This window comes from Gossypium hirsutum, chromosome D13 (genome assembly GCF_007990345.1).
Source record: "Gossypium hirsutum isolate 1008001.06 chromosome D13, Gossypium_hirsutum_v2.1, whole genome shotgun sequence".
In the NCBI taxonomy this organism is placed as follows: Eukaryota; Viridiplantae; Streptophyta; class Magnoliopsida; order Malvales; family Malvaceae; genus Gossypium; species Gossypium hirsutum.
Window position 1 is genome coordinate 32,970,283 of NC_053449.1, and position 72,089 is coordinate 33,042,371.

The 72,089-nt window shown below is 33.5% G+C and overlaps 1 protein-coding gene, 1 long non-coding RNA gene and 2 other non-coding genes across 4 annotated transcripts; all 4 read right to left on the reverse strand.

The window, feature by feature from the left end:
* Nucleotides 1–9,893: 9,893 nt before the first annotated feature.
* On the reverse strand, nt 9,894–10,000 carry LOC121226081 (small nucleolar RNA R71). The gene has a single exon (XR_005923977.1). It is a non-coding gene; the product is annotated as a small nucleolar RNA R71 (small nucleolar RNA).
* A 5,677-nt stretch (nt 10,001–15,677) lies between these two features.
* On the reverse strand, nt 15,678–15,784 carry LOC121225822 (small nucleolar RNA R71). The gene has a single exon (XR_005923726.1). It is a non-coding gene; the product is annotated as a small nucleolar RNA R71 (small nucleolar RNA).
* Nucleotides 15,785–26,843: 11,059 nt separating this feature from the next.
* On the reverse strand, nt 26,844–43,935 carry LOC107940671 (uncharacterized). The gene is made up of 3 exons (XR_001695500.2): nt 43,612–43,935; nt 43,408–43,505; nt 26,844–27,031 (listed from the first exon to the last, which is right to left on the reverse strand). It is a non-coding gene; the product is annotated as an uncharacterized lncRNA (long non-coding RNA).
* Nucleotides 43,936–65,249: 21,314 nt separating this feature from the next.
* LOC107940672 (xylulose 5-phosphate/phosphate translocator, chloroplastic) lies at nt 65,250–66,936 on the reverse strand. The gene has a single exon (XM_016874105.2). The coding sequence runs from the start codon at nt 66,645–66,647 to the stop codon at nt 65,388–65,390; it is 1,260 nt and encodes a 419-aa protein (XP_016729594.1). The 5' UTR covers nt 66,648–66,936; the 3' UTR covers nt 65,250–65,387.
* Between the last annotated feature and the right edge of the window lie 5,153 nt (nt 66,937–72,089).

A 72,089-nucleotide genomic window follows, 5' to 3' on the forward strand; every position in this document is an offset into this window, starting at 1 on the left:
TCACATCCTATCATTGAAGCGAACAAAATCCAAAAATATTTTTTTATTGTGTTTAGCTATCACATGAATTAATTTTTTACAGTTAAATATTGAATGTATTATATGTAAAAACTTTTTGTACACAAATAGAGAACATGGTTAAAATTAATGTATGAATTTTATTCATATAAAATATTAACTAAATGTAGTTTACTAGAATTATTAATATAAATAGTTATAATAATTTCGGTCAAAGATAAAAAGGCATGAAATTTGATATTCTTTTGGAAAGAATATAATTTCTTTTTCTTACTTTCCATATGTTTCTCTAAAATAAGGGAATAACCCTATTTTTCTAATATGTGATATTAATGAAAAATAAAAGGGATATATCCTAATTTTGTGTGTTAGGGTTACCAAAGTAAAGGAAGAAATAATAGAGAGAGTCTAGCAGTCATTTTTGTGAAAACACTCTCTGAAAGGTTCAAGAGTGTTTTCTATTGTTTGTTCTTCAACTAGGTGGAATACGTAGAGGCCAAGAGAATTCTGTTGTGGCTTGGAATTGACATTCCGAAGGAAATCAGATGAAAAAAAGTATATCTTCAACTCCTTTTCAACCGATTCGTTTCTCATACATGAATCTATGGTTAATGATCGCCGAAATAAATTTTTCTACTGCGCCACGGGGCATACCAACAATCCAACAGACCCCTGATGAGGAAAATTTTTGAAAGGCATTTTGCAGTCAAACAAGCCTCAAATTAGATGTTAAGTATGGGTATACTTTTTTTTTAGGTTAAATTAGAAAAGACTAAATATCACTTTATAGGTCCTTTTAGGCGAGTAGAAAATTAGGTTAAACATTAGACTTTAGATAAATTTTCTTTTCTTTTCTTTTCCTTTCATTTTTAGATTAGGCTTTCTTTTCTCTTTCCTTTCTAGAATAGATTCTATTTTTTGTTGTTGTTTATTTCCTATTTCCTTATTGAAGACGTTGAAAAGGATAGACGATCAAACTGTTACACTTCATCGAAATTTCATTAATTAAATGAGTATTTTCTTAAACTCTATACTTTTATTTTATGCCTACCACGTGTTTGGTAACATGCTTTTTTTGAAATTGATGTTTGACTATGTGCTAAATTGGTTGTTGCTTGATTGGATAGTTATTTATTAGATTAAGTTTATGTTTATTCTTGATTAATTAGTTGTTCTACTTTATTAAATTGCTTAATATACTAGAATTGAAGCCTCTAGTTGAAAATCTAGATAAACGAGACTAAGAGGAGAGTTTATCCTTGATAGTTCGATATAATTGTATCAGATAATGAGACTGAAAGGAGAACTACTTGTCTCTGTGAGGCTGAGAGGAGAACTTAGTTGGTAATTTCGAATAAGGATGAGATAGAGAAGAGATTCCTAGTGATAAGAGGAAACAAATATAATAGGGATAAGTTATTGGCTTAGTTAGCAATCAACTAATCAATCGACCATCATTTTCTATCATTTGCAAATCTAAGAAATATGAAAAAAATAGTTTAAATAAATTTATTAATAATTTAGATTTAGTTTCAATATATCTTCATATTTGGTTTGCACTAATAATTTCTGATTCAACTAGATTAGTAATTTATTAGCTTGTAATTAATTTGACAAATTCATATACCAATTTGAAAATCCCTTAGGTTTGATCCTCGGAATACTTCTATATTTCGTTGTAAATTTCTATATTACAACTTTTAAACTGTAAGCTTTCAGTTAAAAATCTCTTTTAAATTACTTACTAATTTTTTTTTCTACACATGTGGTCACTTGGTCCTAGGAATCGATACCTAACCTCTTGGACAGGGCCTGTAATAGCCCGTTTTTAGTGAAAACAGAATAGTGGTTTTGGGACCACAAATATGTTGTGAAAATATTTATTTTACTATAATTTAATGTCTACAGTATGTTAGTATTATCATATAAAAAATTTGTTAAGAAATTTAATCATTTGCATGCTTAATTTGATAAAAAGGACTAAATTGTAAAAGGTGCAAAACTTGAGTCCTATATGCTAAAGGGATCTATTAAACAGTTAGAGGGTTTATGTTGTAATTATACCATGGTTATAATGAGTGGACATTTATGGACATTATATATGTGTTTTAAAAGGTTATTAATTAAGGTTAAATTTGTAATTTAATAAATATATGATAGTAAAATGGATAAAACAAAGTCATCATCTTTGTTTTTTTTCCAATCTACCACCAAAAATAGACTAAGGAAACTTCATTAAAGGACTTGAAGTTTTTTCCATGGTTAATTTGTGCATGTAAGTGTATTTTTGTCCCCCTTTTAATGATTTCTATGTTTTTGGAGTCTTTGTAACTTAATCTAGCTAGCCTAGGGACTAATTTGCAAAATTGTTAAAAGACTAGGGTTTTTTCATGAATGAATACATTTTTTGTGATGTTTAATGGAAGAAAATGAACCTTTGTTGTTAGATAAACAACTTTTGTAAAGTGAATTTTGTTGTAAATGTCAATTAGGGATTAAATTGAAAATAAAAAATATTCATGGTGAAATTGTGAAAATAATGAAATGTATGAGTTTCTAGGGATCTATATGAAATTCGGCTAGCATGGGTTAATGTTGAAATTGCATGAATTTTCAGTTTTGAGCTTAAGACTAAATTGTAATGAAATCAAAATTATAAGGGCAAAAGTGTAATTTTGCAAAAATGTGAATTTGGATTAAATTGAATAGAATGGTTATTAAATGAATTGAAATTATTCATTTAGATCAAGATAAATCTCGTACAGCTTTAGATCAAGGAAAATATAAAGTTTCGGACTAATAGACTCTGTATCTACGTTTTATCGTTGAGGTAAGTTCGTGTAATTACATTATATTTATATGCCTTTTTTTTGAAATACCTATGTGTTGTGGACTGCTATGTATATATCCGTCGCATATCCAACGATGTTACGTTGACTACCGAGCCCTGTTTAAACCTTAAGAATTCATAGGATACAAATGACATGTTATTAGGGTTTACATGTTTTGAGTGCTGCTCTTGAATGTCCTACCAATGGCTGTGGTTTGGCATGTGGTGCAGATACTCCATCGCTCGTGTAGCTACATTTCGACCCACAACTCGTGTGAGCAGGCCCATTTTCATAGCTCATGCGTGCATATATGTAAGGGAATTGACGGACTACAGTTATATATTAACATACTTCGTGTGAGCTATCCCGGTATCCAATGGTATTCTAAATGGTTCAAGGGGCATGATTTTGAAAGGAAACTGTAAGAGATCGATATGAACTAAGGCTTGTACATATATGAATTTCATTGAATTGGTGATACATGGAAATATATAAGTTCAGCTGGTTGATATATTCATATGATACATGATTAAGTGTAGTAGTCATCCATGGTTAAATTGCCTATGTTTTATATCAAGTATGCTAACATGTCTGTGTTGATGCTTAGGCTTTGGCCATGCTATTTGTTGGAATATGCCATGCTAAGTTTTAATGTTATTTTGAAATGGTAAGTTAAGTTCTATGTTATACGAACTTACTAATTCATGCTTAATTTGTGTTATTTTTCCATGTTTCATAGTGAATCGGAAGCTCATTCGAGTTGGAAGCTTGTCAGAGATCTATCACACTATCCATTGGCTAAATCAATAGATTTTTATGTTTATAAGTCATGGTTATAATGGCATGTATAGGTGTTTTTGTTTGGTGATATAATCAATAGGTTTGGCTTGTAATTATGGTCTTTTGGGTGATGGAATAGTTGTTATGTTGACATGTATAAGTGGTTGTATAATGGTTGATATTATGGTATTTATGGTTCTTAGATGATGGAAGTTGGAATGGTAATTAAAATGTATGCTATGAGTTGCTCTTTGATATGCTTAAATGTGGTCATGTTGGTATATTGGATGTAGTTGACATATATGGCTAATTTTGCTAATGTTTAGTTGATAGATATTGAATGGCGAAATTGGTATAATGAGTGTAATTTTGATATGAGAACAAAGTGGTAAGTTTAGGCATAAACTTAGTTACAAGTTGGTTGATTTTTGGTTAAACTATGCAAATGTGTAATACATGTTTGATTGTTGTGATTGAGGTCCCTTTTGGGCATATTGGTTGTATGATCATAAACCATATTGTTTTATCTTGTTTATGTATAGTTTAGGTACACCTTGAATGCTTGATTATATGTGAAAAAAGAGTTGTAGGTGTGTGCATGCTTTGGGTGAGAAAAATGGCTTGGAGATGACCTATTTTTTGTCCACAAGACAAAAGACACGGGTGTGTGCCTTGGCTGTGTGTCCCCTGTAGCTTACAAAGGGTTGCAAGTTAGGAAATTACACGACCTAGCACACGACCTGGCACACGGGCATGTGAGGCTATTTTGAGAGGTACACGGCCTGGCACACAGGGTGTGTGGCTTGGCCATGTGACCCAAGTCAGAGAGTTACACGGGTACGGACACGAGCTGGGATACAGCGTTTGTCCCTATTTCGAATGCCCACACGACCTGAGACATGGGTGTGTGTCTCAGTCGTGTGAGTCACACGGCTGTGTGACCCCTGCAGTATGAAAATTTTCAACTTTTTCCTAAATATTCTATATGTTTTCGATTTAGTCTCGATTCGTTTCTAATGTGCTTTTAGGGTCTCGAGGGCTCGTATAAGGGACAATATGTGTGAGATTGGTTGATTTTGCTATGAATGATGTTATGATTTAAATTTTTTAAATATTTGATAATTTTGAGTTGTAAACTTTAGGTAATGCTCCATAACCCTATTTTGGCATCGGATACGGGTTAGGGGTGTTACAGGGCCCTTGCATTGTTTTGGTTGTTTTGAGCTCCCCGAACCTCATACTTGACCTTAGAAATCTCCGATCACCCAAAAATTGTTTCTAAATTAGTCTAAGATGATTTTAAAGCCTTCGAAATGATCTTATCTTATTTTGCTTATATATGTTTAATTTATTTTAAGTTTTAAGTTATAGTAAACCTCCTACTTTATTCAACTCGTATTACCTATATTTAAGCTAAGGAGCTTTGGACAATTGGTTGATCATTTATGAATGTCCCAATATGTTTTCAAAGACCCAAAATGATTTAAGATCATATTTGAATTCTTCTAAAATTTCCCAATTTGACTCAAGGAATGTATCATTTTGTGAAATGAGTATTTTCATAAAAGAAAAACAAAATATATAAGTCTTAAAAGTGTTCCGGTAGTACCTCCCACTTGTACTGCACATTAGGACGGGTAAAGGGTGTTTCAAGAAAAGGAGAACATTTCCCTATTTTGATTATTTTTTTGTTAAGTTCTCTTGGAATTTTCATTTTCACTGTATTATGGTGTTGCCAGAGCAACTATAGAAAATCATACACCATTCGATCATTTAAACATATAGATAAACCTTCATCACATTCACAACATGCCACATAATGGCTCTCACATGAGCTTATGAAAGCTTTTTAATAACCCGAATAGGAATCAAGACCAAAATGTAAAGTTTTAAAAATTCTAGGGCCGATGTCATGACTACATAAATTTTTTTGTCGTGGCATTGTCAACTCATTGAGTTACGTTGTGAGAACATGTTTATCCATGTTGTGATGCCACTCACTATCAAACGAGGTAACGATGTTAAAGACTACTGGTCGGGACATTACCTCTATTTTTTTCAAAATACACATTTAGTACCCAATCACTTGATTTTGAACCACAACCTATCAGTAAATCCATGCATATACCAACTCTTACTATACCAATCCAATACAATGTAAGCTAACATCCATCTATATCTCATGGAACCAACCATTGAACATAACACACCAAACATAACATTTAAGCATATTAAACTTCCAATTCAACTATTCATATCCAAGACTACATTAACCATTCTAATGAGTTTCAATATTTAATCTAGAGCTAAGCCATTTTAGAAGTTACCTTGACATGAATTAGCCAGAACTTTAACTAAGCTCTTAATCATGCTTATTATCCTAACTTACCATTTCTCAAGTCATAGAACAAATTAGCCCATTCCAACTAACATTGTTGCAATTTTGATATGTCAACCCTGTAACACCCTTTACCCGACCCATTCACTAGGTCTGGGTATCGGATGCCACATCAACTTGAATGACTTGATGAAATTTCAATTCTGGTTTAATTATATACTTAAACATCTTGTATTACACTAGTAGTAAAACTTTAAAGCTTCATTTCTAACGACCAGTTACAAAGTTTTGGAAAAGACTCGAAAACATAAAATGGCAGCTAAGTCCCTAAGGTGGAGTCTCTATGAATGCCCCTTTATAAATACGCACAATTGTTGCATTTTGCCTAGCTCTTAGCGAAGTCTAGCTTGGTCCCTCTCAATTTTTGATTATTTAACTAACTTGCATTTTATCAGAAAACTTATAAGTTCGGCTGAACTTAATGACATCCGTATATAAAATTCTAAGAAGAATGTGAGACATCCAACTCAAAATTTAACTCCTTGATAATCGTGTTCATTATTTCTGGCGGGCGACGCTTGGCGCTTGTCCAAGTGTTTCTACATTTGTGGTCTTTTTCAAATTTTGATGACCCCATTGCCTCGAAGTATTAGAGATCACTAACAAAATCAAAACCATTAATAATTCAATCTATTTTCAAAGGTGACTTCTTTGGACATATAGTTTCTACTTTTGGGGAAAACTCTAAGATCTCTTTCAAACTCCAAGGCCATATTTGACCTCTGTTTTCCCGTATCCCCTAAAGAACCTTTTGGGCCTATTGAACCCTTCGGTGATCTTTTGTCAACTCGCAATGATAGCATTCTGCTGCAAACTACTCCACAAATGCTTAAACCGCGTGGAATCCACAGTTTCCCTAGTGAACTAGAACTTGTGTATACCAGTTATACCTTCTCATTTAAGGAGCCTCTTTTCCTTTTTACCCTAACTAGGGTTGGAACATAACCTCGGCATCCCTCACTGTTCTAATGGCCAATATTCCTTAGACACACCAAGATCATTCATTCTTGAGACTTATCACACCATTCATTCAAGTGCTTAACTTTAAGACTCCATTAAGTGTGAGGAGTTTCCAAATGCGCCAGTGATGCTCTGGTCTGGCAGACTCCAAACAAAAGAAAGGAACACGTGGCGAACTCTGATAAGTGCAACGTATAGGATATTGTGAAAGAACAACGCTTTTGGCTAACTTTGAAAAAAGGTAAGTATGATGTATTAAGGAGTCTTGGTAAGAATGTATATATATGTGTGGCACATAATTATAAAGTATGACAGGCGAAGTATTTTTCGCCCAAAAGCCCATTACGGTTTTTTCTAAAGTGAGCGGACACCGAAAGGAAAATAAGTAAATAAGAATTTTGGTCAGATAACTATAGGTAGTGAAATCAGATTTATGGTTATGTAAAATAAACCTTTAGAATGTAAGTTCAGGCCAGTGGTGTAGTACGCCCTCTAGCCATTATGTTCTTATGCCAATTAAATTTCGAGGAAAACTGGTTAGAAATTAATTGAACGAGGATTAGAAGGGTTAAAGGCTCAAGGAGTAATTGAGTAAGTTCTTAGAGGTGATAGATTCTGATAAGTCCACTTAGTCTTGATATGACATTTACCAAGTCCCTATCGAGACTTGGGTTAAGTTAAAAGGGACACTTCAGTAGAGTTAAGAAGAAGGTTATCATCTTCACCCTTTTTCATCTAAAAAGATTAAGATCTAGGGCTAAAGAAATATAGAAACATTGCTCTGAGCTAAGGTTGAAATCCTAGACATTTCTACTGATATTCTTCATATCAAGGTACATTTCATCACTTTATTTGTCAAGGAAACATAGGTTTGTAAGCATGATTAAAGAAACATGTCTTTGAGAGATGTCTGGATGTAAAATGATGAAAATGGTTACACAAATAGGTTCTAATGAAGTGTTTCTATTCTACATGATAGAGAAGGTTGTAGTATCCTTCTAAATGATGATTCTAAGGGCTAAGTTGCTCTTTGAGGTTATCAAGTGAGTTCCTGATACATATTAAAAGTAACATGTTTTAGCCTCATTCTTAATGTGTTTTTGGATGATTATTTGATTTAAAACGGTGAATTTTATGCTCTTAATCCTTTAAATATTTGTTTCTACACCTAGGAGAGCATTTGGGAGCAAAACGAGCAGAAAATGAGCCAAATAGAAAAATTAGAGCAAGTTTCAAAAGGCACACAGGCTGGGCCATTCCACATGGGTTGGACATACGTCGTGTGAGCCATACGGGCTGTTATATGGCCATGTGCCAAATCGTGTAGATTTCGTAAATTGCACTCGGAACACACGAAAATACTCAATTTTTAAGTTTTTCGGGTATTCTAAAACCTATATATGGAAAAGATAAGAAGATGGGAGTAAGCCGTCAGAGAATATTGAAGAAAACAACTCAGAAATCACCATTAAAACCGACTCTAAAATAGATTTCCATCAAGATTGAAGATCTCCTTTTGATTTCTTTGAAGTTTATTATTTGTTTTCTTGTTTCTTGTGGTTATACTATCTTTGAGATGTTTTTATTTGCGATTATGAACTAATTTTCTAAATACCTAGGGAGATGAACCCTAGGATGGATTTTGTTATTTGATTTCTATTTTTACGCAATAAATACTTGGATCTTGTTCTCAATTTTGTGTGCTTAATTCTTGGTTTAATATTTCTAGACTATTAATCCATGTTTGATGTGCTTAAATCAGAGGAAGAATAGGCCCTCTTTAAGAGTAGATCTAGTATAATTGAGTGGAGTTCTATACAATCCTAGAAATAGGACGACATAACTCTATTGGATTAGAGTCAAATCTAATAGGGATCCATAGATCGAGTTAATGTGAAAATAGGGGTTTTAATTAGAAAAAAATTTAATTAATCAACATAGAGTTAGTTGCTCTTAGTCTTGTAGAGTGATATTAGCATAATTTAGGGATTTCTACTAATCAAGATACTAAGTGAAGAAATTGCGTGATTTAGATTGATACTGACAGATGCAGTCTAGGTGGATTCTTTCCTGGGTATTGTCTCATTTCTTGGTTGTTAATCGATTATTTTCCTACTTTGTTTTTTATTGTGTTCTTTAGTTAATTAATTTAGTTGATTTTAGTTTTAATCAATCTCTCAAATTTTTCGGTTAAATAATGGAAAGACAGTAATTACTAGTAGTTTTAGTCCTCGTGGGAATGATATCTTTGCTCACTGCAAGGGTACTATTAATTGATAGGTGCACTTGCCTTAGTTGAATTTTTAATTGGTTTCATGGACATCAAGTTTTTGGCGCCGTTGCCAGGGATTGAAATATGTGGAAAACTTTATTTTTATTAATTTAGCCATTTTTACCTAAATATTTTAATATTTTAATTTAATTTTTACATTTTAATTTCTCATTTGTTTTCTTCTGATAGGTTCTTTTGGTTTATGACTAGAGGAAACTCGTCAGATCCATTCCTTTTTTACAGTGAGATTGAAAAGACTGCTCGTAAAAATCATAGAGAGGTTAAAGAAGCAAGGCAAAGTCAACAGAATGTAGTAGACAATCAAGAGAAAAATTATATTACTGTAGATTATGTTAAGCCTAATCTGATTGGGACTGAATCGAGTATTGTGAGACCTACCATTAATTCAAACAATTTTAAGCTGAATACTCATTTGGCTAACTTTCTAGAGATTTGTGACACTTTCAAGATCAATGGCGTTACTGATGATTCCAAATGGTTACAGTTGTTCCCATTCTCATTGAGGGAAAAGGCAAAATAGTGGTCGAATTCATTGCCACGAGGTTCTATCACGACTTGGGATTAGATGATCGAGAAGTTTCTGTTAAAGTACTTTCCACCGGCTAAAACAACTAAGTTGAGGAACGACATCTCTTGTTTTGCTCAAATTGATTTGGAGACATTATATGATGCATGAGAGAGATTTAAAGATCTATTGAAAAGGTACCCTCATCATGGGTTACCGTTGGGGTTACAAGTTCAAACCTTCTACAACGGTTTAAATCCTTCAACTAGGAAATTAATTGATCTAGCGGTCGGTGGAACACTGAATAATAAAACACCCGAGGAAGCTTAAGAGTTTGTTGAAGAAATAGCAGTGAATAACTATCAGTGGCAAGTCATGAGAACAAAATCGATGAAAGTAACCGATGTTTTTAATATAGATACAATTGCTATGCTGGCAAGCAAAGTGGAAGCACTAAATAAAAAATTCAATGGTTTCAATTTTTCTAAGCAGGTAAATCTGGTGATGAAATGTGATGCGAATGGGGTAGAGATGATTAATCCAGAATACTCACCCTTCGAGTTTAACATGGAGCATAAGCAAGTCGACTTTTTGGGTAATAATTCTAGACTTCAAAATAATCCCTACAAAAATACTTATAATGCAGGATGGAGGAATTATCCAAATTTCTCTTAAGGTCATCAAGGAAAGAAAATGTCACAACCCCCTCTGGGTTTTCAGCAACCTTATCCGCAAGAGAAGAAGCCAAACCTTGAGGATATGTTGGCTAAATTTATTTCGGTGTCAGAAACTCGATTTCAAAACACTTACAAAACTCTAAACAATCAACAAGCATCAATTGGATAGCTTGCCAAACTTATTTCAGAAAGACCACAAGGGACCTTACCTAGCAACACTGAAACTAACCCAAGCAAGCAAATTCACGCAATCATTGTTCGAAACATGAAAGGGATAGTCGAGCCTGAAAAGAAGTCGAAGCTAAAAGCTGTTGTGAAAAGTGATGAGATTGAGAAAGGTAAGAAAGAGCATAAGCCAATAATTAGAGAATATAAACCACGAATCCTTATCCAACAACATTGAAGAGAGACTGCACAAAAAAACAAAATGGTAAATTTCTTGAACTTTTAAAAAAACTGCATATTAACTTACCTTTTGTTGAAGCCTTTTGACAGATGCCAAAGTATGTAAAATTTTTAAAGGAGTTGTTAACAAAGAAAAGGAAGTTAGACAACTTGTCGACTGTGGGGCTCAATGCAGTTTGCTTGGCCATTCTCTAAAACAAACTCCCCAACAAACATAAAGATGCAGGGAGTTTTACTATTCCTTGTCTCATTGGTATTTTAAATGTTGAAAGCGCTTTGGCTAATTTGGGAGCTAGTATAAATGTTATGCATTATACGATGTTTAAACAACTTGGTATTGGGGAACCCAAACCCACTAGGATGAGTATTTAATTAGTGGATAGATCAATTAGATATCCTAGGGGTATTACTGAAGATGCACTTGTGAAAGTTGATAAATTTATATTCCCTATTGATTTTGTTGTATTGGACATGGATGAGGATATTGAGGTACCTATGATCTTAGGTCAACCCTTTTTAGCCACTGCTAGTACTATTATTGATGTGGGTACGAGTGAACTTGTGCTTCATGTAGTTGATGAAAACATTACTCTTTAAGCATGTGATTTTGTGAGAGTCCCTAATGAGCGCGATGATAATAATTATTCTGTTAATGTTAATAATCATGTGACTCAACGTTCTTTGCAGGAAATCCTTCATGAGAACATGTTGGAGCCATATTTTATTCAAAGTGATAGAATTCGAGGGTCAAGTGAATAGCGAATGGTGCAGCTCGACGAACTAGATGAATGGTGACCAAAGGTTGATGAGAAACAAAAAAAACTACAAGGAAAAAATAAAGCAACACGATGATGTGCATTTGAAGAGAATGAACAAATTCAAAGTTGGGGACAAAGTGCTGGTAGTCAAATCGAACCTACGAATTTTTCCTTCAGAGTTTAAGTCTAGAGGGTTCAACCCATTTGTGGTAAAAACCGCTTTTCCATAGGTACTGTTGAGGTAACACATTCCGAATTCGGCACATTCAAGGTAAACATACTTGTCTCAAACTTTATTTTGGTGTTAAAATTGATAACGAGAGAGATGAGCTTAGCCTCTAAGATCCACCTTAACCGTGAGATGAGCTTAGGCTCTAAGATCCACCTTAACCGTGAGTTTAAAAAGGGAAGTCAAGCTTGGACTCTAAATAAGCGCTTCTCGGGAGGCAACCCGAGTGCTTTTGTATTATTTATTTATTTTAATTTCATTAAAGAAACTTCAAAAAAATTACATTCATTTTTATTTTTAACTATGTTTTTATTTTTATTATTTTGATGGTTGTTTTTTTCGAGTATGTAATATCTTTACCTTTTATTTATTTTTGTTTATCTTCTTATTAGTTTGCTCGAAAGCATGCACTTCATTTAGATTTGCCGACGATTCTGATTTTCCCTATTTTGGCAATTTCATCCAAATTCAGGGCATTTTTAGTTCTCTTTCTCTCTTTTTTGATATTGTGCTTATTCTAAGCTTATATCTGTTTGTACATTGAGAATAATGTATATCTTAAGTGTAGGGAGGTTGTTTGAATATTTGTGATAAAATCCCTGAATTATTTGTGTTTAAGTAATTTTCTCATATCCTCCATTAGAGTGAATTTTTTTATTTGGAATTTTTATTGATGTTGTTTTGGATTAATTAGTAGTGTGTGATTTATACTTTAAGACACGAGAGAGTCAAACATGATAAGTTTTTTTTCAAAAATAAATATTTTAGGTTGTCTCCCTAAATTGAAGTATTATCTTGAATTTTTAAATTTGCAAGTTTGACATCAAAACCATAATTTTTTGTGAGCTTTTGAGCCTATAGAGCATATATTTTATTTCATGCTTTTGGTTGCAAGTGTGTCAACTTGATTTGTCATTCTAGAACTTGTTTCGATTATCCTTATTAAGACCACATTATTGATTTGATGTATTGAGATGATAGAGGCACTTAGGATTTAACCCATTTAACGTATAAAAAACTTACCTATTAAATTAACCATTAGTAAACCCCTTTGATCCTAACACAATTTTTTGTAACCCGTTAAGTTAACCCGTAACACATATATATGTTGTAAAATTATCCTTGTTATTGACTCCCTTTTTGTTAAGATTTGATTTGGTTAGCTGCCTAACTATGTTTCATTTTTTTTTGAATTGCCGAATTTTATTTTTGTTCTTAAAAAATAGAAAAACATGAAAAAAATTATGAAAATGAAAAAAAAAACATATTTGATTGGGCTTGAATAGTTAGGTTGTAATTTCTCTTAATTCAACAACTGATTGTTTTCTAGTTTCATAACTTCTTTGATCTCAGTTATAACCAACTTTTCTGGCATTTTCCATACCCTTAACCTATGCCCCATTAGAACTTTGAAAAGACCTCTTGATCGGTGTCTCATCTCATTTTATAGTGGTGGAGATTTGATTTTTAAGCAAGCCTATGGTAATGACATCTCTATTCAGCTATTGAGTGCATATTTCACGAACCTTAAACACTTTTGAGTGCTTGAGTGGATCTTTGTGAGGATGGAAATTCTTGTTAATTTTGAATTTAAGGTAATTATTTAAATAAGGGGAGACACCTATGTTTTTGTGCTTTAAAAATTTTAGCTTGGACTGCTTGAATATTTAATACCCTTTTGGTTAAATTTCCAATGCATGATTTTTTGTGAATTATCTAGAAGTATTATTGATGAAAATGACAAATTAAGAAAGTTAACTTGAATATGGATTGAAAGTTTTGCTTGAGGACAAGCAAACACTAAAGTGTGGGGATATTTGATAAATACTAACAGTAACATGTTTTAACCTCATTCTTAATGCATTTTTGGATGATTATTTGATTTAAAATAATACATTTTATGCTATTAATCCTTTAAATTTATGTTTGTATACCTAGGAGAGCATTTGAGAGAAAAAGGAGCGAAATACGAGCGACAATTAGAATATTGGAGCAAGTTTCAAGAGCCATATAGACTGGGCCATTCCACATGGGCTGGACACAAGGTAGTGTGAGCCACACGGGCTCTCACATGGCCATGTGAGCCACACGGGCTGTCACAGGGCCATGTGCCAAATTGTGTGGATTTCGTGAATCGCACTCCGAATACTCGAAAAAACTCAATTTTTAATTTTTCGAGCATTCTAAAACCTATATATGAGAAGGATAAGAAGATGCGAATAAGACGTCAGAGAATATTGAAGAAAACAACTCGAAGAACACCATTGAAGCCGACTCTGAAGTAGATTTTCATCAGGATTGAAGATTTCCTTTCGAGGTTTATTATGAGTTTTCTTTTTTCTTATGGTTATATTGACTTTGAGATGTTTTTATTTGTGATTATGACCTAATTTCTAAATACCTAGGGAGATGAATCCTAGGATTGATTTTGTTATTTGATTTCTATTTTTACGCAATAAATACTTGGATCTTACTCTCAATTTTGTATGCTTAATTCTTGGTTTAATATTTCTAGACTATTAATCCATGTTTGTTGTGCTTAAATCAAAGGAGGAATAGACCCTCTTTAAGAGTAAATCTAGCATAATTGAGTGGAGTTGCATACAATCCTAGAATTGGATGACATAAATCTACTGGATTAGAGTCGAATCTAATAGGGGATCCATAGATCGAGTTAATGCGACAATAGGGGTTTTAATTAGCAAAAAAAATTCAATTAATCAACTCAGAGTCAGTTTCTCTTAGCCTTGAAAAAAGATATTAGCATAATTTAGGGATTTCTATTAGTCAAGATACTAAGTGAAGAAATTGCGTGATTCAGATTTATAATAACAGATGAAGTCTAGGCGGATTCTTTCCTAGGTATTGTCTCACTTCTTAGTTGTTAATTGATTATTTTCCTGATTTGTTCTTTTTCGATTCTTTAGTTAATTAATTTAGTTGATTTTAGTTTTAATCAATGTCTCTAATTTGATGGTTAAATAATAGAAAGACAGTAATTACTAGTACTTTTAATCCTCGTGAAAACAATATTTTTCCTCACCGTAGCTATACTATTAATTGATAGGTGCGCTTGCCTTAGTCAAATTTTTAGTTGGTTTTGTGGACATCAAGTTTTTGACATTATTACCGGGAACTAAAATATTAGGAAAACTTTATTTCTATTAATTTAGCTATTTTTTACTTTAATATTTTAATATTTTTATTTAATTTTTATATTTTAATTTTTCATTTGTTTGCTTCTGGCTGGTTCTTTTGGTTTATGGCTAAAGCAAACCCGTCTGGTCATTTACTTTTTTATAGTGAAATTGAAAAGACTGCTTGTAGAAATCGTAGAGAGGTTTGAGAAGCAAGGGAAAGTCAACCAGATATAGTAGATGATCAAGAGGAATATGATATTACTGTGGAAATGGATGATAATCACAATAGTTAACTACCTCTTGCAGGTTTTGCTTTTCGGACAATGTATGATTATGCTAAGCCTACTCTGATTGGGACTAAGTCGAGTATTGTCTGACCTACCACTAATGCAAACAATTTTGAGCTGAAGCTAAACACAATTCAGATGGTACAACTGTATGTTCAGTTTGATGGTTTGTAAGATGAAGATCTGAATACTCATTTGACTAACTTTCTAGAGATTTGTGACACTTTTAAGATCAATAGCGTTACTGATGATGCTCTATGGTTACAGTTGTTCCCATTCTCACTCAGGGAAAAGGCAAAATAGTGGTTGAATTCATTGCCACGAGGTTCTATCATGACTTGGGATTAGATGACCGAGAAGTTTCTGTTAAAGTGCTTCCCACCAGCTAAAACAACTAAGTTGAGGAACGACATCTCTTGTTTTGCTCAAATTGATTTGGAGACATTATATGGTGCATGAGAGAGATTTAAAGATCTATTGAGAAGGTGCCCTCATCATGGGTTACCGTTGTGGTTACAAGTTCAAACCTTCTACAACATTTTAAATCCTTCAACTAGGAAATTAATTGATGCAGCAGCCGGTGGAACACTGAATAATAAAACACCCGAGGAAGCTTAAGAATTTATTGAAGAAATGTAGTGAATAACTATCAGTGGCTAGTCATGAGAACAAAATCAATGAAAGTAGTCGATGTTTTTAATAAAGATGCAATTGCTATGTTAGCAAGCCAAGTGGAAGCACTGAATAAAAAACTCGATGGTTTCAATTTTTCTAAGCAGATAAATTCGGTGATGAAATGTGATGCGAATGGGGTAGAGATGATTAATCCAGAATACTCACCCTTCGAGTTTGACATGGAGCATGAGCAAGTCAACTTTTTGGGTAATAATTCTAGACCTCAAAATAATCCCTAAAAAAATACTTATAAAGCTAGATGGAGGAATCATCCAAATTTCTCTTAGGGTCGTCAAGGAATGAAAAGGTCACAACCCCCTCCGGGTTTTCAGCAACCTTATCAGCAAGAGAAGAAGTCGAACCTTGAGGAGATGTTGGCTAAATTTATTTCGGTGTCAGAAACTCGATTTCAAAACACTTAGATAGCTCTAAAAAATCAACAAGCATCAATTAAAGGTCTTGAAAATCAAATTGGATACCTTGCCAAACTTATTTCAGAAAGACCATAGGGATCTTACCTAACAACACTGAAACAAACCCAAACGAGAAAATCCAAGCAATCATTGTTTGAAACGTGAAAGGGTTAGTTGAGCTTGAAAAGAAGTCAAAGCTAGAAGCTGTTGTGAAAAGTGATGAGATTTAGGAAGGTAAGAAAGGAATAAAATCATGAATCCCTTACCCAGCAATATTGAAGAGAGACAGTACAAATGAACAAAATGGTAAATTTCTTGAACTTTTAAAAAAACTGCATATTAACTTTTCTTTTGTTGAAGCCCTTTCATAGATGCCAAAGTATCTAAATTTTTTAAAGGAGTTGTTAACAAAGAAATGAAAGTTAGACAACTTGTCAACTGTGGAGCTCAATGCAGTTTGCTCGGCCATTCTCCAAAACAAACTACCCAAGAAACTTAAAGATGCAGGGAGTTTTACTATTCCTTGTCTCATTGGTAGTTTAAATGTTATGCCTTATAAGATGTTTAAACAACTTGGCCTTAGGGAACCCAAACCTACTAGGATGAGTATTTAATTAACGGATAGATCAATTAGATATCCTAGGGGTATTACTGAGGATGCACTTGCGAAAGTTGATATATTTATATTCCTTGTTGATTTTGTTGTATTGGACATGGATGAGGATATTGATAAATACTAAAAGTAACACCTTTTAGCCTTATTCTTAATAGGTTTTTGGATAATTTTTTATTTAAAATGATACATCTTATGCTCCTAATCCTTTAAACTCATGTTTCTATACCTCGGAGAGCATTTGGGAGCAAAAAGAGCGAAATACAAGTGAAAATAAGAAAATCAGAGCAAGTTTCAAGAGCCATACGGGCTGTGGCATTTCACATAGACTAGGCACACGACCATGTGAGCCACACGGGCTACCACAACGACCATGTGCCAGATCGTGTGGATTTCATGAATCGTACTCCAAACACGCAAAAAAACGTAATTTTTAGGTGTTTCAGGCATTATAAAACCTATATATGAAAAAGATAAGAAGATGGAGTAAGCCGTCAGAAAATATTGAAGAAAACAACTCAGAAAACACCATTGAAGCCATCTCTAAAACAAATTTCCATCAAGATTAAATATCTCCTTATTATTTCTTTAAATTTTATTATGGGTTTTCTTGTTTCTTATGGTTATACTATCTTTGAGATGTTTTTATTTGGGATTATGAACTAATTTTCTAAATACCTAGAGAGGTGAACCCTAAGACAGATTCTGTTATTTGATTTATTTTTTTAAGCAATAAATATTTTGATTTTGTTCACAATTTTGTGTGCTTAATTCTTGGTTTGATATTTCTAGACTATTAATCCATGTTTGATGTGCTTATATCAAAGGAGAAATAGACCCTCTTTAAGAGTAGATCTAGCATAATTGAGTGGAGTAGTATAAAATCCTAGAAATGGGACAACATAAATCTTTCAGATTAGAGTCGAATTTAATAATGGGATCCATAGATCGAGTTAATGCAACAATAGGAATTTTAATTAGAAAGAAACTTCAATTAATCAAATTAGAGTCAGTTGCTCTTAGTCTTGAAGAGAGATATTAGCATAATTTAAGGATTTCTACGGATCAAGATATGAAGTGAAGAAATTGTGTGATTTAGATTGATAATGACAGATGAAGTCTAGGTGGATTCTTTCCTGGGTGTTGTCTCGCTTCTTGGTTGTTAATCGATGATTTTCCTGATTGTTCTTTATCATGTTCTTTATTTAATTAATTTAGTTAATTTTAGTTTTAATCAATGTCTCAAATTTTTCGATAAAGTAATAGAAAGATTGTAATTACAAGTACTTTTAGTTCTCGTGAGAACAATATCTTTACTCACCCTAGCTATACTATTAATTGATAGATGCACTTGCCTTAGTCGAATATTTAGTTGGTTTAGTGGACATCAGTTCCTAAGCCGACTCTTGCATGTATGATGTATGTTTAAAATCCTCTGCATATTGTAGTAAAATCGTAAAATCTACATTAAGAAAAGTAATGTATGAATGACAAATAAAAGAGCATGTATTGCATGAAATCTGATGGCCCAAGTGAGAAAAAAAAATCTTGAAGCTAAAAAGTGTGTTAATGTGTCTGAAAGTATGAACGAGTCTAATGTGAAATGCAAAAGTGTCTTGTAAAAATGAGTATGTCTGTCATGAGCATGTCATTGCATGATGAGTCTATGTCTGTCTCCGGAGTCGTCAAAGGGGTCTGTCGAGATTAAAAACATGAATCTCTAAAAGGACAAGTCCATGGCTATGGCACTAAAGGACCATATTGTGTAAGACTGTAACTAGTGGTTGATGGCATCATATGGGAAGATAATGTCATGTAAGAACGTAACTGGTGGGTTATGACATCATATAGGGAGAAGACCATATAATGTAAGACCGTAATTGACAGGTTATGGCATCATATGGAAAAATTTAAGGAAGGTTATTGCCTAATGTGATTCCCTGTGTGTTCGAGGACAATGAGTGGTAAACCTCACTAAGCGTGAGTCTAGGAAAATCCCTATTGCCTAAATAACCAGAAGAAGGAAAGCCTTTGTGGCACAACTCTTAATAGGAAAGGCATTGTGGTGAATATTGGATATTAAGGAATGCCTAGAACAATTTTAAAGGAAAGCCTTCTTGGCAAACCTCTTAAGGGACACCTTTGTGGCAAGGCTCTGAAAGGAAAGCCTTTGTGGTTACTGAATGTAAAGGACAACCTTTGTGGCACTACTCTGGACAGGAAAACCTTTGTGGTGAATATTGGATATAAAGGACAACCATTTTTTAAAAACTCTGGATAGGAAAGCCTTTGTGGTGAGTATTGAATGCAAAGGAAAAGCCTTTATGGTGATATCTCTGTTTAAGAATGCCTTGGTGGCAAATCTCTGAAATGAAATGCCTTTGTGGCTATCTCTGAGGAAAGCCTCTATGGCTACCCCCACAAAAGAAGCCTTCACGGCTATATCTGAAAGGAAATGCCTTTATGGCGCAACGTAAGGAAGGATGCCTTAGTGGCAAGTCTGCAAAAGGATGCCCTTGCGGCAAATACAAAGGAAGCCCTATGACTATTTAAATAATAGAATGCATTCACATCAAAATTCTGAATGAATGATGTGAAAGGAAATAGGAAAGAATGGTATGAAAGATTCTCTGAAGGCAAGGTAAAGATAGGAATTTGAGGTATAGTAAGTGTAAGAGATGACGTATGAGAAAAGTAAAAAGGACTGAGTATCCATCGAACTCTAAAATAAAGGCACCATGTGTAGATGAATGGGTGAAGTTCGCATAGTGACAAGAAATGAACAATGAAGTTAAAGTGCACCAGAATAGGTGGTGAATCTAAGATATGTGTTATAGGCATGTATAGATAGTACCCTGAAGTATGAAGGATTTGGGCTAACTCTGTGTGAAGTAATGAGCGTAGTTTACCTTGCTCGAAGGTCATGGAAAAGTCAAAAAGAAAGAATAAGATTTTAAGTCTGTAAATAAGGTAAATAAAATGGTTAAGGACTATGTAAAGATAAGATTTAAAAAGGGACATAAAAAGTGAAGAGATATTAAGTATAGTGCGCTCAAAGGAAAGAAACGACCATTTGAGTTTGGACCTCGAATCTGGAGCCTAATAGAGTGAAGGTTAATAAACATGAAAGGAAGATAAGTCACTAAGGACCTTGAGAGGAAGAAAAATGCCTAATTTAGGGAAGAGTAATTATAGTCTATTAAAGAGGAAAACCCTAGCGAAGTAACCGCCAGAAGGAATAATGAGAATTCAAAGGACACATGAAGGACATGCAAAGCATTGATCACGATTGATATAATGAATCAGGTATTTTAGGTTTAGCTCACTAAGTTCTTATGAACTCACTAAATTTATTTCCTGTTTTAGGTTATGAAGGAGTATACGTCGATGGACGATGTTAGGACTATGCCAAAAGGGAATGGTGTGATGGGTTGTTGTGCATACAGAGGAAATTAAGTGGCATATTAAAAACTACACATTAAATTATTAAGTAACATTTCAATATGTAGTACACAATAGTGCGAAAAACCTAAATAGAGATCACTGAAATTTTATTGAATTTTAATCCTACCCATACATTGTACACACAAAAAACTCTATCACAAATAGACATTTTTTTGCATAGGCAAAATGTTAGAAGAAAAGTTTAAGTTATATTTGTATAAGGCGTAACACCCGAGATTTGGATCCGGTAGATCGGTTTGGATCTAGGGCATTATATACAATATCATTTACCTACTGACAACAATCAACACATAACTAGCATGATCACACAACAACATTTATCAATCAAGAGGCAACGTGCAAAAACTCACCTAATGGTTCCTTGCTTCTTCAGCATAGCTTTTCCAAACAACAGAGCCTCCTTTGTCCATGCAGCGGTTCCTCAATTTCTCCCTTATAGGACTTAAACTCAAACCTCTACTATGACATAGAGAGCTTCCTTCACCTGTATTCTCTTCTTCTTCAGAATAACTAAAGAAGACGATGCTGTGGAGAGCAGAAGATTTATACATAGAATTGTGAAAATTTTGTCCCCACCCACGCTTATATATGCTCTTTGGGCACAATCTTCACCGGCCATTTCTTCCATCCACTCTTACTAATTTTGTCTCCCACTTTGGAACCAAATAATTCCAATCTAACTGAACTTGAATTGTAATCCAACTATTTGAAATTCAGCCACTAAAATTTTAAAATCTTCCATCAGAGTCCAACAGTTTACTAGTCCTTTCAATTTAATCTTAGCTTTCCCAAATTCCTGGGCAATTAAAGTAACTGAATGAAACAAACCCCACCATTTGAGATCATTGAACATACAAGCATCGCACAAGACCTAAACGTACAAAAATACGATCCCATATCAAGCCAATTACATAAGTCTAACCATTATTATCGTATCACAAAAACATTAATACTAAATTGACCATTTGCACAAAAAAGGTCCTTATATACATGCCACAAAGTCTAGATTTAAAATGAACATATATCTACCATCTTGTGATAGTGTGAGCTCTTCCATTGATCTAGGTTGGCAAGTTTCACAAGGTGATAGTCTACAGGGAAGGAAAACAAATAAAGTAAGCATTAAGAATGCTTAGTAAGTTCAAATGAAATTTCTGTTCTTACCTTGATCAATTAAAGTATAATAAAATATCAAACATTTTGGCATTCAAAAGTGGTTATTCTTGGCATGTATTGTCACATCTAGATACACATCAACATTATCAACCAATAGATTAGTCATACTTGCATATCATGAGAAATATCATGAACATTAAGAAAATAATATCCCTATAACATATTGGATATCAATCCTATACCATATCATTTCCAATTCACATTTAAGTTTCCATTACCATTCAACTAAATATTGTCTGATAGAACTATAGTAAAATGGGCTCAGATACATAGGAATAAGTTTTGAACATAAGCTAACAATATATCAAGGTTGCTCACACAAGCTGACATTATAATAACGCTCCTCACTCAAACTGACAATATATCAAAGTTGCTCACACAAGTAGACACTATAACAAGGGTACTCACACAAGCTGACATTATATTGAGGTTACTCATCTAGGCTAAACCTACGATATATATATATAATTTGACAATCTGCACCAAATGCTAGAGCTCGCTATAATCTAAAAAATCCCTGATCAAGGGCACTTAAAACCTAATGGCATACCATACGTATCCTAACCTTTTACTAAGTTTACATAGACATCATTTTCATATATATGACATTACCCATCCCTGTAATGATTACATATCTCATTTACAAGTCTTATAATCAATCAAATTTCACATTTGCACCCTATTCTATTTCATAATAGCCAATATTCACATAACTTTTCAATTCAGTCCATACAGGCCAGACATGCCAATTTCACTAAATTCTAATTATATTAAACCATATAGATGAAATCAAACACAATTCACACATAATATAAAATAAGATAGTATGTTCCATATGAACGTAGTTGTTCAAAATGTGAACAAAGTGGATACTTTAGGGGCTCATTCGCAATTTTAACTTTTCCCCGATTAACTCCACCTTGATTTGATTATGATCTAAACAATTATTTTATATAAAAATAAATACCAAACATTCTTATACTATACTATGATATGCAATATCCTATAGAATTTTAATTTTCAATTTTCGCACATTTTATTTTATTCAATTTAGTTCTTGAACTCCGGATAAGCTTAACTTTTGATTTCTAATTTTGGATTAAAAGTCAATTTCATATACTCTAATTAGGGACCTTATATTTTCTATTACTACAATAATTTTATGTTAAGTTTTACATTCATTCAATTTGGTCCCTAATGAAACAAAGTTAACAATAAAAAATCAACTTTACAATCTAGTCCTTTTCATAATCTAAGCTTAAAATCTATCAATTTCCAGCCTAACTCTTCAAGAACTCAACAATGGTAACTTTCTGAAACATTAATAATTTTACAAATTGGTACACATGCTAGCAAAATCAATCTCCCATAACCCCAAATTCATAAAAAAGACAGGAAAAGAACTTGAATTTTTTTTAGGTTTTTCCTTCTATAGACGACAACAAGAATAAATGAGGAAGATGATATATTTTTTCCCACATAATTATGCTTTTATACCTTGATTAAAAATTAGTTAACATTAATTAATTAACATAATCTTTAATAAGTTTACTTTTATTACGATTAACCTTATTAGTGGGAAAAAACCTCATCATCCACTATATTATATTATAAAATGATTTATTTACTATTTGTGACATTTGGCTATTTAATATTTAGGTATTTAAACCTTTGGCCAATTAAAAACCTATAGTGATTGGACTTTTACAATTTAGCCCTTAGGGCTTAATTAACTATTAATTTGGGAAAACTACTAGATCAATCTTTAATATATTTTTATTTTATCCTCGTAAAAATTAAAATATAATATTTATGGAATTATACAAAATTTAATGCCATGATTTTCCAGTCTGATTCACATATTACCAAAGGCATAACCATTAGTATTCATTTTATCATATCATGCCATAGGTTTCAGCCACATGGACTTGTAGATCCTCATCTTGTGATTTGTGAGTAGACCAGGATGTCCTCACTGAACACCACAATGCAACAATCCAGATATGCATGGAACACTTGATTCATCAGGCCCATGAAAGCAGCGGTGCGTTTGTCAACCCAAAAGGCATCACAAAAAATTCATACTGCCCATACTTCGTCCTAAAAGTTATCTTCATCGCGTCGGACTCCTTCACCTTGAGTTGGTAGTAACTGAATCACAAATTGATCTTAGAAAACACAGTGGCGCCTCACAACTAGTCAAACAAATCATGAATCCTTGGCAAAGGGTACTTTTTTACCATTAAATTATTCAATTGCATGAAGTCGATGCACATCCTCATGTTTCAATCCTTTTCCTTCACAAGCAAAACTAGAAAACCCCACAGCAATATGCTCAGTCGAATGAAACCTTTCTCTAGCAGCTCCTGGATTTGCGCTTTCAGCTCCCTAAGTTCTTTGAGTGCCATGCGATATGGTGCGAAAGACACTGGTGAATTTCCTAGGTACAGCACAATGGCAAACTCCACCTCGCTATCTGGTGGTAAACGAGGTAGCTCATCAAGAATACATTTGGATTAGATTGTTCGCACTTCACGAACCTCTCTCTCCAAATCCTACCAGCCCATCACAAAATTGAAATAGGCTTTATAGTCTTTTCCTAACATTTTCTCTGCCTTCAATGCTGAGACTATGTTACACTGAGCTCGCTCACCTACCAAAACCACTTTGTTGCATTCGCTGCTTCACAAAGTAACTTCCTTCTACTAAAAACCAATCATGGCCTTATGCTCAGTAAACCAATCCATTCCAAAGATTATGTCGAACCCATAGAATGGTAGCTCTATTAGGTTTGCATAAAATGCTTGACCTTGAACCTCTAGTGGACATCGACGGTACACTCTATTGACTATAGTTTGCAGAGTGAAGGTACCTGTGATGACATAGGTGGAACCTTGCTTCTAAGGTTCCTTTATAGCATAAACTTGTACGAGGACTCCTGACTCTTCCCCTTGGGTCGCAACAGTATGGGCTAGAGTTTACTACCCAACCGACCTTATCTTGCCACCTCTGTCTCGTCCTCGACCATGACCACTCAGTCGCACTTGAGTAGGGGTCGCAGTTTGAGCTTACGAGCCCACCTGTCATTCTGGACAATCCTTAATAAAGTGGTCCTTAGAGCCACACCTGAAGCAGCTCTCAGGTTTCTTATAGCACTCCCCATGATGCTTCCTCTCACAGAGCTCGTAGTATACCTAGCTTGCAAATTGGTACGAACCCTCCTTTTTATCATGTATCCTTCTATCATGACTGATCATATCTACAATTTTGATTGACTATCTTTCAAGATTTTCATGATTTGTGATCCCTTCTTGACCCACGCCCAGATGCTTGCTTATTAGTTCGCGACGCCTTGATGTCTTCAATGGCTTTCACTTTTTCCACCAACTCGTTGAAGTGCACGGTATCGTGAGTCACCAAATATAGTTAGATATCACGATGCAGACCAAACCTGAACCCCTAACAGTGATTCCTTTCTTCTGAGACCATCACTTGAGCATATTGGCTCAGCTGAACGAACTCAGCTTCATACACGGACACAGAAAATTCACCTTGCTGTAAATTGATGAGCTCTCGCTTGTAAGCCTTCAAATATTGCTCGTCCAAGAAATTCTTCTTAAAGGTTGCCAAGAAGAACCCCTAGGTCATATGGTCCGAAACAATTCCTTGCTACATGGTGTTCCACCATCGATTAGCTTCATCGATGAATAGTGACACGCCACAACCTAGCTTCTCATGGTCAGAACAATCCATCTGCTCTAAGATTTTCTCCACACCCTCGATCCAATACTTAGCTTTAGTGGGGTCAGCTCCCCTGACACCACAGAATTCTTTACCACCCAAAGCTCACACATGCTCTAATGGTAAACCACAAATCACACGTGCAGAATAAGCACCAGCAGCTCGCTGAAAAGCTCCTATCATCACCTGAACCAATGGCTCTATACCTTTTTTCCAAAATGATTTCTTAGTGGGGTTGCGTAGCCAAAGTCCGGTCACCTTTTAAGGTGTTAGCAGCTTTGTTCACACAGTTCGTGTTCACTCTACGATGAGGTATTCTTGCTAATTCTAAACGTACAAGAACTACCAACGTTTAGGTAAGACATTACACACTTACTAGATATTCGATTTGCATACTTGCGAACACATTTCATACTAAATAGAAACACATACACGAACTCAGTTCGCAAAGAACAGATTTATAATTGTGAACATAGTTCGCATTTAACAAAAACACATAGCTTACTTATAGAATTGGAAAATAGCAGAGGGATGGCCTAGGGTGTAATCCTACAAAAGATATAGTTGAACCATAGGCGATGTTGTTCCCAAAACTACCTTACAAATAATCACGCAAAAGTACACAAAGCACTTCAATTTTCACCTACCAACTTGGTAGACTTGCCTCGCCTTTTCTAGCGAACACACTCCGCCACTTTCTAGAGAACACAATTTGTCACTTCCTAAAAACTTACCTATCGAATAATTAGTTTATCAAAAAAAACTCAGCTAGCTATTCACTTAGCGGTCACTGCTCCAACGAGTCTAAACCTTGTTCTGATACCAATCAATGTAACACCCCAAACATGACTGAGAAGATTTGACCTAAATCTAGTGTGCCACATTAGCCACCAAAGAGACTCTCCATTAATTCCCAACCTAACCTCCAGCACACTACTTATGAATAACAATAATATTTTAAATAAAAAGATAGCAGCGGAAATTATATATAGAGAAGTAACTATGTGCGTTTACAAAATAATCAAAGAAAGGCTCGCACTTAAGTTCAGATGACTAAACTCCACAAAAGTTCACACAAGTCATGAGTTTGCAAGGTAACTACAGTTCACAACCTTCAAAAAGATCCACAGACAAACCTACTTCAGATCAACATGTTTCACAAAAGATATCATGCATGCTTAGGTTTTCATACTTTGTGGTTTGTCTAATTAACAAGCTTTGCAACCAAAGGAAAACATGCATGCACGGGTTATCATACTGAAGTGTGGTTCGCATAAATCATGGGTCCGCTCACATGTAAGGGTTCACAAAGTCAAGGGTACACATGTAAATATGGATCGTGTCATACAGGGTTTCGTATGTCATAAAACTATTGTTACAAGGGTACACAAATATTAAATCAAAAGAACATAGTACTCATGCACGAGAAACATTGATTTATTATTAGCATAAAAACATGCTCCAAGTAACGGTTCGCAGAATAATAAAAAATTAAACTTTGAAATAGGTCACAACTTTAAATGTACAATTTAAGTAATTGTTCAATAATTATATCAACAGTTTAAATAAAATTCTAAACCTATCATTTATTTCCTAGGTTCGCTAATAACCAATCAGGTGTCTTGCCAGATCATCGACCTCGCCAATGCTATCCATGACCTACTTACCTGAGAAGCAAGAAAGGAGTAAGTGAGTTCAATTTGAACTCAGTGAGTAATCAAAAACCAACAGATTATGCTTTAAAAGTAGAGTTTGAAAATAGTATATTACATAGTTTTGAAACCGTCTTACATGCTGGGTTTGCAGGTGGGATTACGAGACCCAGTTCACACGTTTTTTCAGAAAACATACTCACATAAAATCCCCGATCACTCATCGAAAACATAGAAAATTTTAGCTTTTCCCTTATCCTTATTGGTAGATAGTCCAACTGGTTCGTAATAAACACACAAATTACTAAACAGAACATATGGATTTCACACATGCAAGCAAACTTAGCTTTTAGGACAATCAACCTTAACAAGACAGAGACTTACCCTGATTGCTACGAATAAAATTTTAGAACAGTGGTTTTGACACCATATATTGAGTGCAGAATTTCATAGGACTTAGGGTCATTTTATAGACCTAAAAGTCCTAGTTACCTTTGGATACCCTATCTGACTTAAGAAAGATGTCACTTGCACGTAAAGTGTTCGTAGATACACTAAACCTCTTTTTTCCTAATTTGATTCTGACTATATCTTTGACCTGCGAACACAGTTCTTCAAACAAATTGGCAAACCCCAGCTCGCCAAATAGACTAGCGAACCCTCACTTTGTACGACCAAAACTTTCAGCCCCGATCTTGGGATGTGACACTTTCACTATTTACAGATAGATTCCTTTCTTCAGTTATCAAACACAACCTTTTCAATTTTTTTCTTTCAATGAGAATTCATCCATCCCACTATCTCTTCCATTGTTCCTTAAGTTATTTGGTCCTTTATCAATATCCTTTGCACACTAAGGTATTCAGAACTTAATTGGTAGACTTATGTTCAACCCAAGCTAATCTTCATAGTTACAACTTATTGATATTCCAATATTTAAATTTTAACTTATATTAAGAGCATCTTCTCAATGATATTCCAATTACATCTCTTCATATCATCACCTTCGATCCTATATTAACTTGGTCTTGCACTTACCATGTAATCAATAGATATCTTGAATCATTCTAATTTCAATGCAACATTTAAGAGCCAAACTGAACAGTCATAGCTATATACAGAACCCGCCACATGGGTCATCCATTAGAATACGCCTCTGGGGCTTGTCAATTATTTACCACCTTGGTGATTAGACACAGACCTACATCATAGTCCCTCAAACATTGACATAATTCATACCAGACATTTCTGATCCCCAGTCATACAACACTTAGAACTCATGCTTCACATATTAGGCACATTGATGTAGATGTACTTCAACATAATACATATATATATGCAACGTAACATGCAATTAAAACTCATTTAATCTCTTATAGTTATACTCTCTTCTTCAATCTTCTATATACTCTTCACGATTACCAAAATATAGATCATAACAATGCCTTGATGGATACTTAGCAACTTTGTATAAACTCCTGTATGTCAACCATTTTTTTGCATCATTAATTCCAACAGTTACCACCACAACCTCATCCTTCTCTTATATGTTAGTTATCATGCTATTATCCTACTAAATCTTCCTTATCCAGTTAACTGAGAAATCCTTTCAAACCTTTCACAAATTTTTGTCACAATAATAATTTCTTAACAACACATATCCTCATAATCCACTTCCAACATGCCTTAAGCCATACTCTTTTTTTTCAAAAATTATTCACTGACATTTACCTTGGGCGGATATATATGTATTCGGTGAATACTTTCGTTGAACTAAATGTCTTTAAAATGACACTCAAACATACTCTAATTCTATATCACACGTATTGATACTAACAAGATACTACTTGGACCATTCAAATGAATTTCACGTCCATTTCTTCAATGATATGTATATTAAGAATACCCATTTTCCAGATTTCTTATGATTTTAGGAAAGGTCATTAAACCCCAGACAGTTGTGATTTGGTAGATTCCAAATAATTTTGATTCAACCAATCATTGTAATATCGACAACTCTTAATGACAGATCCTTAAATCTTACACGATTACAAATATATATCTAACCATTTCAGATCATCTTGGTGAATACCTTTACCATCTTGCAACTACACGGTTCTTTTCGATAACTTATTCTATTATTTCATAGATCTTACTCAACCCTTGACCTAAACCATAGTAATACTTTAACTCAGTTGTACTTATTATAAAACTATTTGACTCTTTTACATCTTACCAGAAATACAGGTATGTAAATCTTACCAGGCATTCATGACAAATCACACCATTCAAGCTAAACAGAACATACAATCATTTCTTTTACTACCATGGATCATGACCTCATGGTCTTGCGTAAACATACATGTATAGCGATATGCCATTTCGATTATTATGTCGAAGGCTATGTGATACGGGGTTGCGCGCGGACCAAGATCGAGTTGCCAAGTCACGGGAAACTCCTACGAAAACCCTAAACAATCAAATCCGAAATGAAATAGAAAAATTAAAAGATTAGAACTTTGAATTTCTAGATCTGAAATAAAATCCCCAAATCAGCAAAGAATCAAATTGAGAATAGAAATAAGTGTTAGGGTTCTTGAAACCCTCAAGGAGATTGTGATTCTGCCCAATTGAACACCAAGATAGTTTTCCCCAAATTTCGACAATCTAATTTCACCCAAAAAGAGTATGGAAAAACCCTAGAAATTGGGGATTTTTGGGCTGATTCCTTAAGATAGAAAAAGGCTGAAAACACAATAAGAACAGAAAATAGATTAGATAATGATTCAGCACAAGTAGAAATAAAGAAAGAATTGACAGTAAGAAATTAAAAGATAAGTCCTAAGAAGCCTTGAAATCTCGAAAGATCTCACAACTCCCTTCAAATGGCTCTAATCTCCCCTCCAAAGAATATCAATGGCAAGAAGAAGGTTGAAGATGGTTCCCACAATCAAAAGATTGTTAAAACAACTTCTAAAGAAAACTCAAGAGAGAAATCTTGGAGAAAACTCAAAGAAAATTCTGCTCTCAACAAATCTGAAATTTTAATAATAATGATAAGTGTTTAACAAGGTGGACAGCCATGCCTTTAAATAGGCCTTATAACTAGTCCTAATCTAATTAGAAAACTAAAATAAAAAAAACTCCTAATTATTTTAATATGAAAATTCGGTCAAAGGTCATTTTATCTGGGATTCTTGGACTGAATATTGACATAAAAATTTAAACTAAGTAAATAAATAAATAAAAATAAAAATAAAACTTTACAACTTGGGCCACTTTGACAATTTGGCCTAATTTTCAACTAAGTATGGATGGATTTCTTGATTGGGCTGGGAATTTGCTTATTGGGCCTCGCCTTCAAGAATTTGGGCTTTTGTGACTCGTATCATTCCCCCCTTCCTCAAAAAGATTCGTCCTCGAATCTGAAAAATCAAATGAACTCGACTTTCCTCTATCGAACGGGACTAATGGCAATTGAGTCCACTGAAAAGAATAGCCATGAGATAGTAAATAGCAACGGAAATAAGCTTGTAGTCCAATCATAAGCATAATAGAACAGGTATAACGCATGTGAATGGACAGATTCAGATTACCATGCAAACAATCTAATTTACTCACCACTGCCTCGTCAAATATTTGAAACAAAGATGGACATGTTTTAAGGCATTCAGTCGTCTCACATTGTTCCCACAAACCATGAATAAATTGCGAGTAATAAATCAAATGGTAAACATAATCGTCACAAGTAGGTATTTGAAAAGATTCACATGGTTCACAGAGTTGCATAATCATACCATGCATTAATCGACGGTCTATAGATTCACTCACACATGCATTATCAAAAACAAGAATCTTTTTATCAACCATCAAAACAGATAGATCATCAATAAATAAAATAGGACAGTCAAGCACGTTTCGATCTAAGTGTTCATCAACACAATCTTTATCACTATCCGAGGAGTACAAAACTGTTTCAAAGGTTTCAAGCATCTTACCTCGATAAGCAGAAGAATGAGGGTCGATTTTACCTTTTTCATTTAAAACAAACCTTCGCTCATCGGGGGCATAGTGTAGTCGAATCTTCGTTGTTGAGTTAACGTTTGTCAAATGGAACTCAAACTTCATGTACAACCACATAAACTGTTTAAGGCACGAATATAAATTGAAAACAAATTTGGAAAATTTCGTTACCTTATTCTCCAAAACAGATTTGGACAAATTCAAGGATTTTACACAAGGTAAATCAAGAGAATAACAAATCACGCTTCTTTTCGTAATGACTTTATCAACCACAATCGAAGAGTAACAATTAATCGGATCAAAATGAGGGGATCTTTTAAGAACTAAGTCACCAAAAGTTTTATCAATAATTTTCAAATCTGCACTGGACTCGGTTTCTAAAATTTTCTTACCTCGCTTACCTTCGGGATCATGTAGTGTGATTTCATCTTTGCCTAAGTTGATCGTATGAAAGCGTCTTTCATTTGAGAGGTATTGAAGTTGAAAGTTATCTTTCGATCTTTCGGGAACCTGAAAAGTAGCAACACAAGAAAAATTCATATCTTGGTTAGTGGAAACATTCCTCACTACCCTTTCCACGTCTTTTTCTTTTGTTTCTTTTTCTAATTCATTTTCTCTTCTTTTTTCAATTTCTTTTTCACTCTCAATCTCTTTTTGCTCTTTTTCATTCTCTTTTTCTTTTTCCTCACTTGTTTTAACAGAATTTTCAGTTTGATTTGGTCCTCATGGACTTGTTCCAGAGTGAGCGGCACTAAGGTGAGTTTCTTTCCTTGATGCTTGAAAGAATACCTATTGGTACGACCATCGTGAGTGACTTTTCGATCCAGTTGCCACGGTTCTCCTAGCAACAAATGGCAGGCTTGAATAGGCATTACGTCGCACACAACTTCGTCTTGATACTTACCGATAGAAAAGGCGATGCGTACTTGTTGAGTGACCCTAAATTGGCCTTCGTTGCTAAGCCCTTGTAGTTGATAAGGTTGTGGATGCTTGGTAGTGGTTAAGCAAAGCTTTTCCACCATCGTCGTGCTGGCTATGTTTGAGCAACTTTCACCATCAATAATAACTCTACAAAGCTTACCTTGTACATGGCAGCGAGTATGAAAGAGATGTTCTCGTTGCTGCTCGCTCTTTGGTTTTGCCAAAGATGATTGTCCACGATCATGAAAATCATCATCCATTCTAGGGACACGTTGAGGGCTGCACCTATGGGGCTGGTTATCCCTATCTTCCTTAATTGGATCTCGATATTGATGTTTTTGATTCACTCGTACCTCATTCAAAGTAGTATTCAATGCTTGAAGTGTAGCATTTATTTGTGTGATTGCAGCAGTATGTCTGTCTAACTGTTGTTGGACTTTCATAAGTGCATCATTATTATCACCTTTAGACATCTTCAAAACTGTAAAAAATAAACACTCAACACTCAAAAATAAAAGTTAGCAAACCTCACCATTAATCACTCAAAAAGAAAAATCAAATTCTCAATGAGGTCGAATTCAATCTTGTGAGTTCTTTATCAGAGTTTATATCAACCAATTAGAGAGTGTGAACCAAACTACCAAAGAATCCTAATTTGCACTAGGATGCCAAAAACTGACGAGACACCAAGTGATTCGTGTTGCACCGAGGAAGGATTGTGCACACGTTTAAATCCTACTAACACAAGAAACAAGAAGGTGTTAGATATTGTAAAAGGAGAATAAAAAGCAAACAAATGAAAACCTACAGCTAAGAATCAAAAAAAATTGCTGAAAATAGAAAACCCGAAAAACTGCGGAGTAACTTGACAACTTCGTTCGAGGTGTTCCCGATCTCCAAAAATCACGAAATTAAATCTGGAGTGTCCTTATATATTGAATTTTTGATCTGGAAATTTTGGGCACCAAATTCAACCCTCTGAATCTTTTTTTAAATATTTATTGAATTTCGTATTTTTTTATTATTTTGACTTTTTTGACTGATTTTTTTGCAGAAATAATTTTTTTTATATTCAATCACAGTGCCAAAAACATGTATGTAAAATTTCAGATCAATCGGACAACGTTTACCCACTCAAATGAATTTTTTTTGAACAATTTTTCTGGGTAAAACTTCTGTTTGTGCTTTAAAAAATAGAGATCAGTTTAGAAATCAACCAAGAACACCCAAAACGCCCAAAATCTGATACCAAATGATTCAGGGTTGCGCGCGAACCAAGATCGAGTTGCCAAGTCACGGGAAACTCCTACGAAAACCCTAAACAATCAGATCCGAAACGAAATAGAAAAATTAAAAGATTAGAACTTTGAATTTCCAAATCTGAAATAAAATCCCCAAATCAGCAAAGAATCAAATTGAGAATAGAAATAAGTGTTAGGGTTCTTGAAACCCTCAAGGAGATTGTGATTCTGCCCAATTGAACACTAAGATAGTTTTTCCCAAATTTCGACAATCTAATTTCACCCAAAAAGAGTATGGAAAAACCCTAGAAATTGGGGATTTTTGGGCTGATTCCTTAAGATAGAAAAAGGCTGAAAACACAATAAGAACAGAAAATAAATTAGATAATGATTGAGCACAAGTAGAAATAAAGAAAGAATTGACAGTAAGAAATTAAAAGATAAGTCCTAAGAAGCCTTGAAATCTCGAAAGATCTCACAACTCCCTTCAAACGGCTCTAATCTCCCCTCCAAAGAATATCAATGGCAAGAAGAAGGTTGAAGATGGCTCCCACAATCAAAAGATTGTTAAAACAACTTCTAAAGAAAACTCAAGAGAGAAATCTTAGAGAAAACTCAAAGAAAATTTTGCTCTCAACAAATCTGAAATTTTAATAATAATGATAAGTGTTTAACAAGGTGGACAGCCATGCCTTTAAATAGGCCTTATAACTAGTCCTAATCTAATTAGAAAACTAAAATAAAAAAACTCCTAATTATTTTAATATGAAAATTCGGTCAAAGGTCATTTTATCTGGGACTCTTGGACTGAATATTGACATAAAAATTTAAACTAAGTAAATAAATAAATAAATAAATAAAAATAAAAATAAAACTTTACAACTTGGGCCACTTTGACAATTTGGCCTAATTTTCAACTAAGTATGGATGGATTTCTTGATTGGGCTGGGAATTTGCTTATTGGGCCTCGCCTTCAAGAATTTGGGCTTTTGTGACTCGTATCACTATGCCATGAATCATTCCTATTATATCATTTTATTTTCTTTGCTGTCATAGGATTCATCGTCATGGACTTGCACACATATCATGTATCGTGATCGACAAATTCAGTCATGAATTACTGAAGGCTATGCCATGAGTTTTTTCCAGTCAAAAGATGTCATGGGTCAAAACAACATGGTCTTTCGTTTTGTTCCATTCATGTTGTGACTTGCCAATCTGATCAGCAATAACTACTCCACAAGGAGAACTTAACCATGGTGTTCACTTACCCAAACTTGTTCATATGCCAAATAACTTCTTACTTTTAGTTCCCGAATTATACTTAATAATTATATTAATATCAATTATTCATGACCTAACTTTATTCTTACAATCTTATACATGTTACCTTATTTATGTACTTGTCATGTTTTTCAATTTGCATTTTGATCATGTTCATAGATATATTTTAATATGAACAAGATGCATGCAACGGTCATAGCAAAGAGTCACTTGAAAACTCACTTACAACAACTTGAACGCCAGATTCAAGCACCGGACTTGCAATCAGCAGCAATCATTGCTCAAAGAACATAGAAACATCATCAAAACCCATTCACATGTATTTTAGTATCTTCTTCTCAAACATTAACAACCCCATACAAAGCCCCTTTTTCTTTAATCTTACTATTCACCAAAGTTAACAAAACTTACTCTTCGGGATTCCTCATGCATAACTGAAATACTCACCCAGGATATGATAAAATATCCTACTTAAGATATTATCTTCAGTTCCAGCTCAAAGATAACAAATTGTATTCAACTTTCAAAATAAGCCTATAGCAACATCCTAATGGGAGGAAGAAGGGAAAACTCCCTTTTATCAAACCCATTTAACTAATATATAATTACAAATAAGACCAATATTCCCTTAGTAAAACTTGACACATGTCACACTCTTTAAAAAAATCGTCATTAGTGGTTTACAGTAGTAAATGAAAATATAAATAAGAATCAAATATAGACAATATATGGTTACCCTAACTAGAGGGTCCCTAATTACTACACTTATAATGCAGCTAGCACAGTCACCCTAATAACATGGCGAACTACGCCTTTGGCAAGTACTCCTTTTAGAATCATCTCTCCACTTGGTTGTTATCTCATTCCAACCAACATAATGATCTGTCATTAAACCATCCTCGACTTAAACATTGTTAAGAACACACCCATTCTATGCTCTAAAGGAAACTATCAGATGGATACCACTTCGCCAAATAGACTATTTCAAAACTACGCACCAGCCTTGAATCCACCAAAACTAGGGTGTTACATACCTTCATTTTGTAAAATACCAGTCTAGTAGTAATGTGTTTACCTTACTAGATGCATTACAAAGAGAGGTTTTCACTCTGAAGTTACTTACACGGATTTTATTCACATACTTGACTAATTCATACCTTCTCATATCATATTTCACTTACTTACCATTTAACTTCTTATTCAAACAGTATCTCACACATAACATCATTATATTCATTACACATGAACAACCTTTTCAATACTTTGTATACACACTTACCAATTGTCTGAAAGGTTCTCTTTTTATATTTCTATTTGTATTGTTCACATGTAGGAGTTAGGATAGAAACTCACCTAGACTATAGCTTGAAGTTCCAAAACTTGAACATCCCTCTCGAACCAACAGCATCAAGTACTTAAAGAATATGGAACCATCATTAAAACTCATTTATAGACAAATGACTAGCATCTCAATTATAGAAAAACTCCATGCAAGGTCCCTTATTCACAACTCACTATTCAAATGCTTTTTACTACCCTTATTCTTTCAAAAACTTAACATACAAAGCTATCAGACTCACCAAGATGTGGATCATCCACTCATTCCATCAAAACCTTAGCTTCCAATTTAAATAAAGAGGAAGAACATTTATAAGTTGAGAAAAAGAACCAGAGGGTAGTACTAAAAAAAGAAAACCAACCTAACGAACCTTTCTCACTATTTATATATATCCAGCTTCCCTTAATTGAAAGTCGACAAGTGTTGGTTGTATCCAGAATTTTTCCTTATAATTGGCCTATAGAACCCAAGGGAAATATAAATGAGGATCCAGTACAATTTTTACTTGACCAATGAATTTAGTTGGACCCTAACCAGATCACATTAAAAAACCAACTAGCATAGTGCTCAAGCAAATTGGAAGTACTATGCATATGGTGGTAACTCTTACCAGGCATACTTTTCACTTGTTCTAATCTTTTCTTAAATAGCAAAATAACCTGATATAAACTCTTTAAATAATTCTACGACAGATACTCTATGCATCAATCATCAATTTGCCAAAAACTTATATATTGACGAATTATCACCTAGGTGCACCAAAACAAATAACATGCACCACTATACGCCTTTCTCTCGGATCTGCCAGATTTGGGATGTGATATGTTTACTTAATCTATACCATTTTTCCATCCCACCAATAGTAGTAATTATTCATGTATAAATATTAGTAGTACAATCTTTTGATATCTCACTCTTAGTAAGCATAGAAAATTCAAGATCAGATACTCAGGACTAGACAACCGACCACTTTAAGATAACACATCAAAGTGCTTACATCCAAAGACTGAAGTAATGCATCCATAATGCACAAGAGTGTTACACCCTAAGGCTTTAAATACAATCGAAACTGCATTTCCTATCATACGCATGCATAAATCCTATTAGCATGTCAAACGTGTCCTAGCTATTTGACTAAGGGTGGATTTGGATGGGAGGTGCGGTGCGTTTAGTTTACTTTTTGTCTCACACTATAGCATCGGTACAGTATTTAATCTCACCTCCACTATTGTTTTTACACTAACCACAGGTAAACACACCGCCCATCCAAACCCACCCTAAGTTACTAGGACATTTAACACTTTTTAACATTAAACAAATTCAATTGCAACCATGTTTACTTAGGCACTCTTATTATAACAATTTTCCTTCATATTACTAGGATCACATTTCCAAGTTCTAACTAGCCATCTTATTGCCAATTTATAATGTTTCAATGTTTATTTCCTACTTCTGTTGGAAAAAATCTAGTTCGAAAATGGTTTTCTTGCACAGTGAAAAATAAAACTTTGAAAATCAAATCGGTTTGTGATATTTATAGTAATAAACTTTTTCCTAAAATCTCACATATGTTTTGGGCTAGAGGGATCCTAGACATTCTTGACTTTCAACCAAACGACCTTTTCTGCTATTCTCACACCACAAAACTACTTCAAGTGTGGACCCGAACACTTTCGAATATGGGTTCGAACACTTTCGAATCAAACACAAAACAAAAAATTTTTTTTTAAAATTTTAGTGGGAAAGTAAAACTTTCTCTCACATAGTGTAACACCCCATACCCAGTATAGTCGTCAGACCCCGAGCTACAGGATGTCACAACAATAAATAGAAATATTTGTATACAAATTACTCAATAATATTCAATAATTTCATTTAAATAAGTTAAATCTATATTTAACATGCATTACAAACAAAACTACGTCTCAATCGGGCTTACCAAAGCCCTTAAACAAGTTCGAAACTAAACCGAGATCATTTTGAAACTTTTACAAATAAAAACTGGTAGAATTGTTATTCCTAGAAAATAGAATTTATTCTAGAAAATAAATTTCCACTACTTTCTAGCAGAATAACAATATTGAAAACTTATGAGAGACTTGTGTTTCTCTAATTTTTTGGGTGTATTTTGAAACCTGCCAGTAGCATCTATTAATAGTGAGAGTTGGAAGAATCCTTATTGAATTAGTAGAACCCAAATAACATTAATTTAATAGAAAAAAAAAACCCTAGCTCCCTAATATTTAGGAGAGAGGGAGGACAACCTTAGGTAAAAATACTAGAGTTTTTAGTCCTTTTGTTTCCATGAAGAGGGAATTTGGCCTCTCCTATACTAGGTCTAATTATATGTGCTTCTTGGGCTTTTAACCCATACATTATAATGTAATCTAACCTAGTACATGTTTTTTCTATTTCCTTAAATAAATATTATTTACAAAATTAATTTAAATAATTAATTTCTCAATTAAAAAATTTTCTCAACTCAACTCTAATTTCATTAAAATCATGACAACTTTATCGTAAAAGAACCTATAAGAAAATATATTTAATTTTTCTACATCCAATATATTCACAATGACCAATTAGTTTAATTTTATTTTTGATCTTCAATTAATTAAATAATTAATTAATTCAAAAAAACATATATTAATTCTCAAATCATTTCCATACTTTAGTGAGAAACCACATTAATTTTCGAATGTAACTTATTTCTCTAACTTTATCATTTCTATCCATTTTTGTTCATTTGATTTAACATGCAATTCATTTCTAGTTTCAACAAGCTAGTGGAGGGACCAATTGGACATATGTGATTAGTGCTCAAATGATTTATCATTAAGTTCCAGTTTTTCTCTTATTAATTATAAACTCATTCAGTCACGAAGCAATTCCACTATGGTATCGTGACTAAGCTCTCCCTAGTGACATACCATTATGAAAGTTACTCAATCAGTACTTCTCCAATTACCTTGTCATAAGTATGTTACCACCATAGGTTATCTAATGGTAATCGTTACATCTTCCTTCATGAAAATTCAATTGCTATCAAATAGTAATCAAGTCACCTATCACAAAGACATACAACCTGTGGCAATATTTACCTTTTATCTATCATGTAATGACGATGATAGCATATCATTTACCATTAGTTAGGCTATGAATTTCACTATTGTGAATTATGCTACATACTAAAAAAGTTGTATACCCAACACACAAACTTTCGGTTTCTTATCTATTTGAACTTTGGCTTTTACTAACATGAAAGTATATGAGTCATGCATACATAGTCCATCATCCACTCAGGATTAAGGTATGCTACACTATGTGTGACAACCCAAATTAGACCCTGGTCGGAATGTGGTTTCGAGACCACATTACCGAGCCAAAAATTTATTTTCGTGTTTTAATTGCATAAATTGTTGTGTGACAGTGAATATATGAGAAATTAAATGCTTAATATTAGCATTAGGATTGTGAATTCATTCAAAAAGGACCTAGTTGACGAAGTTAGGAAAGATGATAGATGAATTATAAGGATTAATTAATAATAGGTTGAGGAAGCATGGCTTTGCATGTCAATTTGCCCATAAAATTCATGGTGGCCGGCCAAGGAGTGATAATGCTCCACTCATTCTAATTTAATATGTTTCTTTGGTGAACAAATGATGGGGATAATAATAGAAAAGGGAACAAAAAAAAATGGGTGTCATACTTGCCATCTCCTAGCCGAAAAACCAAGAAAAAGAAGGGGAGAAAAGAACTTGGAAGGAATTCGGCCATTGCTTGTGCCTAGGGAGAGTGTTTGATGTTGTGGCATGAAAAATGAGGGAGTTTGAATGCTTAATAAGGAGGGAAGAAGGAGTGTTCATATTTTCTTTCTTTTGCAATTGTTCTAACTAGAGGAAGAAGAGGAAGCAAGATTCGGCCAAGGTGGTCCTTTAGACCAAGGTATGTTCAATGATATTTTTGGAAGCTTACCCTACCTTTGGGGTGATGAGTCTAGATTCTATCTATTCCATGGTTGGATTTGGGGTTGTTGGAGAGTTAGGATTCGGCTAAGGAGTTTAAAAATAAAAGCTAGTTGATACCTTGATGCTATTAGCATGCTAGTTATATGGTTGTGTTAAGTTGCTTGTTATGTTAGCATGAAAGTTGAAAATTGTTAAGCTATTTTGTTGGAGGTGCCGAACTTAAGACTAGGAAGAGAATGAGTATTCGGCTAACATAGTGGAAAGGTGGTGTTGCCAATTGCTAGATTTAGACTAGGGGAGTGGCTGTAATGGGCATTAAGATGTGGGACTTAAGAAATGTAGTTATATGTGGACTTACATGATGTTACAAATAGATGTGAAAATATGCTAGATTAGGAAAACTCGATTAAGTGTTCATGAGATGAAATTAGGTGTTTAAATGATGTTATAGTTGACATTGTACATGTATACATGCATTTCGGCCATGGTCTTTGCTTGAATTTGAGATTTGTAATGTGATTTTCCTAAATTGTCTATGAATTTTTGGTTGTTGATTCCATGGTAATGGTATATTGAATCCATGAAAATTTAGTAAGGTTGCATTCGGCAACTTGCTTGGAATTAAAAATTGATGTCTAAGCTTAGGTGATTTCGATGATGATATATATATATATATTCATAAGTATATTTAGTTGATTCGGCTTTGGTAGTTGCATGAGGCTATTGGCCAAATATACTAACATACATATACATGTGAAATTGGATTGTAAATATTTAGCAAGGTGGTTAAACTAGTTAAATTATTGATTTAGCTCAAGGAGTTAAAGGAGGTGAATCGAGCAAAGGCAAAGAAAAGGTTATCGAGTAGCCGAGTTGGAACCGTCTTACCCAACACGAGGTAAGTCATTAAGCATGTAGTTGGTATTATTTCAATGGTCATAACGTTATGGATTGATGCTGAATGGAATGAATAAATATACATATATATATATGCGTGTACGTATGTGATGATGAAATTGTTGAATGAAAGAAAAGAGGTAAGATGTATTGAGTTGTTGATCTCGGCACTAAACGTGCGGGATAACCATTTATGACCATGAGATTGGCGCTAAGTGCGCGGGATTAAATTGTACAGCACTAAGTGTGCGATTCGACTATGTTGCACTAAGTGTGCGAAATGAATATGATGCACTAAGTGTGCGAATTGAACATGCGGCACTAAGTGTGCGAGGTTGACTATGTAGCACTAAGTGTGCGATTTGATTACGTAGCACTAAGTGTGCGAGTTGATTATATAGCACTGAGTGTGCGGGCTCAAAATACATTCGTGAATCATTATGGACACTATGTGTGCGACACTATTGAGTCGATCGCGGACAGCGGATCGGGTAAGTGTCATGAGTACATGGCTAATATGTGCTATGCTTATACTTGGTGTTGAGCTCGGTAAGTTGAACCTATGTGACAAATATACTTGAAGTCACGTACATAAAAATTATCATAGAATGGGTGAAAGGCCGTTTAGTTGTATGTTTGTAACGAAAATAAAATGATTTATGAAAATGCCTCGAATATCCTATTGATGAGTATGTGGATTGTGAATGCATAAATTGGTATGAAATTGAATCGATAGGTTGGAGGAACTATGGTATGGTTCGGTATGGATGGAGTAAATTGTCTCATTCCATTTTGTTTCCTCTTGTGATAATGTTATTGATGTATAGTAGTGCATTGCTTATGACTTACTGAGTTATAAACTCACCCGGTGTTTCCTTGTCACCCATTATAGGTTGCTTGGACTCATCTATTTTTGCGGGGTCGGGCCGTCATCGAAGTCATCACACCGGATAGCAAGTTTTGGTATTTTCTTCTTAGTTGGCTTAGAAGAACATTTTGGCATGTATAAGCTATTACGTTGTGTTTGAATTTTGGCATGTAAACTTTAAGCCATGCGAAAATGGCACGAATGTTCGATTGAGTTGGATCAAGGGTAGGCATGAAATGGACCTAGTTACTTTCGTAACAGATGCTGGCAGCAGCAGTGTCATGAGATTGAAAAATCACTAAAAATAGTAGGAGTGGAATTAATTGATGAATAAATTATGTAATCGAAGCTCGATGAGTCTGCTTTCATGAGGAAGTAACGAAAAGATCATATGGGCAGTATATTAAGAGATAATCAGATTTTTGTGGGACAGGGCCAGAACGGTTTCTGGATTCCCTGCTCCGACTTTGGAATTTCATTAAAAATTAACCAGAGATAATTAGGGGTCGTACCATATATGTACAGATTCCTCTCTGAGTCTTGTTTTCATAGAAACAAACGGCATCAGTATTGGAGCCCCGTGCAGGGAGATATCCAAGTCGTAATGGGCAAAGGTCAGTGTAGTCGACCCCTGCAACTTGGGAGACTTTGACTAATAAACTGTACTAATTGGCCTGACCAAAAATTCTAGAAAAAAATACATAGATGGGCACATGAGTCTAGTTTCGGGGAAAAATTACGAAACTGATTTTCGAGTTACGAAACTCAAGATATGATTTTTAAAACGACTAGTACACAGATTGGGCAGTGTCTGGAAAATAAATTTTGTAAGGGGTTAAAGCCAGTTAACACCTCGTGTTCGACTCCGGTGTCGGTTTCGGGTTCGGGGTGTTACACTATGAACGTCACAAGTGAATAAATCCATAAATGGATTTAGAATCTATTCTACTTGGGTCCAATCCAATGTATTGTCAGTCCAATCAATCACATATATTTCTCTATCTTCTAGGAGTCATCTGCTCCAATGCCCAAGATAAAGCATCTCCCTAAGTGGACTCGATAGATGACATAGTAGTCTTTCAATCAGTTTACTCATTTCCGATTAAACTAAGGATATGTTTATATATGTCTACTAATATAAGTTATCTTTTTGTATTATGATCTGACCACGTAATACCACTTAGTATTAGTTAAACATTAGACAACTAGTGAGCCAATATTTGCTTCCATTTTACCCTGGATACAAAAATCATTGAGAACAATATACAAATGGTATTAATGTAATTCATATAATAATTTTATTAACCAATCTGTTCGAAAAAATTACAAATGTACAAATGAATATAGTACACTTATGACACTAGATCCAACAGCTTCATCACCAATACTCATTCATGTACATGTCTGCATGTGTTTGTCATAGTCGTATTGAGACAAGGCATTTATTGCCTCTTATTGGACATCAACATTATTCACATTTAAGCCTTATGATGCATAATTTCTTTCCAATTTTGTTATTTAAGATAATAGTCATTTAACACACATTCATGATTTTTACTCAATCATTTGAATAATTAATTACCTTAAAAAACAATTATGTTTATTCCACCATATCACTCTTCTCTAGTGACACCATGATATTTAAGGTTTTATATTATTTTCACAACTAACTTCCACTAGTTTAACAAAACCTTAATAGCAATACACTTAGCATGTTTTATTAACTAATTTAAATACCTTAAACAATGGTTTCATATTCCATACACTTATCTTAAATTATTAACTAAATCTTTTAATTCATACTTAATCTTTTCTAAGGAAAAGCATGAAAGTCCAAAGGCACTTACCTTTTGGACGCTCTTAAACACAAAATCAAGCTTTCAAACACTTGTTTCGATCCTCATCCTTGCTAGGAAATCCAAAACTGAAACATTTCCTCATTTTCCTTACACACAAAATTATTTCAAAACTCAATATCCAAACTACAAAACTTATATTCAACAAATAAAATCAAATAATAAACTAGGAGAGATGAATTCACCATATCTTACCTTAATGAAGCTATCTCTTTCTAGCTTACATTTTCTCTCTCATAAACCCATAAATCCTTTTTGAAATTTGATAAAGATGATGGCCTTTTTGAAATTTGATAAAGATGATGGAGGAAATGAGTGTAGAAGATAGTTTTCTAAGTGATTTTATCAAGAATCAAGGTTAGGTGTTGAGTTTCTTCAAAAATCTCAAAGAGAAAACATGAAAAATGAAGAGAACCCATGTAGAAAGGGGCTGGTCAAAAGCTGCTTGTAGGAGGCAGATGGGAGTTGGTTTCTCTTCTTTCTTTACTTTAAAACTCACACAACTACGCCATCTAAGCCCACGTGCCAAATTTCAAGTCCAAATCACCAAATGAAGTCAAGTAAAGAAATTCTTATAAAAAAATTTATAACAAAAATTAGTAATTATCTTGATTAGTTTAATTTATAATATAGGCCATATTAGATTCCAATAGATAAGTGTTTTAATATTTAATTATATATAAAAATTTATATCAAACAATTCATGCAAGCCATCAAATAAGTGTGCACAATTTTTGTTGGTTCAATATTCCATTATCTTTAAAGTTACGTGTCTAACAGTTGTGTTGGTCAAATATTCAAACATACTTTTAAAAAATAATCTTTTAAATATATAAAAAATTTCTAAACAAAATTTAGATATACCCGTATTTTCTTTTTCTTTTTTTTTTTTTTGGTAGTAAGTCAAGATACAAACTTTTAAGGAATAATTACATTAACAAAATTTAAACGTTGATCAATGATAACAAAGAGCATTAATCACTATATTATTATATTGTTCAAAATATATTTGTTTTATAAAGCATAGATTAAAATATATCATAAGTATATATTTTTTAAATTTTAAAATTTAGTCTCAATTGTTTTTTATAAATTTAATCAGGGATGAAGCCAGAATAAATTTTTAATAAATTTTTAGGGGTGAATGAAATTTTAATTTTTTATAGTCTATATCTTTATAATTTGTAAATGATTAAATCGAATATTTATAATTTTAGGAGGTAAACTACAATTTTACCTTTACTAATTTAAATTTTAAAAAAAATTAATGGCCTAAATAATAATTTTACATTTTAAGGGTGGTGGGGGCCCTGCCAGCCCCCCCTAAATCAACATCTGAATTTAATCCCTCTATTTTTAGATTATTTTGTTAAATTCATGTTCATTACAATATCAACTTTTTAATTACATTACTACCAAATGACTATTGTTTTATTTTAAAATCTCACATAAATAAATTTAACAAAAAATTAACAATATTAATAAATCAATCTATTTTTTTTTAAAAAATCAATCTAAATTTTAAATTTTAAAAAATAAAATTTCAAATTTGTGAAGAAAATTACATATTTTGACAATAAATTTATGTACTCAGCTTAATTTAAAAAACAACTAATGGTCGCCTCAAATTGCAAAGGCACAATAGATTGGCGGCATTTTTACGTTGTTGAGGGGGTTGGTGCAACAACCACAAATTATGATGACCTTGCTTTTAGTGTAAAACAGGCAAGTATCAAGATATTTATTAAGCCAACCCATCCGTGTTAGCAATTCCTTCCTAAGTTAGGGTTTGTTAAATATCATGACTTAATTATATTTATAGGATACCGTTCGTTGGTAATAATTATTTAACGGTTCAAAATTGTTGTAGGGATAATCATTTAAATTATACATGAGTTATGGTTTAATTTGTAATTGTATATATAAATTTTGATTTTATGTAATTTTATACATGAAATTTTGATTTGATCCAATTATTATAAATTATTAACACAATTATTGATATAACATCATTTGATATTTCTATATTCCATGGATAAATAATTATATTTATTCAATATAAAAATAAATTGATGTATTTATTTCTTTAAATGTGTATGATTAAATTAAAATTAAAGTTTAAAGTAAACATTTGAACCACAATTAGAGTTTCACATGTATAGTTGCACCAAATTAAAGTTTAAATATACAATTACATATTAAATCAAAGTTTATGTATAATTTTGAAATCTATCCCTATAAAAACTAATAATAAATTTTCAATTTATTGACACTTTTGAGCATGATCTATGTTAATAGAACATAAAATATGATAACTGGATTGTTAAAAAGTTAATTGTAAAAAAAATAATTTATAAAGGCATATAGAACAAATATAATTTTACACTAGTATAAGTATATTTTTATTTATATAAGAGGCAAACTAGAAATTGAGAAACGGTTTTTTTTTAAGAATTAATAGAATTTAATTAAATAATTAGTTCAGTTATTAAAACTAGATAATTATACTAATTATAACAAAAACAACTGAATAAAAATTCACATATTTACGTAAAATGAAACTATAACATATACTCAAAATTCCTAAAACAACAACGCTTAGAAAGCTACCAACAATAATAGTTGTCTTGTTACCATTTGTCGCTAGAAATCCTGATTGAATTTCTTAAAAATATCGAAATTAAAAAATTATTAAATTAGATTTTTTTTTAAAAAAAATTATGAGACTAGATTAATTTATTAAATCCTTTCTAAATAGAAGCCCTTTTTGCCACTTAAGCCGAAAATGCTTCCCGGGAAGCGTTTTCCTTATTTTTCATTTTTTAATGTTAGGGTTTTGTTTTTTAAAGTAAGGTTAGGATTTTGTTTTCTTAAAATAGAGTTAAGATTTTGTGGATTGTAGGGTTTAGGATTTTGTAGTATTTTTTTATACTTTTAAAATTTAAAGTTTAAGGTTTATTTTATATTTTTAATTTATTTTTTATAATTATTTGAGATGTAAAGTTAATAATTATTTAATTCGATGTTTAGAAGCATCGTATTTACACCCATCGTATATTTAAATTATTCGAATTGTAAAATTCAATTCGATTCAAAATAAAAACTCAAACTACTTTGTTTGATTAAATCTTAGTTTTTAATTTTTCGAACTTTTTTAATGCAACTGAGTTTTTATCGTTATTTATAGTGCATTTTTTTTAACATTCAGATAGGTTCAGTGCATTATTTTCGAACATTAAGATCAGTTCAGAAAATATATCTTGGGAATCCTGAGATATTTAATGGTTGAGTGGGGGAATTTGGAGTTGAAATTGCTAGAGGGAAAACGCTCCACGTAAGACATGCTTCCAGTGCACTGTCAGAAAAAAACACTAAAAGCGCATCCAGGGCAGCCACGTTTGAAGTAAGGACGTACTGAAAGAAATTAGGAAGGCTACAGCACAAGTGAATTGTATGCATCCAGTATGTCACTTGTGCGAAGACATATTGTTTTGGGTTACAGAGTTCAATAGATCGGACCAAATAGATCGGACCAAGGCATTGCCAAGGAAGCGTACCGTGTAGACCTGAGACAATGGACCTGCAATTGTGAGAGATTTGATGCACTTCATTTCTCATGCGCTCATGTAATTACAGCATGTAGCAATCAACGTTTGAATCGCATGAACTTTGTAGACGAAGTGTACAAACTAGAACACATGTATAACGTGTGGAGAAATTTATTCCCACTGATCCCAGAAGAACGTATGTGCCCACCTGTATCAAGCGCTCCATTCAAGTTTTTACCCAATATATCAATGTGTCACAAACCAAAAGGTTATCCGGCATCAACTCGGATACATGACAACATGGAAATTCAGGAAAAGTCTAACCAGTTGGAAACGTCGATGACACCGGCATGTAATATGCTGGGCACAAAGGTTCATAAGCAAAACCTGACATCAAAGTAGAAGCAAAAAAATGTGGTGTAATATGTGGTGCTTGTGTCAAAAAGACGGGGTTAGTATAACACCAGAATAAGTCAAGTCATACTGACAGACCGGTGATGCGACCATCGGTGTCGGTTCTTGCATTGGTGTAGATGATGAAGCCACCTCGGAAGCTCCATCATGGCTTCCTCGCCTTAGATTCTTAGGTGCCCATCATGGCCTCCTCGTATGCAGTTGCCTACCCCTCACCTCTTCACCTAGGAGATATGGCTTGCCATGGACCCTAAACCATGGCATGTACTCTAGATAGAAGGCTAAGTCAAGTGCGACAATGGCCTCGTGAGTAGGTAAAAACTCATATTTATTGTTTCAAATGTTGATATATTACGCGTGGAATGTAGGCCAATTCTCATACGTTCTCCCCTGTAAGTCGATATGATGCAGATCTTCAATTTCTTATTGTGTCGGTGGAATCAATTGCCTGAACTCGAATTTTCGCAACACTCTATTCGACTCATGCATCTTCATAGTAGCACACACTACCAATGGCACCTTCACGTGCCAGATGTTGGGATTGACCAAGAATTCAGACGAGATGTATTCTTGAATTGTCAGATCGAAGTATGATGTCCATTCAAACTATATTAAAAATTTAATTATCTATATACAGCTAATTTTTAAATAAACTACGTTAATACTATATAACTTCAAATTTGAAAAATACATATCTCCGCTTCCGATCGTTGGTCTAACAAAAGTTGTATATCTCGAAGCTCATCCAGTAGTCCCACGTGACTTAGCCTATGGTTCTACCTATTGAAATAATATATTAACACAATAATTTAAATTTTAAATAATTTTTATTATGGTCAATATATTATCTAATGAATTTTACCTTGTTAGGAGTGAAAATGTATAAGGATAGTGTAACACCTTAAATCAGATCCAATTAATCGGATCCAGACCTTGAGTATTACCACATAAATACGGACAAGGACTTAGTCTACTTATACAAATTTCAATCAAATTACAATACCCTTAATTACAATTTTCCAACTAAATTACAGAAGTCAATACATTTATAATACATGGCAGCTAAGTTACAAAATTACCAAAATTTGACATCCTACTCTATTACAAATGTCCCCAAAGGTACACAAATTCTAAGTAACATAGAAGACTTCAAACCCGCTAATAGTTCACTCTGTCTACAAAATAACCCTATACACCGTTTCGTGGTATAGTCCTGGCATTGTCCCTCCTGGCGCAGACCTACAACACCATACCTGCAACATAACACACACATATAAGTTCATAAGAACTTAGTGAGGACAACATCTTTTACCTGGGTCACACTTGCATATACAAAGCAATATTTTAGTCTAAAAATCTCTTTGTTCTTAATCTTTAACTTTGTCTCTGTCGAATACTTCCTTAGATTCTATTCTCTTATACCCGCCCACTGCCATACCTTACTCTAAGATTATTCCCTTCTCTTTTGTCCGTGATACTTTACTTACATACTTTAAACCTCTGAGCCATTACCTCATCGTGATTTGGAGAAAAGCACATACACAGGTAACAAATACTTCCTTCGAATATACGAAGGTTACGTCTTTATTTAGAACACATATCAATACTAGCTTATTAATTCACCATATCTCTTCAATTCACCATCTCCGACCGTGCCTTAGTTTTTGTGGCATACCCTACCATATATTCCATCTATACAATTTGTACTTCTGATTTCACTATTTAAGTTTAAGGAAAATACAGAACACGCCAATTACTTAGCACAGAACCTGCCATAAGTGATGCGGAACCCCGGATCTAGACACAAGAGAAACACAAATTAGAAATAAAAAATAAGAATAAATAAAATTAGTTAAATAATAATAATAATAAAAGGATAGATTTGCCCTATGGAACCCTTGGTTAACTTGCAACCAAAAACGCCAATGATTGAGCGGCTCCCTACGAAATCCCTAGAAGAAGAACCTCTAGAAACACCGATGAATGGGAAAGAAATTTGAATATTTGTAACTCCGAAATACCCTCGAAAGTAACAAACTCCAAACTAAATAGCAAGAGAAGAATCACTCTACTCTCAAAAATTTGCCTCACACAAATTTGGAAGAAAACAAATACTCTCTTTTTTATCCTCCCCAATGTGTAGAAAGCAAGCCTATTTATAGGCAAATTACAAGAGTAATTGAATCCTAATAAAACTCTTTAAAATTATCTAAGAAAATAAAATAAATAATAACCTAACCAATAAAATTACTTAACTCATAAGTGATGTGTCCCAACCAATGAGAATTAAGTAAATAATAATAATAATATACATAAAAGATTAATCCACCAATTTATGGGCTTTCACTATTACAAGATTGGTCCAGTGAATTGCATTCCCGTATTTGTCAACGTCACGAACATGATGACTTAAATTTGTAGCAACAAAGTCTCAGACAAAAGCATTCATCTTTGATTTTAATTGTCGTGCCTTGCTTTGAGTGATTGGACCACAAGGAAAAACAACCCCTTGAGTGTCACCTCTTTGGCTCGTATCATTCTCTCCCTCTTCAAGAAGATTCGTCCTCGAATCTGAACCTACATCAAATTCAAAAGGAGAAAGATCAGAAACATTGAAAGTAGCACTAACGCTATACTCACCAGGAAGATCGATGCAATAAGCATTGTCATTTATTTTCTCGAGTACTTGGAATGGTCCATCTCCTCGTGCATCAAGTTTATTCTTTCTCTTAGAAGGAAATTGTTCATTCCTCATATGCACCCATACCCAATCTCCAGGTTCAAACAAGACTTGCTTTTGCCCTTTATTAGCTCGATGTGCATTGGACTTATTCTTTTTCTCAATGACTTTACGAGCCTTCTCATGGATCTCTTTCACTAAATCAGCTTTCCTTTCACCATCTAAATTAGCAATCTCATTCAAAGGTAAATGAAGCAAATCTAAAACAGTAAGTGGATTAAAGCCATATACAATCTCAAAAGGAGTAAAACCTGTGGAAGAATGGACAGAAAGATTATAAGCAAACTCAACATAGGGTATCCATTCTTTCAAAGATTTAACATTCTTACCTATTATGGCTCTAAGAAAAGATCCCAAAACTCGATTTACCACCTCGATTTGACCATCAGTTTGAGGGTGGCATGTAGTAGAGTAAAGTAGTTTAGTACCTAACTTACCCCATAACACCTTCCAAAAGTGACTAAGAAATTTTGCATCTCTATCTGAAACGATAGTCCTTGGGATTCCATGTAATCTCACAACTTCACGGAAAAATAGATCGGCAACATGGGTTGCATCATCAGTCTTATGGCATGGAATGAAATGAGCCATTTTAGAAAATCGATCCACAACCACAAAGATGCTATCTCGTCCACGCTTTGTCCTTGGTAAACCTATTACAAAATCCATTGAAATGTCAGTCCAAGGTGAACTAGGAACAGGAAGAGGAGTATATAGACCATGAGGCATCACAGTGGATTTAGCTTGTTTACAAGTAATGCAAGTAGAGAAAATTTTCTCAACAAGTTTTCGCATGTTAGGCCAATAAAAATGCTCATGTAAAACATCATAAGTCTTAGTGACTCCAAAATGACCCATAAGACCACCACTATGAGCCTCTCGAACCAACAATTCTCGCATTGAACACTTTGGTAAGCATAGTTTATTATTTCAAAAAAGATAGCCATCATGCTTATAAAATTTGTGAAATGCACCATGTTTACATGCGTCATAAATGCTTGCGAAATCAGAATCAGTGGCATATAAATCTTTGAGATACTCAAAACCTAATAACTTAGTATGCAAAGTACTAAGTAAAGTGTACCTCTTTGATAGAGCATCAGCCACAATATTATCTTTACCTTTCTTATACCTTATAACATAAGGAAAAGATTCAATAAATTCAACCCACCTCGCATGTCGCTTGTTCAACTTACCTTGTCCTTTTAAGTTCTTAAGTGATTCATGGTCAGTGTGAATCACAAACTCCTTTGGTAAAAGGTAATGTTGTCAAACTTCTAGTTCCCTTACCAAGGCATACAACTCTTTATCATAGGTCGAATAGTTCAAATGTACTCCACCAAGTTTCTCACTAAAGTAGGCTAGTGGTTTACTATCTTGCATGAGGACGACACCTATACCTACACCAGAAGCATCACATTCAATCTCAAAGGTCTTTTCAAAATTAGGTAAAACAAGAATAGGAGCATTACACAATTTATCTTTAAGTTCATTAAATGCTAATTCTTGCTTATCTGTCCAATGAAAAGATACATCCTTTTTAATAAGTGTAGTCAAAGGCGAAACAATTGTGGAAAAGTTACGAACAAACCTGCGGTAGAAACTGGCTAACCCAAGGAAAGACCTTACCTCAGAAACAATTTTAGGGATAGGCCATTCTTTAATTGCCTTTACCTTCTCCTCATCCACATGGATTCCTGTAGAACTTATCACAAAACCCAAAAAAACAAGCTTATCCATACAAAATGTGCATTTTTCAAGATTAGCAAAGAGTCGTTCATGCCTTAACACATCCAATACTAATTTAACATGCCCAACATGATCATTCAAAGTTTTGCTATAAATCAGTATGTCATCAAAATACACAACGACAAATTTTCCTAAAAAAGGTCTAAGTATGTGGTTCGTTAATCTCATGAATGTGCTAGGAGCATTAGTTAAGCCAAATGGCATGACTAACCACTCATACAGGCCATACTTAGTCTTAAAAGCAGTTTTCCATTCATCACCTTGTTTCATTCTTATTTGATGGTAACCACTTTTTAAGTCAATTTTAGAGAAAATGCATGCACCATTAAGCTCATCCAACATATCATCTAATCGAGGAATTGGATATCGATACTTTATCGTAATCTTGTTGACAGCACGGCAATCAACACACATTATCCAAGAACCATATTTTTTTGGGACGAGAAGTACAGGGACCGCACAAGGGCTTAGACTCTCACGAATCAACCCTTTCTCTAAGAGATCTTCAACTTACCTTTGCAACTCCTTAGTTTCTTCAGGATTGCTTCAATAGACTGGCCTATTCGGAATACTCGAACCAGGCACAAAGTCAATTTGATGTTCAATCCCTCGTAAAGGAGGTAATCCCTTAGGCATTTCAGAAGGAAATACATCCTCAAAATCCTACAAAAGATCAACAAAACAACTAGGCAAATGTGTGTTAGGGTTAGTCAAAACAAAGTTTTCTCTAAACCTAATAATTACAAATGTTTGTTTTGTACAAAGAACAAATTTGATATCTCGAAACCTAGTGAATAAACTCACTCTCTCATCTCATGACTTGTGTGTGCAATCACTTACCAATGTTGGGCCTTTAAGTTGGCTTTTAACACTAAGGGCCTCTTTACTCTCAGCCTTTTTTAATAATTTTACCTCACTTCCCTTACCCATCTCACTAGCAAGTTTAAGTTGATCATTGTAGACTTCTTGAGGAGGAAGTGGAGCCAAAGTAAACTTCTTTCCAAGGAACACAAAGGTATATTGGTTAAGGAAACCATCATGATTTACTCGTCGATCAAACTGCCATGGCCGTCCAAGTAATATGTGTCCAGCTTGCATTGGAACAACATCACATATTAGTATTTTGTATAAATAAAATTCATATATTCATTTTATATATGTTCTCTATTTGTGTACAACAAGTTTGTACATATAATGTGTTTAATATTTAAATATCAAATTAATTTAATTCATGTGACAGCTAAATACAATACCAAATGTATTTGGATTCTGTTCGCTTCAACTATAGGGTGTGACCCTGTAGGCTCTTGTAATGTTGGTAGTAATACAAGAATGTGTCTAACATTACAAGCAATGAGTGACATCTAGCAATGTATAATTGCTACCCAAGTTACAAGAAGTCATGATTTGACATAACCTTCTTGTGATAATTTTTCTATGCATTATATCCTTTTATCCTTCATATCTAAATTGGACACAAGTCATGGAATAGTCACACTTGTATAGTCCAATATCATATTTCTTGATTTTTCTAAGTAAACTACAATAAAAAAAATAAGTGTGATATCGCATATCAACTAATTTAAGCATAGTCATGCATTTCTAGTGTCGCTCTATCAAGAGGCCTAAGATATTGCTCCCATTATATAGGAAGGATAAATCCTATCTTGATCAACCATATTCCACTATATGAATTGTGGTATATCTAACATCAGTCTTTACAGTACAACCTATACGGTATATGATTGATTGTATCAAAATATACGACTCACGATGTTGAGACAATGATGATCTCAAGTTTGAGGATCATATACATAGTTATCACTATGAGTAATATTGGTGACTATTACATAATAATACAAGAAACATACTCATAGCAGGTTACTCCAGTATGTTGTTCTCTAGTAGATGCTCATGTAATGATTTTGACATATCTATGACAATGACAACACTTTGTCATCAATCAACTACACATTAGTCTCAATGCATTATTATTGTCCAAGACCATAATAATACTCGACTAAGGCCCTTTTTAAGAATAATCATATTATTTTTACGACTTTATTATTAACCAGTTTATTTATACACAAAGAAAAGAAACTGAAATAAAAATGGCAATACTTTATATTAACAAAAAAGGTAAAATGAGTATGTGATTACAATCATCTGATAATTGGTCTTTGTGATTACAATCATTTGATGATTGGTCTTTGGGCATACTCTAACACATAGAACCCTTTGGGTAGTCACCTTTCTTTAGTTTCTTTTCTGAAGATACCATGACCATGGACTTTTCCATTCATAATCGTGTTTAAAGTCCAGACGGACCCTTTTAGACAACTCCGCAGAGACAGAAACAAACTCATCATGCTCAACCCCGCAGAGACAGAAACAAACTCATCATGCTCAACCTACTCTCATCAGAACATAAGAAATAACTTACAACTAAGACTCATATACATAATTCAGACATCCAGATGCAACCATACTTCACATCGGCCTACTTGAACTCATTAGGGCTATACTAAATATGCATATCATTCTCAACAAACATTAGCATTGTCATAAACATACTTCAATAATCACACACAATGTCACATACATAATATATTGTAAGACCAAGGATCACAACATCATCTTTTAGCCACTTTCTTACAGGTCTAGAAGCACCATCATCATACAAACAAGAGTCCGCATAGAGCCTCACTTGATTCTCACTACTACAGTTCAAAATACCCTATTAAGACTTTCGTCGTGCAATTAGTAGCAACAACTACTACAGAACAAGGAAACTCATCAAAATCTATTCATATACCATTTTTTCAATAATTTTTAACACTAGAAATCCCAAAGCAAGGTCCTTTTATCTTTTATCTTACTAATCTACCAAGTCTAATAGATTTACTCTTAAACACACAATATGCGGAGTCATAAATCTTACCTCGACGTGGTGTAATCATTGGTAAAGATCTAAATCTACAACTTTTAGCTCAAGAGAGAGAAGGAAATTCTTTGGGTTCCTTTAGATTTAGGTAGAAATACTTGTTGAAGAAGAAATAAGAAAACTCACTCTTTTTAGACCTAAATATCTATATATGGGACTCAAGCTCTTATTGGAACCTACCACTTGTCACACACTTTCAAAGCTACCTTTATAAATGGTTTACAACTGTAAATATAAATCTAATATTTTTTTATATTCTCGATCCGTCCCTTTGTTCCTTTTTAACTACTTCGTTAGAATGTAACTAGCACAATAACTCAATAACTGGACATACAATACCTTTGGCAACAACACTCTTACTAAATCTCTTCTTCTTCATAACTTAATACATTCTGAGAATAATCCTCGCTTCATAATACAATACTTAATGTGCACCCGATCTATACACCAGAACAATAATTAGGTGGATAGCACTACACCACACAGGTTACTTTCAGTTTACTCGCCAAATTTAGAACCAACCCAAAACTAGGTATCACAACTCTCCTCCCATTCATAAAATTTCATCGTCGAAATTCTCTAGTCTCAAAGGATAGCAATATATATTAATAACAAACCACCTATGCCAAGCACATACTCAGAGTTGAGCAAGTTTTGAAATTTACCCATCGCCAGATGATTTCTAAACATCACACTTACCTCTTTATATTGGAAAATGTAACACCCCCAAAATTGGGCATAAAAGTTTTGAGGGTAAAATAGGGATTTTAGCTCTAGTGATCTCGGTAATTTCGTTAGCATGTTATTTGGAAATGTTTTTGTCTATGACATTATAGAAATTAAAAAAATTTTCGAAATAATACTAAAAAGACTTTCAATTTTTAAATAAGGATTGATTTGTAAAAAGTCTAAATTATGAGTTTTTAAAAGGAAATGAAACCAAAATTTAATTTTCACCCTATTTTCCCCCTTCATCTTTATAAAACCCACGTTAGTCTCTTCTCTATATTTTTGTTTTATCGTCTATTGCATTCCAAATCTCCTCTCATTTGATTTTGATTCCTAAACTTAACTGTTTAGATTTCTATTATTCCCTAAGCCATAAATCTCCATAGTACTTCAAGAAAAACATCTAAGAACACCATAGATCTCTCCATTATTGAGTTTTTGGGTTTTTCAAGATTTCGATCAAACGTTTGGTTTTTTGTCAAATAAGTTAACGGTTCAATTTCTTATTAGTTGCTAATGTTATTTGGTCTTTTAAACTGAGTTTTTAACCATTAAATCACATTTTTTGAATAAAAGCTGAAAATTGGGTTGTTAATGGTGGATATTGGGATTTTGAGTAAAAACATGGTTTTAGACTATTTTTAATTATTTTTGGTATGATTAGAAGGTTTCTAAATATTCCTTAAAGTTTCGTTAAAATATTCTAACATTTTATTGAGTTTTTTTGAAAATTGTCATTGTATGTCGAAATTTTAGATCCATGAATCTGTAGAGTTTTGAGTAGTTTGAAGGTTGGGAATTGTTCTTATATGTATAGTTAGATGGTTGGAATTGATTATAGGCACTGAGAATGAGTAAAGATTAAGATATTTGAGTTTCAAGTTTGTTAGTTGAAATTTTAGTTTCATAAGGAATATAGTATAGGCTTGTGTTTTTTGTTGGTTTAGGTGAGTCCTTGGCTGCTAATTGATTGTGTATATTGTTTGGTTATCATGTGTGAAGCATCAAAATCGTTGGAGCCTTTTACGAGCAAGTTGAAAGGCAAGGAAAAACTAGTTTAAGCTTTCGAATTAGATGAAAGCGTGATCGATGAGTGTTTGGAATCACTACTTGTAGACACAATTCATAATTTTAATTGGGAGCTTAGGAATAGCCTAAACCCCTATCCTAAGTTCTGAGTATAAGCTTTCTATTTCTCTTGCCTTATTTTGGCAAATTATGTGATTATGTGTATAATTGTGAATTGATTATTATGATACAATATTGTGATATAAGGCATGTGTGATGACTATTATGAATTGTGTTGTGTTGTCAGCATGATATACATGCCAAATGATAGTGATAATGATATGCTAATAATGCAAATATGTAATGAAAGTGGGCGGAATTTCAATAAGTACATATGTGTTGAATTGTGGAATGTGATATTATTATGACAGGTAATATGTGAGAATACTTGTATGTGATATATGATGTACTGGTTTTAATGCAAACATATGTGGTTGGATATGTGATAGCTCAATGAGCATTATTGTGGCACTTAAAGTGTAAATAAATGTGAATCTGATAAATGTGTAATGTGTAAGAGACTGCGATGTGAACTAATAAATATGAATAGAGATGATGTACATTAAATTAGTAATTAAAAATGTGTAATTATGGATATTTTGGTCTTGTGATCTCTTGAAACCGTTGGATATAGTTGGCATGTCATAGGATTGTGAGTACTCACCTATATGTATTGTGTTTTTGGGAATTGAGGCTCTGAAACATGTTGGAGAGATAAGTGAATATGAGCTAAGCTCCATTCAATGGGACATGTTTGGTGTGTTGGAGAGTGTTAGTTTTATGCTTCACTTTTTGGGATATGTTCAACTCTATGAGTCAATTAGTGTGTTTGAGATCCGTGTATCCAATGTGTGGTGATAGAATCCACTTTTATGTTTCATAGCCTCAAGTGTCAAATTCTCGTTTTAATTTGATTCTATTTATTGTGATAATATGATGTGAGATGGATGCATTAACATGTAAATAATATTCTAAATCAATTTATTTAAGCTTCATGAAAATGTTAGTACGTTCTCATAGTAAATTGTGTATGTAATTATGGTTTAGGTCATTTTCATTTAACTTTTGAATGCATGTGAATATATAAGCTAGACTTGTGAGTTATTAAAGCATGTATACGATGTTTAATCTTGATGAATTATTGTAAAATGAAATATTAGTATATAAGCAAGTTGAGTGTAATTGCATGTAAGAGTATATGTTAATTTTAAGATTTAATAAAACGTGAATGTGTTATTTTGACTTCGTTAGAATATGGTTGTGAATGTGTTGTAGTATGCTCTTGTTTAACCTTTGATATTGTGTATACTTTGTGGTTACTTCGACATTCACAGAGCTTGTTTAAGCTCACCACTCTCTCTAACTTGCAGATATTTAGCATTTGCGGTGTGAGCTATGTGGGGATACCAAGAAACTGATCCAAGTTAGGGTTTAGTATTTGCGTAGGTGGTATTAATGTTAGTATTTTAATTGTGGAGATAAGGCAATATGGTTAGACTCTGATCGAGTATTATTGTGGTCTTCATGAAATTTTATGGGTTTAGTTTTCTAACCCTTTTGATGGATGTTATAATTTTCAATGGTATTGTTTTGGTTTGAATATTTGCTATGTTAAAGTACCATGAACTGTATATATGTCAATGGACGTTGAGTAATGTGGTAGAACTGTTGCATGATATTACCATGATGTTTTGGATATTTTGCAGCTTAATTTTTCCTAGGAACTATAGGCTTGGACCTTGGTATGTTGATTATTGTTTGGACATGTTTTTGATGTGTTGAACTGTTATTTTGGTTGTTTTGACATTGGTTTAAAAAGATAAATGATGCATGTTGATTAGATATTTGTTCCAATGGATTAAATACTTAGATGTGTTGTATTTTTGTGGTCTGACAGAGGCATTGATATTCGTATTTTAAAAGTGATACCTCTGTGATATTTTGATGTGTAGGAAGTTAGTATTGTAATTTGGTATCGATACCTTACCACGAGTATCGATACTTGAGGTAGAATAATCGATACTTTAATAAAGGTACTAATAAATTCTAGGTTTGATTTTTAGATGAGAAACGTAATGTTGTTTTGGTATATATTTTCCAATCGATATCGATACCATATAAGAGAAATATCGATACCTTCATTTTAGTATGATACCTACATAAATTGTTTTGGAATTTTGCAAAGTGGCTCTAATACATGTTTAATTGATATTATAAGTTTGTTTGAAGTATGTTTGGCATGTTTTAATGATGATTAATATATGCTTGATTGAAAATTTTGTAAGAACACTAATAAAGAGGATGAGTGCCTGTTAATTTGACATTTTATAATGTGTGTGATGCGTGACAATGGTGTGCCACCCTGATATTCGGACTCGACGACCGGGACAGGTATAGGGTGTTACATTTGATGGTATCAGAGCTTAGGTTATTTAACTCTTGGACTTAAGTTGTTGATGTACTGATTGGGGTTTTGTAACCCGTAAATCCAGAAACCCAAGTTTTTAAGTTACTCTGATTGCTTAAATTGATTGAAAATATCTCTGATTGAATTGCATGTGAAGTAAGAATGGGAACATATTAACTTAATCCTAAAGTTTTCTTGCAGGGATGTAACTTGGATCATTTCCCCCACCACTCACACCTTTAGTTTTGTGTATGTTATATTAGATTCAATATACCTCGTAAATGTGTTAATATGAGTGCAAATGTATTTGTATGTTCTGAATGCATTAGCTAGTAAGTTGGAAATTCTGGTAGGAGTGCTTGTTGAAGGTTTTATTCGAGCTAGACCAAGCAGTAGAGCACTACGGTGGTTGCTTTGAGAGATTCATCAGAGTAGCATAGCGAAAGCGTGGTGTAGATTTAGGTCTATGCCTTCATGGGTAGTTGACTCAGCAATTTTCCTTGGCGTAATCTTATAGAGTCAATGTCGTATCCCACATCCCTCAATTCTATTTTTCAGCAGCAACTAAGCTTGTTGCCTCAACAATTAAGGGAAGTCTTGTCTTCCTATCTTACATCTAACTCTTCAAAGGATCCTCTATCTCTCATGGCTTAAATCTTAGAGATTACGTCTATCAAGCATGGTCTTTGGAATGGGGCTCTCAGAGAAGCTAGTATCCAATACAACAACAAGATATTAGATTTAGAGAAATTTGTGAAATCTGGTGAAGACACTTTGGCTAAACTTTGCCAAAAAATCAATATTCAAGCAATTTGATCCCAAGGTTGTCTACATAGATCACAACTTCGAAGAGCAAGCATGAGTATATTCAAATAGAAAATAATCAGTTGAAAGATGAGATCAACCACTTGAAGGATAAAAAACCTGTCTTAAAGGAGAAGTTCAAGGCCCAAAAGGAGAGTCACAAGGCGGAGTTGGAAAGGCTACGCCAATCCCATAAGGAAACCTTTAGAAAGTACCGAGAGAATACCCAAAATAATCTCATTGAAGCTCTACCAGAGTAGAGATCAAATTTGATTTTGCAAGACCAAGTGGCCTCTAGTCCTTTTGACCTTAGCAAGGTAAACTTCGATTTCGTAAAGGATATCTCCACATAGTCACTCAACTTTGATGTCTACCATCCTAAAGGAGAGGAGTGGGAAGCCTTTCAGAGTGAATGGAAACAATCAAGTGTCTTTTTCATTCCCACTACACCAGGACCTGAAGCTAATAAGGGGAGCTTAGCAATGTGGAGCAAAATCTTAAAGCTCATCCCCAAATAGATAAGGTTCGTATAGAACCCACCGACAAGTCCTCAAGAGGAGAAAACTAGAATTTTTCTTTCTGTTCTTGTACTTTTCTAACTATCAATGTAATAGTTGCTGCATTTTTAATGAATCTTTCTTTTCTGAAATCCCGTTCTTTTATTTCTTCATCACTTTAGATATACTTTTCATTTTTAGCATCGAAACCACCATTTACCTTTCTTTTGTCCTTTTGATTTAGCTTTACCTCTCCTTTATATACTTTCTCATTACAGAATTACTTTTACCAATAAATATGACAATTATTCTTCAACATAAATAAATTTTAACATACTTGAGGAACTCTACCAGGTTCGGCATATTATGCATACAAGGCTAAATCGGCTTACAGAAATTCTACCATGGTCCAAGAATGCTAAACCAGGCTTTAATACAAAACTTGTAACACCCTAAATCTAATCCGATAAATTGGATCTAGACCTTGAATGTTACCACACAAATACGAACAAAGACTTAGTCTACTTATATAGATTTCAATTAAAATAAAATACACTTAATTACAACTTTCCAACTAAATTACAAAAGTCGATACATTTAATATATATGTCAGCTAAATTACAAAATCAACATATATTGACTACCTACTCTATTACAAATGTCCCCAAAAGTACGAAATTCTAGATAACAAAGCAGGCTTCGAACTGATGGCAATTCGGTTTGTATGCATAATAAATTGATACGTCGCCTCTTGGCGTAGTCCTAGCATTGTCCCTCCTGGCGTAAACCCACAACACCATACCTGCAACATAACACACATATAAGTTCATAAGAACTTAGTGAGGGCAACATCTTTTAACTGGGTTACATTTGCATATAGCAACTAATATTTTAGTCTGACAATCTCTCCGTTCTTCACCTTTAACTTTGTCTCTAGCAAATACTTCCCCAAGTTCTCTTCTCTTATACTTGTCTGCTTGCCATACCTTACCCTAAGATTATTCCCTTCTCTTCATTGTCTATGATACTTCACTTACACTCTTTAAACCTCTGAGCCATCACCTCATCGTGATTCGAAGAGAAGCACATACACAAGTAACAAGTACTTCCTTCGAATATACAAAGGTTACATCTTTATTCAAAATACATCACAATACTAGCTCATTACTTCACCATATCTCTTTAACTCACCATCTCCAACTGAACCTTAGTCTTTGTGGCATACGTTACCATATATTCTATTTGTACAATTTGTACTTCTGATTTCACTACTTACATTTAAAGGTAATTCAAAACACACCAAATACTTAGCATAGAACCTGCCAAAATGACATCTATCATGATTTATTTCTAAAAGCCTTTCTGGAACATGTCACTAGAGTAACCCTACCGGAGTGCGCCTCAAAAGTTATTGTACGACTCACCATAGAGGTCGTTTCTCCACAATCCGCCACTAAGACTTTCATGTCACAATTTTCCACACATGTTATTTATTTATGGTTCACCACTAAGGCAATTTTTAAGAGCATGCCACGAAGGCGTTCCTTGTAGAGTTGCCACAAAGGCATTCCTTTATTATTTCACCACAAAGGCTACTATATCATAATGTGTTTTACGATATGGATTCGCCTAGACTCACACCTTATGAGGTTTGCCCATCATCATCTGGGACACACATAGAACCCTTTGGGTAATCACCTTCCTTTAGTTTCTTTTCTGAGGATACCATGGCCATGGACTTTTCTGTTCGTAATCGTGTTTAAAGGCTCGACAGACCCCTTTAGATGACTCTGCGAAGACAAAAATAGACTTATCATGCTCAAACCCACTCTCACCAGAACATATCGAATAACATACAACTAAGACGCATATACATAATCCAGACATCTAGATGCAGCGATTCTTCACATCAGTCTACTGGAACTCAACATGTCTATACACATTAGCACAACCATAAACATAATTTAATAATCACACACAGGGAGACATACATAATATACTGTAAGACCAAAGATCACAGCATCATCTTTTAGCCACTCTCTTACAAGTCTACAAGTACCATCATCATTCAAACAAGAGTCAGCATAGAGACTCACTGGATTCCCACCTACTGTAGTTCAGAACTCCAGATCCAGACTTCCATCGTGCAATCAGCAGTAACTACTGCCACAGGACAAGGAAACTCATCAAAATCTATTCACATATCATTTTTTCCATCATTTTTAACATTGGAAATCCCCAAACAGTGTCATTTTACCCTTTATCTTACTGATCTACCAAGCCTAACAAATTTACTCTTCATAACACAGTATGCAGAGCCATAAATCTTACTTTGATGTGGTGTAATCATTGGTAAAGATCCAAATCTACCACTTTTAGCTCAAAAGAGAGAAGGAAATACTTTAGGTTCCTTTAGATTTAGATAGAAATACTTCTTGAAGAAGGAAGAAGAAAATTCCCTCTTTTTAGACCTAAATATCTATATATAATACTCAAGCTCTTATTGGAACCTACCACATGTCACACACTTTCAAAGTTACCTTTACAAATGGTTTACAACTGTAAATATAAATTAAATATTTTTTATATTATTGGTTCGCCCCTTTGTTCCTTTCTAACTATCTCGTTAAAACGTAATTAGCATAACAACTCAATAAACTGGGTGTACAATACATTTGGCAACACTCTTACCAAATCTCTTCATAACTTAATACGTTCTGAGAACAATCCTCGCTTAAGAATCTGATACCTACTATGCACCTAATCTATACGCCAGAACAACAATTGGGCAGATAGCACTACGCCACTTAGGTTACTTTCGATTTACTTGTCAAATTCAAAATCTGCCCAAAATTGGGTATCACAAGTAGTTTGCTTGAGGACATAAAAATGACAGTCGATACCCCGACCATAATTGTAGTAGTAGAATGCAACCACCGATTTTGATTTTGTGTGGTTTCGTCAACCTACACATCTCTCGGTACAACGTTGGCAACAGGTTGACCCGCAGCTGAGTTCGCCCGCTTCTCTAAAATCGATGAGTTTTAGAAGCCACTTTAAATAGACAATATTTCGTGACTTATTAGGTATTAGGAGACCCCTGATAATCATAAGGATGTACACCCAAGCGTGTTGTTCTCTTTGGACTGTTGAATCCTCATCAAGCCCACTGAAATTTTTTTAACCAATTCATATCTATTTGGGCTCCATAAATCATTTTCGGAATCCTCCCCAAAAGTTGTTCGCATACGTTTATCTAATCAGCTATGTGAACTAACCTAGTCATTATCGATAACCCGAGTTGTAACTACACGTCCTTTAGAGTGATAGTACACTCGCCACATGGAAGATGGAATATGTACGTCTTGGGTCTCCATCTTTCCACCAACGCTCTTACAAGTGTGGGGTCCAATTTGCACCCCATGCAAAAATCTAGCATCTCGCAAGTAGGGTTCGATTAAGGGTGATGGAGGAGCAAGTAGATTTTGAATATAGATCTCCAAAATTTGATCTTCTGCCTATATATAAAAAAACATACAAAACACTAAATTCCAATATGAGAAGAAAATATTTAGCATAAATTACATTAAATGTAAAAAAAATTACCATTTGCAATTGATTGACAGAAATGTGCTTGTCATCTAAATGGATTAGAGATTGTGTTATTGCTAATTTTGGAAACACAAAATAAGTTGTAATATAAAAAAAATTTACAAAAATCTTAAGACAATTTTAATTAAAAAAAAGTTGAGAGAGAATTAAATTTTGAGTGAGAAATTAAGAGGGAATTGAGAAAATTTTGAGAATATGAGAGAGAGTTGAGATTAAATTAAAGAAAAAATGAAATTGGGGAGTTAATATAAAAATAAAATAAAATAGACGTTGGTCCCAACGGCTAATTAAATAGCCGTTGGTCCCAACAACTAATTAAATAGTCATTAGGGTGAGTGACCGTTAGGGGAAAACGCTTCCAGTTGGAAACATTTTAGCTTATGTGACAAAAACGCTTCCAGCTAAAAGGTTTTCTTGCAAATACGTTGAAAACATTTCTAGTTGCAAGCACTTTTTTGTAAATTAACTGAAAACACTTCCAACTAGAAGCATTTTCGTAAAATCGTCCTTTGTTATTCGCTAAAAATAGTCTAATCTCGTAATTTTTCATAAAAATAGTCTAATCTTGTAATTTTTTTAAAATTTCGGTATTTTTATGTTATTCGCTGAAATCCTCCTTTGTTTTAACTCTATCTCAATGCTAAATATTTGGAATATTGTGCACCAAAATCTATGTTGATCTGTGTTTGTTGTTTTCATTTTTGAAACATAAGAGGTATAAACACAAAACTATATCGGACATATATATCAAACACGAGTATTTTAATAAAAAATGAAAAGTCCGAATATCGACTATTTAGTGAATGATAAAGAAAATACAGGATTTCCAAGAATTAGGGTGCCTTTGGATTTCCAAGAATATATATATATTTTGAACAGAAAAAACGACCACAACCACAAGGGTCCCCTCATTTATTAAGTAACATCACTAATTACAGCATTATGGATATCCAAGAATATATATATACACACATGTTTAAGAGATACTGTTATAGTGACTTGAAAGTGAGGATATGACCCTTTAAATACACTCCAATTGTTTGAAAGAAATTGATCATTCACAACCAAACAAACATAGGAGATGAGGTCTTCAACAGGAAAATTTCATTAGAAAAAAGGGTTTTCGGCACCCCACTGCTTCTGCAGACGCACTAATGAAAGCTATCTTGAAATTCATCAGAAAAGAGTTCTCTTGTTAAGCTGATAAAGCAGCACTAGAATTTAAATGCTATTCCTGCTTGATCTTTAAATAAACTTCAAGGTCTTTTAGACCCAAGCATAGCAAACACAAAGCAAGCATGGAAGAATGGAAAAATGCAAATTAAGCAAGCAAAATATTAAGGTCATTTATTGACATTTATAGTAAGGGGGAAAAGGGAACAAAATGCAAATATCATCTGATCAAAAGGAAAGACCCCCCAAAAAAAAAGTTTAAAACTTTGAAGAGATTACTGAATCCTTAGCTTTTTTTTTCAGGAGCAGAGACCTTCTTAGCTGTTGCTTGAGAATACAAGAAAGTTCCAAGAATGGCAATCCCAGATCCAAGTGCATTCAAAGGCCTCACTGGATTCCTAAACACCAAAACAGTTGACACTATAACCACAACTCTCTTCATGGTGTTCCCAACTGAAAATGTCAAAGGGCTAATCTCATCAAGTGCCTGATAAGATGATTGGTTGTATAGGTGATAAAATATCCCAGAAAGCAAAACCCATATGTAAAAGGTTGAGGCTTTCCCCACTGTTTGGATTGCTTGCTGATATCCTTGAACCCATTGGGACCCTTCAACAAGAACCGCCACTGGAAACAGATAAAACAGAGAGATTATACTGATCCAACCATAAAGATTCAATCCATTCACTTCTTTGAAGTTTTGCAAACTTCTCTTGGAATATATGTTTCTTAACACAAACCCCACATTGCTAATCAAAGCACCCCACAAGCCTTGAAAATTGAAGGAAACCTCAGTTATAGCAGCTAGAGAACATCCCAAAACAATGGGGAGAATGGAAAGCCAGACTTTCAAAGGGTATGTATCACCAAGGAATGAAGAGAAAACAACCGAAAACACAGGCTCCGATGATTTGATAACATGAGTGAAGGAAACAGCAACTTTAGAAAACGAAACGCAAGCTGAAATGTGGCCTATTGTGTGAAACAATGCAGGTCCAAGAAGAGCAATAATAAAAGGCTTTGTGATTTTGGGACAAGGTTGCAACTTTAAAGACCACAGAACCAACATCCAAATTGAACCAGCAAAGAGTTGAAAAGAAGCAAGCAGCCAAGGGAATGGGAAGACATTCAATGCTTTTTTATTGTAAATGTTAAAGACAATGTTCTGAAAGTACCAAAAACCGAACACAAGTGCAAGCTGTAAAGTCTTGGCCTTCGATTTAGCGGCTGCTGCTGCTTCAACAGATTCAGCTTCTCCTTCAGGATTAGATTCAGATGATGCAGCTGCTTTGGGAACATGGGATCCTGCTTTCCTAGATGGGTTTTCAAGGATTTTCCCCAGATGGGTAGTTTTGGTGCTTAAAGCTTGGATCTTGCCAAAAGGGCAGGCATGGATTTTGTTGAAGTTGAGAGGTGTGGATTTGGTGAGAAAAACAGGAGCCTCAGCCAAGTTCTTTGGGGTTTGGATCCTTTTTATGGGAAAGTATTGATGAGTGGATTTGGAGAAAGTGATGGGAGTGGATGGTATGAGATTCAGAGTAAACATTTGTTATTTCAGGAGACAAAAATCAAGGGATTCTCTGCAATAAGTGAAAAGAGCATAAATTTTTAAGGAGGATGGAAGGGAAAAGGATAGATATTTCGGGTGCCTCTTGGCTTTGGATCTTAACTTTTATGCTTTTGTTTTGGGTTGTAAATTTTTTGAACCTTTGTATTGGGTTTTGGGTTTTATTGAATAAACTAAAAAGATCTGCAAGATACGAGGAAATAAATCTGTATTATTCTATTATCAAACACAAACCGTGCCTAAAAAGAATATTAAATTCCTCATCCACCATTCATGTTCTTTTTTCCCCAATGCCAACCGCTTTAAAACCCTAATTTTTTTTTCATTTTTAAAACCCTAAATTCCTTTTAACCATAGTTAATTTTTAACCGTTGTTCTTTTTTTGCAATTTCCTTACTTAATTTTTAAGAGCTTCAATTTTAGTTACTTAAGCGTTAAACATCTGACGATGATTTATTGTACATGCTATATCATGTTTACATTTTTATTTTAATTATTCAATTTTTAGATTACTTTTATTTTAATCACTTAAAAAATATTTTTTTTAATATTGATTCAGGAAAGATTCATTAAAATTTAAAGTAAAAAAGTGGTAGACATTAAGATAATACATTAAAAAAGTTGTCATATTGTATTTGTTTGCTCTCTTACAAAAACTTCCATTTTTTTTTCAATATTGGAATTTTAAATTTCAAAACGTCAAAATCAATTAAATAAATTGTTGAATTGATTTTCCTTGATAATATTAGCATATTTGTTACTATAATATTGAAATTAATTAATTTAGCTTCCTTCTAACATTTAAAATTTTATTTTATGTTTTCAAAATAAAATAAAAGAAAATCACTCATAAAGAAAAAATCATTACAATTAATTAAATTAATTAGTTTTATCTTCCATGCCAAGCAAACCTAGAATTATTTTCATCACTTCTTTACCCAAACGAAAAACAATCGATTAATTTAATTAATTGCAAGGATTTTTTTTTTGGCTTTTAGCTTAGCATGAAAGATTTAATATTATATAATAAAAAGAAACTTAACTTTAGTAGAAAATTATTAAACATGAGTTACTTTAGTTGATTTTGTTACTAATTTCAATATTACAGTAACAAATCGATTAACATTATCAAAGGATAAAAAATTTTAATAATTTATTTAACTGATTTTGATGCTTTGAAATTTAAAATTTTAATAATGAAAAATAAAAAAAATTAGAATTTTCAGCAATAAGATAAATAAGTACAATTTAACAAAATTTTAATGTATTGTTTTAGTTTCTACCACTTTTTCAATTTATCCTTAATTATTTTTTACCCGGTTCAGGCCAAAAAAAAGTTCGATGACCAAAATGAAAAAAAAAACATAGAAATTAAGTGACATGATGTGGACATGATTTAGTGTGTATAATCAGCCACCATTAAGGATTTAATACTTAAATAACTAAAATCAAATCACCTTAAAAATTAAGTCACGAAAATACAAGAATTTTTTAATGATGAAAATAAAAATACCTAAAAATTGAGTCATGAAAGTTTTACGTAAAAATATTTAATCAGTATTCTCTTATTTTGCTGACTATCTAAAACTCGTGTTGAAAAGTGAAGGATAGAAATATTATGATGAGATGAAAGATAATAATAATAAGACACAAAATATAATATAATAGGATAAGGCATAAAAATATGGGGAAATTTGGAGAAAATGCTAATTTTTTTTAAAAAATAAAGGAAATGAGTTAGTTTTTTTTATAAAATTTAGGAAAATAAGTCGGTTTTGGAGAGTAGGTGAAAATGCGCCCTACAAGGTGCGCTTTCATTTTCAACATATTAGCTTCTTTGGTCAGATGGTTTAATGTTATTAGTTTTGTCCTTGAATCTCGGGTTCAATTGCTTACTCACATTTGTATTTTTTTTTATTTCATGTTGTTTCAAGTTTTTTTGTTATTTTTAATTAATAATTTTATTACATTAGCTACTTTAGTTAGATGGTTAAATAATAGTGATTTTATTCTTGAAATTCAGGTTTGATTCCTCCTCTAAGAATATTTCTATTTTTTATTTCATGTTGTTTCAAGCTTTTTTTTGTTTTTAATTAATGTTTTTAATTAATAAATATATTTTTCAAGTTTTTTATTTTTAATTAATAAATTTTTTATAAAATCAAATAATAAATATGTAATTATATAATAAAAATATATATTATATATATCATTATGTTAAAAATATTTGAAATTAATAACTGCTTTATTTATATAAATAAAGTAATAATTATATAATAAAAATATATATTTTTATATTTACCATTATGTTAAATATACTTTATTTTTTAAAAAACATCAACTAATTTTTTTGATATAATTTTATATATAATATTTATATGTCAAATATTTTTTTCTCTACGTATATTGTGGGTATGGTGATTTTGAAAATTATAAAATGAAATAATTATTTCAAATATCATTATTTTTTTCATTCATATTGTGGTGGTTGATTTACCGAAATATGCTGAAAAAATTTTAAATTTGAGAATGTATGTTTTTTTCTAATTTAGTGATATATGCTGAAATTAGAGAGAGAAATGAAAACGCGTCTTACAGGACGCGTTTTCAGTGCCATAACAATGAAAACATGCCTTATAGGATTCATTTTCAAGCCAATGGTAACTTTTCCTCCAACGGCTACAATACCCCCAACAATCATTTTTTTCCTATATAAACCCCTCCAAACTTCATTCTTTTCAACTCAATTCTCAATTCTTTTTTTAAAAAAATCTTTCTCTGAATCTTATTCTTATTCTCTTTGATTTTATTTTATTCCTTATAATTTGTAAAATGACAAATCAGCTTATTCATTTGGATGACAAACACATCTTCGACGTTCATTTACAAATGGTAAGAAAATATTATTAAATTATTAAATTTTAATTAGTTAATTATTGTGTTGTTAACATTATTAATTTTTTATGTTTATAAACTAAGGCCGAAGATCGAATTTTGGAGACGTACATATACAATTTAAGTGAAGGCACATCAGATGCCATTTATGAACACTTGCGAGATGCGAGATTCTTATACGTGGCTCGAATCTCGGGGGGACTAAATTGGGCCCCACTTATCAGTGCTTTGATGGAAAGATGGAGATTGAAGAAACACACATTTCATCTTCCCTACGGTGAGTGTACAATTACACTCGAGGCCGTTGGTTTACAACTCAGTCTACCGGTTGATGGGGAAGTTGTTATGGGGCCACTGACGAGTGTTGATTTGAGTGCAACATGCGAGCAACTACTAGGGAAGGTGTCGAACAAGTTTAGAGGTAGCTGGATCGAGATGGAATGGTCGAAGGACAACTTCAAAACTATTGAGGCTTCCTTGAGTGATGTTGAAAAAGAACAATTCGCGCACGTATTCATCTTAAGGTTGATCGAGGGTCTACTTATGTCAGATAAATCTCGAAATCTGGTACATATAAGGTAGCTACTACTACTAGTTGACTTGAAAGAAGCGGGACGACTTAGTAGGGGATTAGTAATGATGGCGACGTTGTATCGAGAAATATATCGAGCGAAGAATCTAAAAAAAGTTAAAATAGGCGGTTGCATGCTCCTTCATCAATCATGGGCGTGGTATCGACTTCTATTTTACACCCCTGAGTGGACCCCTTTATGAATTCACACTCGTAATATGATAAAATTCATTTTCTAATACTATTATCGTTATAATTTTTCATTGTTGTATTTTTGAAATAACATATTATTTAAATAGGTGGAACAATTGCGTGAGACACACAAGTATACCGACTGAGATTGTGGATATCCGGCTAGCTTTAGATCAACAAACTGAAGAGTTTATGAATTTCAAAAGTTATATAATATTGATTCCAGCATTTGAAATTAAATATTAAGCACGTGCTAAAATTTATAAATTCATACTACAGTTTGAATGGATGGCATATGCAAATCTAAAAATTCAAGAATGTGTCCCGGTCGAATTTTTGGCCAATCGCAACATTTGGCATATCAAAGTGCCATTGATTGTTTTTGCAATGGTCGAAATGTACGAACCTTGTAACACCCTCTAATTTAATGGTTTGGCCAATGAACGACAAAGTGACAAAAAGGCTAGAAACAAAACACAGTATATAAAAAAACAAAAAAAGGTTTCGATGAAAGTCATTAACTCATATAGGTAGCATGCTTAGCATGCCGCTTGGTAGATTTTTGTTAGAAGCAAAAACCAAATCCAAAACAAAAACAAGAGTATGCAACATATAATATTCAAAATAGGAATTTAAGATTGGTGAATGTCACTTAAGTTAGTTTATACAAAATATTCTTTGCGGATACAATTAGTTTATACAAAATATTCTTTGCGGATACAACCAGATTCAAAGAATACAAATGTTTTAAAATAAAAGTTTTTCGGCCATACGCTACCCCGATATATACATGTTACAAAATAAAAACGCATGGATCACAATTGAAGCCATTTCTTGGCTAAGTCTTCAAGAGTCTGAGAGAACTTAAAATTCCTAAAAATGGAAGAGAAGAGACTAGGTAGGTTCAAATTGAACTTAGTGAGTTCCAAGAATAAATGATAACCTTTCTAACAAGGTTTCAAGGAAATGAAACCAACATAGAGTAATTAACATATCAACTTTACCTCACAATTTACACTCGAACACAACATTATAATTGTGTGCAATCTATTGGCGAATACATATCGTAATTTTTTTTCAATTCAAAGGTAGACACTGTCCGGTTCTATGTATCATTCATAGGTGCATACAAGACACGATAGCCACAGTTTACATGCTGATAGTTAACTAAGTACATTTCACATGCAAGAATTACGTAATACACGTATACTATGCATGGACAGTTCATGGATCCTTCCTTGTGCTAGCTTCTGATCTATTCAACCTCCGAAGAGCTACAGTTCCATTATCACAATATTGCTTCGTAAATTCAGTATTCCATTTATCCAACTGAACCTCCTCAAATCCTCCTTATTACCTTACATGTTCCCCCGCAAAGTTGGGGTCATTCACCAATCTCAGTTTGCATTAACAAGCCCTATAGGAGGCAAATCACATATCATTTCATTATCTCCATACATTTCTCCTAGCACCATCACATATCCATGATTTACCTTCATTACCCCCTTCCACCATTTTGGATATGGAGCTTGTGCACCAAGGAAGGAATACCCACTTTAATCACACATGCACATTCATTTAAGTTTCATTTATGTAGCTTGCTATCATAGAGGAATATACATGCAACGTCACCTAACAGTATTTTATCATACAATATAACATTCATTTAACGAGATTGACTCGCTTCTGGAAATAAACTACATTCAAGATTAACCACACTTGGAAGTTTAATTACTTTACTTGGACAAATAACATTTTGTTGA

What these genes read in the sequence shown, in the direction of transcription:
- LOC107940672 (XM_016874105.2), bottom strand. Translation starts at nt 66,647, where the DNA reads ATGTTTACTCTGAATCTCATACCATCCACTCCCATCACTTTCTCCAAA.